At 41.5% G+C, this 52,400-nt stretch overlaps 6 non-coding genes across 6 annotated transcripts; 3 read left to right on the top strand and 3 right to left on the bottom strand.

Moving 5' to 3' along the window:
* The first annotated feature begins 11,695 nt into the window (after positions 1-11,695).
* On the top strand, positions 11,696-11,809 carry LOC140310611 (U5 spliceosomal RNA). Its single transcript, XR_011916665.1, has one exon. It is a non-coding gene; the product is annotated as a U5 spliceosomal RNA (small nuclear RNA).
* A 3,267-nt stretch (positions 11,810-15,076) lies between these two features.
* Positions 15,077-15,260, bottom strand: LOC140310474 (U2 spliceosomal RNA). The gene has a single exon (XR_011916540.1). It is a non-coding gene; the product is annotated as a U2 spliceosomal RNA (small nuclear RNA).
* Positions 15,261-15,568: 308 nt separating this feature from the next.
* LOC140310839 (U5 spliceosomal RNA) lies at positions 15,569-15,682 on the bottom strand. Its single transcript, XR_011916872.1, has one exon. It is a non-coding gene; the product is annotated as a U5 spliceosomal RNA (small nuclear RNA).
* Positions 15,683-33,257: 17,575 nt separating this feature from the next.
* On the top strand, positions 33,258-33,371 carry LOC140310534 (U5 spliceosomal RNA). The gene has a single exon (XR_011916593.1). It is a non-coding gene; the product is annotated as a U5 spliceosomal RNA (small nuclear RNA).
* A 308-nt stretch (positions 33,372-33,679) lies between these two features.
* LOC140310466 (U2 spliceosomal RNA) lies at positions 33,680-33,863 on the top strand. Its single transcript, XR_011916534.1, has one exon. It is a non-coding gene; the product is annotated as a U2 spliceosomal RNA (small nuclear RNA).
* A 3,234-nt stretch (positions 33,864-37,097) lies between these two features.
* On the bottom strand, positions 37,098-37,211 carry LOC140310610 (U5 spliceosomal RNA). The gene has a single exon (XR_011916664.1). It is a non-coding gene; the product is annotated as a U5 spliceosomal RNA (small nuclear RNA).
* Between the last annotated feature and the right edge of the window lie 15,189 nt (positions 37,212-52,400).

Below are 52,400 nucleotides of genomic sequence, written 5' to 3'. Positions count from 1 at the left end.
AGAGAGAGCGGAGGTGTTCGGCTGCAAGGTCTGAATGTCCAACCATAACTTGTAAAAACCGGGTAAGAAAAGGCTCGAAAGCCCGACTATACATCATCAAAAGCGGGAGCGGAGGTGTTCAGCTGCAAGAAGGTGTGAATGTTCGACTAAAGTTTGTAAAAAGCTGGTAAGACAAGGAGCGATGTCCCGACATTGTATGATCAAAAGCGGGAGCGGAGGTGTCCAGCTGTGAGTAGGTGTGAATGTCCGACCATAATTGCTGAAAAATGTGTTAGAAAAGGTAAGAATACTGGACCATACATCATCAAAAGCGGGAGAGGTGGTGTTCGGCTGCAAGAAGGTGTGAAAGTCCGACAATGGTTTGTAAAAAGCGGGTAAAAAAAGGTTCGAATGCCCGAATATACATCATCAAAAGCGGAAGCGGAGGTGTTCGGATGCAAGAAGGTTTGACCGTCTGACCAAAGTTTGTAAAAAGCAGTGAAAAGCGAGAAAAAGCATTTCGTGAGTTCTGCATGATTTGGGATTTTGCTTATAAAATGCATTACTTCACTCAAACTATGTTAAAACTGATTTGTCCTTCATATTTACCATGTCTAGAAATATTTAAACAAAAAAACAACGTTGTACTTTGCAGTAAAAGAAAGAGCAAATCTAAAGTTTCAGGAATCCGAGTATAAGCCTGCTTTCATGAGTTCTGCACGATTTCGGATTTTGCTATAAAATGAATTGCTTTGCTCAAACCAAGTTAAAACTGCTTTGTCCTTCCATATTCATCAATGTCTAGATCGACTTAAACAAAGAAAAACATTGGACTTTGCAGTAGAAGAAGTTGAAATCCATCTACACATTGATAAATATGAAGGACAAAGCAGCTCCCACTTGCCCATAAGAAAATAAGCTTATTCTCGGATTCCTGATCCTTCAGTGTTGCTCTTTCTTCTACTGCAAAATACCATGTTGTTCTTTGTTGAAGTCGATCTAGACATTGATAAATATGAAGGAAAAAGCAGTTTTAACTTGGTTTGAGTGAATGAATTCATTTTATACATAAAATCCGAAATCGTGCAGAACTCATGAAAATAAGCTTATTCTCGGATTCCTAAAACTTTTGATTGGCTCTTTCTTTTACTGCAAAGTACAACGTTGTTTTTTTGTTTAAATCTATCGAGACATTGATAAATATGAAGGTAAAAGCCGTTTTAACATAGTTTGAGTGAAGGAATTGATTTTATAGATAAAATCCAAAATCATGCAGAACTCCTCAAAAGGGGCGTATGGCTTAATCACAAGTGTGGTTCTTTCTCATTCAGGGTAGTATGAGGAAGTTTATGCTTGAAATATATGTAGAAATGGGTACATATGAAGGACAAAGCAGTGTTAACTTAGTTTGAGTGAAGGAATTCATTTTATACATAAAATCCCAAATCATGCAGAACGTATGAAAAGAAGCTTATTCTCGGATTCCTGATCCTTCAGTGTTGCTCTTTCTTCTACTGCAAAATACAATGTTGTTCTTTGTTGAAGTCGATCTATACATTGATAAATATGAAGGAAAAAGCAGTTTTAACTTGGTTTGAGTGAATGAATTCATTTTATACATAAAATCCGAAATCGTGTTGAACTCATGAAAATAAGCTTATTCTCGGATTCCTAAAACTTTTGATTTGCTCTTTCTTTTATTGCAAAGTACAACGTTGTTTTTTTGTTTAAATATATCGAGACATTGATAAATATGACGGTAAAAGCCGTTTTAACATAGTTTGAGTGAAGGAATTAATTTTATAGATAAAATCCCAAATCATGCAGAACTCCTCAAAAGGGAGGTATGGCTTAATCACAAGTGTGGCTCTTTCTCATTCAGGGTAATATGAGGAAGTTTATGCTTGAAATATATGTAGAAATGGGTACATATGAAGGACAAAGCAGTGTTAACTTAGTTTGCGTGAAGAAATTCATTTTATACATAAAATCCGAAATCGTGCAGAACTCATGAAAATAAGCTTATTCTCGGATTCCTAAAACTTTTGATTTGCACTTTCTTTTACTGCAAAGTACAACGTTGTCTTTTGTTGAAATCTATCTAGACATTGATAAATACCAGCCGAAACTCTGCTGCCGCATTTGATAATTTATGGTTGGGCATTCTTACCTTTTCTTACCCACTTTTTACAAATTATGATCTTACATTCACACCTACTTGCAGTCGAACACCTTCTCATCCACTTATGATCATGTGCGGTTGGGCTTTCGCACCTTTTCTTACCCATTTTTCAGTAATTATGGGTGGACATTCAGACCTTCTTGCAGCCGAAAACCTCCGCTCCTCTTTTGATCATACATTGTCGGGCATTCACACCTTGTCTTACCCGCTTTTTACAAACTTTAGTCGGACATTCAAACCTTCTTGCAGCTGAACCACCTCCGCTCCCTGTTTTGATCATATATGGTCTGGCAATAGTACCTTTTCTTACCCGTTTGTGAGTAATTATGGCTGGACATTCACACCTTCTTGCAGCTGAACACCTCCTCTCCCGCTTTTGATCATGTAAGGTTTCATTTTCGAAAATTTTCTTTCATGTTTTAAAGCAATTATTAATGGACATTCACACCTACTTGCAGCCGAACACCACCTCTCCCGCTTTTGATGATGTATGGACCGGCATTCTTACCTTTTCTAACACATTTTTCAGCAATTATTGTTGGAGAATCACACCTACTCACAGCCGCACAACTCCGCTACCGCATTTGATGGTGTATTGTCGGGATTTCTCACCCTTTCTCATCAGCTTTTTGCAAATTATTCTCTGACATTCACACCTACTTGCAGTCGAACAGCTCTGCTCCCGCTTTTCATTATGTTTGGTTAGATTTTCGAACCTTTTCTTAACTGCTTTTTTACAAACTTTGGTCGGACGTTCACACCTTCTTACAGCCGAATACCTACGCTTCCGGTTTTGATAGTGTATATTCGTGCATACAAACCTTTTCTTACCCGCTTTTTACAAACCATGGTCGGACTTTCACACCTTCTCTTAGCTGAACAACTCCGCTCCCTCTTTTGATTGTGTACAGTCAGGTATTTTAACCTTTTCTTACCCGCTTTTTACCAACTATGATCGGACATTCACACCGTCTTACAGCGGAACACCTCCGCTCCCTCTTTTGATGGTGTATGTTCGGGCATTCGAACCTTTTCTTACCTGCTTTTTACAAACCAGGGTCGGACTTTCACACCTTTTAGTAGCCGAACAACTCCGCTCCCGCTATTGATTGTGTACAGTCGGGTATTTTAACCTCTTCTTACCCGCTTTTTACCAACTATGGTCGGACATTCACACCGTCTTACAGTAGAACACCTCCTCTCCCGCTTATGATCATGTGCGGTTTGATATTCGAAAATTTACTTTCTTGTTTTAAAGCTATTATTGATGGGCATTCAAACCTTCTTTTTGATGGTGTATAGTCGGTTTTTCGAGCCTTTTCTTCCCGGTTTTTACAAACCATGGTCGGACTTTCACACCTTCTTGTAGCCGAACAACTCCGCTCCTGCTATTGATTGTGTACAGTCGGGTATTTTAACCTTTTCTTACCCGCTTTTAACCAACTATGGTCGGACATTCACACCGTCTCACAGCGGAACACCTCTGCTCCCGCTTTTGATGGTGTATAGTCGGGCATTCGAACCTTTTCTTACCCGCTTTTTACAAACTATGGTGGGACATTTAAACCTTCTTGTATCCGAAAACCTCCGCTCTCTCTTTTGATCATACATTGTCGGATATTCGAACCTTTTCTTAACTGCTTTTTACATATTTTGTTTGGACGTTCACACCTTCTTGTAGCCAAACACTTCCACTCCTGCTTTTGATGATGTATGGTTGGGCATTCACACCTTTTTTTTGCCCATTTTTCAGGAATTATGGGTGGACATTCACACCTTGCAGCTGAACACCTCCTATCCCACTTATTATCATGTGTGGTTTGATTTTCGAAAAGTTTCTTTCATGTTTTCTAGCAATTATTGATGGACATGTAGACCTTCTTGCAGCTGAACACCTCTGCTCCCGCTTTTGATCATACATTGTCAAGCATTCGCACCTTGTCTTAACCACTTTTTACAAACTTTAGTCGAACAGTCACACCTACTTGCAGCCGAACACAACCTCTCTCGCTTTTGATGATGTATGGACCGGCATTCTTACCTTTTCTAACACATTTTTCAGCAATTATGGTCGGAGATTCACACCTACTCACAGCCGAACAACTCCGCTCCCGCATTTGATGGTGTATAGTCGGGCATTCTCACCCTTTCTCATCAGCTTTTTGCAAATTATGATCTGACATTCACACCTACTTCCAGTCGAACAGCTCTGCTCCCGCTTTTGATTATGTATGGTTGGATATTCGAACCTTTTCTTAACTGCTTTTTACAAACTTTGGTTGGACGTTCACACCTTCTTGTAGCCGAACACATGCACTCCTGCTTTTGATGATGTATGGTTGGGCATTCGCACCTTTTTTTTACCCATTTTTCAGGTATTATGGGTGGACATTCACACCTTCTTGCAGCTGAACACCTCTTCTCCCACTTATGATCATGTGTGGTTTGATTTTCGAAAATTTTCTTTCATGTTTTCTAGCAATTATTGATGGACATTTAGACCTTCTTGCAGCTGAACACCACCTCTCCCGATTTTGATTATGTATGGACCGGCATTTCTACCTTTTCTAACACATTTTTCAGCAATTATGGTTGGAGATTCACACCTACTCACAGCCAAACAACTCCGCTACCGCATTTGATGGTGTATAGTCGGGCATTCTCACCCTTTCTCATGAGCTTTTTGCAAATTATGATCTGACATTCACACCTACTTGCAGTCGAACAGCTCTGCTCCCGCTTTTGATTATGTATGTTTGGATATTCGAACCTTTTCTTAACTGCTTTTTACAAACTTTGGTTGGACGTTCACACCTTCTTGTAGCCGAACACATGCACTCCTGCTTTTGATGATGTATGGTTTGGCATTCGCACCTTTTTTTTACCCATTTTTCAGGTATTATGGGTGGACATTCACACCTTCTTGCAGCTGAACACCTCCTCTCCCACTTATGATCATGTGTGGTTTGATTTTCGAAAATTTTCTTTCATGTTTTCTAGCAATTATTGATGGACATTTAGACCTTGCAGCTGAACACCACCTCTCCCGATTTTGATGATGTATGGACCGGAATTTTTACCTTTTCTAACACATTTTTCAGCAATTATGGTTGGAGATTCACACCTACTCACAGCCGAACAACTCATCTACCGCATTTGATGGTGTATAGTCGGGCATTCTCACCCTTTCTCATCAGCTTTTTGCAAATTATGATCTGACATTCACACCTACTTCCAGTCGAACAGCTCTGCTCCCGCTTTTGATTATGTTTGGTTAGATATTCGAACCTTTTCTTAACTGCTTTTTACAAACCAAGGTCGGACGTTCACAATATCTTGCAGCCGAACACCTCCGCTTCCGCTTTTGATGGTGTATATTCGGGCATACGAACCTTTTCTTACCCGCTTTTTACAAACCAAGGTCGGACTTTCACACCTTCTCTTAGCTGAACAACTCCGCTCCCTCTTTTGATTGTGTACAGTCGGGTAATTTAACCTTTTCTTATCCGCTTTTTACCATCTATGGTTGGACATTCACACCGTCTTACAGCGGAACACCTCCGCTCCCTCTTTTGATGATGTATGGTTAGGCATTCGCACCTTTTCTTACCCATTTTTCAGTAATTATGGGTAGACATTCAAACCTTCTTGCAGCTGAACACCTCCTCTCCCGCTTATGATCATGTGCAGTTTGATATTCGAAAATTTTCTTTCATGTTTTCTAGCAATTATTGATGGACATTCAGACCGTCTTGCAGCTGAACACCTCGGCTCCCACTTTTGATGGTGTATAGTCGGGCTTTCGAGCCTTTTCTTCCCCGGTTTTTACAAATTATGGTTGGACATTCAGACCTTCTTGCAGCCGAAAACCTCCACTCCCTCTTTTGATCATACATTGTCGGGCATTCGCACCTTTTCTTACCCGCTTTTTACAAACCATGGTCGGATTTTCACACCTTTTAGTAGCCGAACAACTCCGCTCCCGCTATTGATTGTGTACAGTCGGGTATTTTAACCTTTTCTTACCCGCTTTTTACCAACTATGGTTGGACATTCACACCTTCTTACAGCAGAACACCTCCGCTCCCTGTTTTGATTATGTATGGTTTGATATTCGCACCTTCTCTCACCCGCCTTTTACTATGGTCGGCCATTCACAGCTTCCTCTCCACCATACTTGTATGGTGGGATATTCACACCCACTTGCATCCGAAGACCTCCGCCCCCACTTTTGTTGATATTTAGTCGGTCATTCGCACCTTACCCGCTTTTGGCAAACTATGGCCTTCTTGCAGCCAAACACCTCTGATCTCGCTTTTGATGATGTAAGGTTGGGCATTCAGACCTTGCTTCACCTGCTTTTCACCAAATATAGTCGGACATTCACACCCACTTGCATCCGAAGACCTCCGCCCCAAATTTTGTTGATATTTAGTCGGACATTCGCACCTTACCCGCTTTTGGAAAACTATGGCCTTCTTGCAGCCAAACACCTCCGATCTCGCTTTTGATGATGTAAGGTTGGGCATTCAGACCTTGCTTCACCTGCTTTTCACCAAATATAGTCGGACATTCACACCTTCTTGCAGCCGAACACTTCCGCTCCACCTTTTAGTGTTCTATCACACCTTTTTTTCACCACATTTTATACATTATGGTTGGAAATTTTCAACCACTCTCATCCGAAGACCTCTCCTCCCGCTTTTGTTAATATATTTGAACTTTAGTCGGACATTCAAACCTTCTTGCAGCTGAACCACCTCCGCTCCCTGTTTTGATCATATATGGTCTGGCAATAGTACCTTTTCTTACCCGTTTGTGAGTAATTATGGCTGGACATTCACACCTACTTGCAGCCGAACACAACCTCTCTCGCTTTTGATGATGTATGGACCGGCATTCTTACCTTTTCTAACACATTTTTCAGCAATTATGGTTGGAGATTCACACCTACTCACAGCCGAACAACTCCGCTCCCGCATTTGATGGTGTATAGTCGGGCATTCTCACCCTTTCTCATAAGCTTTTTGCAAATTATGATCTGACATTCACACCTACTTCCAGTCGAACAGCTCTGCTCCCGCTTTTGATTATGTATGGTTGGATATTCGAACCTTTTCTTAACTGCTTTTTACAAACTTTGGTTGGACGTTCACACCTTCTTGTAGCCGAACACATGCACTCCTGCTTTTGATGATGTATGGTTGGGCATTCGCACCTTTTTTTTACCCATTTTTCAGGTATTATGGGTGGACATTCACACCTTCTTGCAGCTGAACACCTCCTCTCCCACTTATGATCATGTGTGGTTTGATTTTCGAAAATTTTCTTTCATGTTTTCTAGCAATTATTGATGGACATTTAGACCTTCTTGCAGCTGAACACCACCTCTCCCGATTTTGATTATGTATGGACCGGCATTTTTACCTTTTCTAACACATTTTTCAGCAATTATGGTTGGAGATTCACACCTACTCACAGCCAAACAACTCCGCTACCGCATTTGATGGTGTATAGTTGGGCATTCTCACCCTTTCTCATGAGCTTTTTGCAAATTATGATCTGACATTCACACCTACTTGCAGTCGAACAGCTCTGCTCCCGCTTTTGATTATGTATGGTTGGATATTCGAACCTTTTCTTAACTGCTTTTTACAAACTTTGGTTGGACGTTCACACCTTCTTGTAGCCGAACACATGCACTCCTGCTTTTGATGATGTATGGTTGGGCATTCGCACCTTTTTTTTACCCATTTTTAAGGTATTATGGGTTGACATTCACACCTTCTTGCAGCTGAACACCTCCTCTCCCACTTATGATCATGTGTGGTTTGATTTTCGAAAATTTTCTTTCATGTTTTCTAGCAATTATTGATGGACATTTAGACCTTCTTGCTGCTGAACACCACCTCTCCCGATTTTGATGATGTATGGACCGACATTTTTACCTTTTCTAACACATTTTTCAGCAATTATGGTTGGAGATTCACACCTACTCACAGCCGAACAACTCCGCTACCGCATTTGATGGTGTATAGTCGGGCATTCTCACCCTTTCTCATCAGCTTTTTGCAAATTATGATCTGACATTCACACCTACTTCCAGTCGAACAGCTCTGCTCCCGCTTTTGATTATGTTTGGTTAGATATTCGAACCTTTTCTTAACTGCTTTTTACAAACTTTGGTCGGACGTTCACAATATCTTGCAGCCGAACACCTCCGCTTCCGCTTTTGATGGTGTATATTCGGGCATACGAACCTTTTCTTACCCGCTTTTTACAAACCAAGGTCGGACTTTCACACCTTCTCTTAGCTGAACAACTCCGCTCCCTCTTTTGATTGTGTACAGTCGGGTAATTTAACCTTTTCTTACCCGCTTTTTACCATCTATGGTCGGACATTCACACCGTCTTACAGCGGAAGACCTCCGCTCCCTCTTTTGATGATGTATGGTTAGGCATTCGCACCTTTTCTTACCCATTTTTCAGTAATTATGGGTAGACATTCACACCTTCTTGCAGCTGAACACCTCTCCCGCTTATGATCATGTGCAGTTTGATATTCGAAAATTTTCTTTCATGTTTTCTAGCAATTATTGATGGACATTCAGACCGTCTTGCAGCTGAACACCTCCGCTCCCACTTTTGATGGTGTATAGTCGGGCTTTCGAGCCTTTTCTTCCCCGGTTTTTACAAATTATGGTTGGACATTCAGACCTTCTTGCAGCCGAAAACCTCCACTCCCTCTTTTGATCATACATTGTCGGGCATTCGCACCTTTTCTTACCCGCTTTTTACAAACCATGGTCGGACTTTCACACCTTTTAGTAGCCGAACAACTCCGCTCCCGCTATTGATTGTGTACAGTCGGGTATTTTAACCTTTTCTTACCCGCTTTTTACCAACTATGGTTGGACATTCACACTTTCTTACAGCAGAACACCTCCGCTCCCTGTTTTGATTATGTATGGTTTGACATTCGCACCTTCTCTCACCCGCCTTTTACTATGGTCGGCCATTCACAGCTTCCTCTCCACCATACTTGTATGGTGGGATATTCACACCCACTTGCATCCGAAGACCTCCGCCCCCACTTTTGTTGATATTTAGTCGGTCATTCGCACCTTACCCGCTTTTGGCAAACTATGGCCTTCTTGCAGCCAAACACCTCTGATCTCGCTTTTGATGATGTAAGGTTGGGCATTCAGACCTTGCTTCACCTGCTTTTCACCAAATATAGTCGGACATTCACACCTTCTTGCAGCCGAACACTTCCGCTTTTAGTGTTCTATGAGGCATTCACATATTTTTTTTCACCGTATTTTATAGATTATGGTTGGAAATTCTCACCCACTCTCATCCGAAGACCTCTCCTCCCGCTTTTGTTAATATATAGTCGGGCATTCGAACCTTTTCTTACCCGCTTTTTACAAATTATGGTCGAACATTCACTCCTACTTGCAGCTGAATACTTCCGCTCCACCTTTTAGGTATGTATGGTTGGCATTTGCACCTCTTTTTATACTGATTGCTGAAGATTAAGTTGTTCTTTCTCAAACTACAAATTTTTTTTAATTGTTGAAACTTGATTTGAAGTGCATAAATAAGGAGGACAAACAGTTTTAAGTCAGGCTGATAGAAGGAATTAATTTTATAGCAAAATCTGTATTTCGTCATATGTCGAGAGATGCTTATTGCTGAAGAAGTTCTTTCTCATTCTACAAAGTACAACGTTGTTTATCGTTGAAACTTGATTAGACATGAATAAATATGAAGGACAAAGCAGTCTTAACTTGATTTGAGTTAATGAATTCGTTTTATAGGAGAATCCGAATTCGTGCATAACTCATAAAATAGAGCTTATTTTCGGATTCCTGAAGAATGAGTCTGGTTCTTTCTCATAATACAAAGTTTGTTGTTTATTGTTGAAACTTCATCAGAAGTGAAGAAATAAATGAATGCCTATCAACAAATGTGGGATCTAAACTCTAGTGCTTCCTCTAAAATAATTTCCTTTCTCAATTTAGAAATGTGTGTGTGTAAGTCACAACACCCGTGACACCAAAACGGCTTTCTTTTCTCTACACTCTGCACTATGAGCACACACACCAAATCAGAAAGGCTTTTTTCTCTCTTTTCTACATTATGGACTGTGGGGACACAAAACCGCTCTCTCTCTTTTTTTTTTTTTTATCGTGTGCCAGGGCGTTGTCTCACGTATTAGATTATGCTTAAGATACGAATGGGTTTATCAGTCACATCAGATTCCATACATACTGATCCTCCCGTAATAAAATGGTCGGATCTTATCAAACACTCTTTGTTTCTTGTGACAATCAAGTCAGCGAAACAGCGTATACACGTCAAGACACTGAATCAAGTTTGCCACAAGAACTCATAAGTTTGGCAGTATTGCTCTGCCGTCAGCAATCATACACCCATTTTATTTTCGTGAGACATGTGCAAGCACCTGTTCATCTACTGTTCTATCACTATGAATTAGTGATCTATTATCAATAAGGATACTTCTACAACTACTATCAAAGTATGTCCGGACTTCTTATGTTGTCAGTTGCTATATATGAATAAGTGGGTAGCTACTGACAAGCATTAAGCATGTCACACAGCCCAAACATATAACATTTCAGGACACACCACACAGTTAACAACCACAGTGAAGTGTCAAAGCCCAAACATGTAACATTCAACAGGACACTTACACAACACATTCAAATCAAACAGTCAGACAACATACAAGAACATATACCCCAGCCGGCATTGCTCCCTGCCTATTTTCGTACAGCACACTATGTGTGCGCACACCTTTATTCACAAACTCTTTAACTTATACTCTTTTACCGAAGCTGCTACAGCTTGATTGGCCGAATACCCTTTGATCCTATTTCGGTGAATTTGACATCTGCCTTACATATAACAGATTAGCGGTTTAGCAGTTTTAATTTAGTTTGAGTGAAGGAATTCATTTCATAGCAAAATCCGAAATCGTGAAGAACTCATGAAAGTAAGCTTATTCTCGGATTCCTGAAACTTTAGATTTGCTCTTTCTTTTACTGCAAAGTACAACGTTGTTTTTTTTTGCTTAAATCTTTCTAGACATGGTAAATATTAAGGACAAAGCAGTTTTCACATAGTTTGAGTGAAGGAATTCATTTTATAGATAAAATCCCAAGAGTCTGCTGAGAAAAGAGAGTGAATGCGAAGTAGACTTTAACACGGCTATGGGAGCGAGCCGAGTGTGGGCTAACCGGGAGAATTGCTTGAAAGAAACGCGACACCGAATGAGCGATCAGAACAAAGCCTCAATACGGGATTCTCGTGGTGTTTTTCTTGCTGCCTTGTCTTTTGCACAGAGTAAAAGACAAGGCAGCCATCGAATAGGGCCCGATTGTTCCTAGTTGGTCAGCCGAGGAGCAAGGGGGGGGGGAGCAAGCGTCTCAACCAAGCAAAGCTCACCATGGGGAAGGTGGCTATGCCAACTAGCCTGATGCCCTGCTCCCGCAGTGACGGATAATCGTACTCTGGTTTCTCTTCATAACGTACAAGTCTTTCGCCTTTTACTAAAGATTTCTGTGGAGAGCAGCACTAATGAGTTGTTTCTATTTTTGGCAGGCTTTACCTTTGCGGGTGAAGCCCTTTCTGTCTGTGCAAAAGAAATCTTCTTACTGTGCAGAGTGACTTCTCTGAGTAGAGTTGCCTTACTTGTTGCGACTGTGCCGATGTTCGAAGCTGGAGTGCAAAGTTGTTGCTTGAATGGTGCTTGCTGGAGCGTGCGGGAGTGCAAAGTTATACCATTTAAAAGGGCTGAAGAGTGCTCAGTGCAGCGGGTGGGCGACACTCTGGCCACCTTGAAAACCGAGGTTACATCCACTACCAGGGGCAGCCCAAGTTCTGCCGCAAGTGTGGTGAGCATGGGCACCTGGTTGAGGCTTGTACCAAGGTGTTATGTGGGAAGAGCAGAGAAATTGGGCAAACTTTTGGAGAGTGTCCAAATGGCAGGAAATGTAATCTCTGTGGAGAATTAAATCACCTCTTCAGAGATTGCCCTAAATCTTTTGCCAACAAATTAAAGACGGTAAAGCCACAGTCAAGCCAACAAAGAGAAGGACCAAAGGTGGCAGTTGGTGAACAAAGTGAAGAGGTTGACCCAATAAATTCAAACTTCCCGCCAAAAGCTTGGATTGGAAGTGAGGAGCAAAAAGGGGAGGGGCCTGTAGAGGCCTCACCACTCAGTGTTGAAGTCTGTGAGAATTCACAGGCAGAGGGTGGAGCTACGCTAAATGAGGAGGAAGAGCAGACAGGTGAGTCTAGTGAAGATACTCACCTCCCCGAAGGTCAACAGCCGAAGAGGACGGCATCTGAGCCTCTGATTCCCCAGTGGTATCAGAGAAGAGGGGAAGGGTTAGGTCCCTTTCAGACAGTTCTTCAGTGGAAGAACATAGAGTTTTCCCCTCCGACTCACCAAATGAGGTCTCCTTTTTAACTTCAGCTCTGCAATCAACCCCCAGGGACTCAAAGTTAAATGCAACATTGCGTCAGAGGCCAACACCGAGAGTCCGAAAAGGAAATATAGATCACCCTACTCACTTTTCACCTAAAGAAATGAAGGAAGAGCTAGTTTCCCAAGAAATAACCTGTGTGTAATTTGTTTTGATAACTTAGAAAAACGAAAATGACATACCTACTTTCCTTTATGCTTTTAATGGTTCTCACCTTCTCAACACTAAATGTGAGAAGTGTGAAATCAAAGACAAGAGCCCAGAGTATTTTATCCTTCTTAGACTCCATAAAATCAGATGTGTTTTTAATACAAGAATGTGGACTACCTTTTTTAAAAAACCATAGACAATGGGAGGAAATGTGGCCCCATTTATCGATATGGAGTGGCTCAAATCAAAATAAAAATGATGGTGTGGCCATTCTAATTAAAAATCCGCATGTTCTGGTGAAAGGTAGCACAGTGGTGAGAGACGGACGGGCACTTTTAGCACACTTGAATTTTATGGGGCAAGACTTTAACCTCTTAAATATTTATGGTTTCAATGGAAAAAATGAAAGGTATGACCTTTTAGAAGATATACAGCTTTACATGCTAGGGCAAGTACCTTTAGTTGTAGGAGGGGATTTTAACTGTATCTTGAGCAGGAAAGATAGAAAAAGAGCAGGGGTAGATTTTAAAGTGGATAAGACTTCGATTTTACTTCAGGGCATATGCAGGGATTTTAAGCTTACTGACTGTTTTAAAACCATTCATCCCAGAGAGGAGGGCTTCACCTGGTTTAGTCATGATGGCACCAGAGCCTCTCACATTGATTATTTCTTTACTAGAGATTGCCCACCCACTGATGTTAGATTAACCCCTGTTTTCTTTTCAGACCACCTTATGCTCTCCTGCACCCTTTCACCCCCTTCTGGTGTGACGGTAGGAAGTGGTCTGTGGAAACTCAACTGTTCCCTGTTGGAGGATGAAATCATAGTCAGTCAGTACAGGGAATGTTATAAAGAGTGGCAGACCCTTCAAGACCTCTACGAAACACATGCACAATGGTGGGAAATGGTGAAGGAAACGACCCAGACTTTTTTTAAACAGCAAGGTAAACGTAAAAAAAGGAAAGAGAATAGATGTATGATGGGACTACATAAACGCTTACAGCGCTACTTTAAACTAAATCAGTGTGGCATAGACTTTAAAGAAGAAATCAAAGATGTCAAAAAGGAAATGTCAGTTTCAGCAGAAATAAAGAGTAAAGGAATTTTTGTAAGAAGCAGGGAGCAGGAAATTGAGGAAGGTGAAAAAGAAAGAAAGTTATAAATAAAAAGGAGTGTATACAAAATCTAAAAAGAGAAGATGGGTTTTTAACAAAATCCACACAAGAGATGATTGAAACTGTACATACCTTTTATAGTAACATGTACAAAGAGAAACCAGTGCACTTGGAAACATCGGCAGAAATCTTAAAATTCGTTGACAAAACCGTAAAAGAGAATGCACACTTGACACAGAATTTTACTGCTTTAGAGTTAAAAAAATGCCTAACAGGTTTTAAGAGAAGTCGAGCTCCGGGTTTAGACGGGCTTCTTGCAGAATTCTATCTGACCTATTGGGACCTTTTATCATCAGACATTTTAGATGTTTTTAAAGATTTTGAAAAACTCGACCGACTGCCTGACAGTTTTAGAGTGGGAATAGTGACTCTACTTTATAAAAAAAATGATAAGACTGACCTAAAGAATTGGAGGCCCATCACACTTTTAAACTTTGACTGTAAACTTTTTAGCAAGGTTTTAGCGACACGGATGTCCTCTGTTTTAGAGGAGGTAATTCACCCAGACCAAGCTTGTGCCATCTCAGGGAGAAAACTCACCGACAGCCTCGTACTGATTCGAGACATCATTGATTACGCTAGAGACAGAAACACCCAGCTTGTCATCTTAAATTTAGACTTTGAAAAAGCATTTGATCGGGTCTCGCATCAATATCTCTTTCAGGTGTTGCAGCCATCGAAAAGGGCCCGATTGTTCCTACTTGGTGAGCTTTGCTTGGTTGAGACGCTTGCCCCCCCCCCCCCCCCCCCCCCCCCCCCCCCCCCTGCTCCTCGGCTGACCAAGTAGGAACAATCTATTCGATGGCTGCCTTGTCTTTTACTCTGTGCAAAAGACAAGGCAGCCACAAACACCACGGGAACACCGTATTGAGGCTTTGTTCTGACCACTCATTCGGTGTTGCGTTTCTTTCAAGCAATTCTCCCGGTTAGCCCGCACTCGGCTCACTCCCAGAGCCGTGTTAAAGTCCACTTCGCATTCACTCTCTTTTCTCAGCAGATTAAAAGAAAGTTTCATCTTGGGCTCCCTGAAACTTCCATCCTGCACCGCTGTTTGCTTTTTCACAAGAGCAGAGGAGAGCGCACCGTTCCCAGCGGCACTGCAGTACCGGGTCGAGGCTTGGAGTGAACGGAGCAAGCTTCTTTTTCAATTCCTATTCTTAAAAATCCATTTAATATGTTGTCCTCGTATAGAGGACATATTAAACTGATAAGAACAGATACTACACTTGATCTTAGCCAAAAGGCCGAGAAGCGATAACTGTCCACTGTTTCAGGTCCGAGGGCCCTTGCTGGCACAATGCGCACTTGTAGCAGTGTTCTTTTTATGGCCATAGGTGGCCAGAGTGTCACGTTGCACCTCCGCCCACCCGCTGCACTGAGCACTCTTCAGCCCTTTTAAATGGTATAACTTTGCACTCCCGCATGCTCCAGCAAGCACCATTCAAGCAACAACTTTGCACTCCAGCTTCGAACATCGGCACAGTCGCAACAAGTAAGGCGACTCTACTCAGAGAAGTCACTCTGCACAGTAGCAAGATTTCTTTTGCACAGACAGAAAGGGCTTCACCCGCAAAGGTAAAGCCTGCCAATAATAGAAACAACTCATTAGTGCTGCTCTCCACAGAAATCTTTAGTAAAAGGCGAAAGACTTGTATGTTATGAAGAGAAACCAGAGTACGATTATCCGTCACTGCGGGAGCAGGGCATCAGGCTAGTTGGTATAGCCACCTTCCCCATGGTGAGCTTTGCTTGGTTGAGACGCTTGCCCCCCCCCCCTTGCTCCTCGGCTGACCAAGTAGGAACAATCGGGCCCTATTCGATGGCTGCCTTGTCTTTTACTCTATGCAAAAGACAAGGCAGCAACAAAAACACCACGAGAATCCCGTATTGAGGCTTTGTTCTGACCGCTCATTCGGTGTCGCGTTTCTTTCAAGCAATTCTCCCGGTTAGCCGACACTCGGCTCGCTCCCATAGCCGTGTTAAAGTCTACTTCGCATTCACTCTCTTTTCTCTGCAGACTCTTGGGATTTTATCTATAAAATGAATTCCTTCACTCAAACTATGTTAAAACTGCTTTGTCGTTCATATTTACCATGTCTAGAAAGATTTAAACAAAAAAAACAACGTTGTACTTTGCAGTAAAAGAAAGAGCAAATCTAAAGTTTCAGGAATCCGAGAATAAGCTTACTTTCATGAGTGCTTCACGATTTCGGATTTTGCTATAAAATGAATTCCTTCACTCAAACTAAATTAAAACTGCTAAACCGCTAATCTCTTACATGTAAGGCAGATGTCAAATTCACCGAAATAGGATCTAAGGGTATTCGGCCAATCGAGCTGTAGCAGCTTCGGTAAAAGAGTATAAGTTGAAGAGTTTGTGAATAAAGGTGTGCGCACACATAGTGAGCTGTAGGAAAATAGGCAGGGAGCAATGCCGGCTGGGGTATATGTTCTTGTATGTTGTCTGACTGTTTGATTTGAATGTGTTGTGTAAGTGTCCTGTTGAATGTTTGGGCTTTGACACTTCACTGTGGTTGTTAACTGTGTGGTGTGTCCTGAAATGTTATATGTTTGGGCTGTGTGACATGCTTAATGCTTGTCAGTAGCTACCCACTTATTCATATATAGCAACTGACAAAATAAGAAGTCCGGACATACTTTGATAGTAGTTGTAGAAGTAACCTTATTGATAATAGAACACTAATTCATAGTGATAGAACAGTAGATGAACAGGTGCCTGCACATGTCTCACGAAAATAAAATGGGTGTATGATTGCTGACGGCAGAGCAATACTGCCAAACTTATGAGTTCTTGTGGCAAACTTGATTCAGTGTCTTGACGTGTATACGCTGTTTCGCTGACTTGATTGTCACAAGAAACAAAGTGTGTTTGATAAGATCCGACCATTTTATTACGGGAGGATCAGTATGTATGGATTCTGATGTGACTGATAAACCCATTCGTATCTTAAGCATAATCTAATACGTGAGAACACGCCCTGGCACACGATAAAAAAAAAAAAAGAGAGAGAGCGGTTTTGTGTCCCCACAGTCCATAATGTAGAAAAGAGAGAAAAAAGCCTTTCTGATTTGGTGTGTGTGCTCACAGTGCAGAGTGTAGAGAAAAGAGAGAAAAGAAAGCCGTTTTGGTGTCACGGGTGTTGTGACTTACACACACACATTTCTAAATTGAGAAAGGAAATTATTTTAGAGGAAGCAGTAGAGTTTAGATCCCACATTTGTTGATAGGCATTCATTTATTTCTTCACTTCTGATGAAGTTTCAAAAATAAACAACAAACTTTGTATTATGAGAAAGAACCAGAATCATTCTTCAGGAATCCGAAAATATGCTCTATTTTATGAGTTATGCACGAATTCGGATTCTCCTATAAAACGAATTCCTTAACTCAAACCAAGTTAAGACTGCTTTGTCCTTCATATTTATTCATGTCTAATCAAGTTTCAACGATAAACAACGTTGTACTTTGTAGAATGAGAAAGAACTTCTTCAGCAATAAGCATCTCTCGACATATGACGAAGTACAGATTTTGCTATAAAATTAATTCCTTCTATCAGCCTGACTTAAAACTGTTTGTCCTCCTTATTTATCCACTTCAAATCAAGTTTCAACAAATAAAAAAATGTTGTAGTTTGAGAAAGTACAACTTAATCTTCAGCAATCAGTATAAAAAGCTTTGCAAATGCCAACCATACATACCTAAAAGGTGGAGCGGAAGTATTCAGCTGCAAGTAGGTGTGAATGTTCGACCATAATTTGTAAAAAGCGGGTAAGAAAAGGTTCGAATGCCCGACTATATATTAACAAAAGCGGGAGGAGAGGTCTTCGGATGAGAGTGGGTAAGAATTTCCAACCATAATCTATAAAATACGGTGAAAAAAAATATGTGAATGCCTCATAGAACACTAAAAGCGGAAGTGTTCGGCTGCAAGAAGGTGTGAATGTCCGACTATATTTGGTGAAAGCAGGTGAAGCAAGGTCTGAATGCCCAACCTTACATCATCAAAAGCGAGATCAGAGGTGTTTGGCTGCAAGAAGGCCATAGTTTTCCAAAAGCGGGGTAAGGTGCGAATGTCCGACTAAATATCAACAAAATTTGGGGCGGAGGTCTTCGGATGCAAGTGGGTGTGAATATTCCACCATACAAGTATGGTGGACAGGAAGCTGTGAATAGCCGACCATAGTTTGGAAAAAGCGGGTAAGAAAAGGTTTGAATGCCCGAACATACACCATCAAAAGACGGAGCGGAGGTGTTCCGCTGTACGAAGGTGTGAATGTCCGACCATAGTTGGTAAAAAGCGGGTAAGAAAAGGTTAAAATACCCGACTGTACACAATCAAAAGAGGGAGCGGAGTTGTTCAGCTAAGAGAAGGTGTGAAAGTCCGACCTTGGTTTGTAAAAAGCGGGTAAGAAAAGGTTCGTATGCCCGAATATACACCATCAAAAGCGGAAGCGGAGGTGTTCGGCTGCAAGATATTGTGAACGTCCGACCAAAGTTTGTAAAAAGCAGTTAAGAAAAGGTTCGAATATCTAACCAAACATAAGAATGAGTCTTTTCCGCTGTAGAATGCCCGACTATAGACTATCAAATGCGGGAGCGGAGGTGTTCGGCTCTGAGTAGGTGTGAATGTCCGACCATAATTGCTGAAGAATGTGTTAGAAAAGGTAAGAATGCTGGACCATACATCATCAAAAGCGGTAGAGGTGGTGTTCGGCTGCAAAAGGTGTGACTGTTCGACTAAAGTTTGTAAAAAGTGGGTAAGACAAGGTGCGAATGCCTGACAATGTATGATCAAAAGCGGGAGCGGAGGTGTTCAGCTGCAAGAAGGTCTACATGTCCATCAATAATTGCTAGAAAACATGAAAGAAACTTTTCGAAAATCAAACCGCACATGATCATAAGTGGGATAGGAGGTGTTCAGCTGCAAGGTGTGAATGTCCAACCATAATTCCTGAAAAATGGGCAAAAAAAAGGTGTGAATGCCCAACCATACATCATCAAAAGCAGGAGTGGAAGTGTTCGGCTACAAGAAGGTGTGAACGTCCAACCAAAATATGTAAAAAGAAGTTAAGAAAAGGTTCGAATATCCAACCAAACATAATCAAAAGCGGGAGCAGAGCTGTTCGACTGCAAGTAGGTGTGAATGTCAGATCATAATTTGCAAAAAGCTGATGAGAAAGGGTGAGAATGCCGACTATACATCATCAAATGCGGGAGCGGAGTTGTTCGGCTGTGAGTAGGTGTGAATCTCCGACCATAATTGCTGAAAAATGTGTTAGAAAAGGTAAAAATGCCGGTCCATACATCATCAAAAGCGAGAGAGGTTGTGTTCGGCTGCAAGTAGGTGTGAATGTCCAGCCATAATTACTCACAAACGGGTAAGAAAAGGTAGTATTGCCAGACCATATATGATCAAAACAGGGAGCGGAGGTGGTTCAGCTGCAAGAAGGTTTGAATGTCAAACTAAAGTTCAAATATATTAACAAAAGCGGGAGGAGAGGTCTTCGGATGAAAGTGGTTGAAAATTTCCAACCATAATGTATAAAATGCGGTGAAAAAAAAGGTGTGATAGAACACTAAAAGGTGGAGCGGAAGTGTTCGGCTGCAAGAAGGTGTGAATGTCGACTATATTTGGTGAAAAGCAGGTGAAGCAAGGTCTGAATGCCCAACCTTACATCATCAAAAGCAAGATCAGAGTTGTTTGGCTGCAAGAAGGCCATAGTTTGCCAAAAGCGGGTAAGGTGCGAATGTCCGACTAAATATCAACAAAATTTGGGGCGGAGGTTTTCGGATGCAAGTGGGTGTGAATATCCCACCATACAAGTATGGTGGAGAGGAAGCTGTGAATAGCCGACCATAGTTTGGAAAAAGCGGGTAAGAAAAGGTTTGAATGCCCGAACATACACCATCAAAAGAGGGAGCGGAGGTGTTCCGCTGTACGGAGGTGTGAATGTCCGACCATACTTGGTAAAAAGCGGGTAAGAAAAGGTTAAAATACCCGACTGTACACAATCAATAGCGGGAGCGGATGTGTTCGGCTACAGGAAGGTGTGACAGTCCGACCATGGTTTGTAAAAAGCGGGTAAGAAAAGGTGCGAATGTCCGACAATGTATGATCAAAAGAGAGAGCGGAGGTTTTCGGATACACGAAGGTTTGAATGTCATACCATAGTTTGTAAATAGCGGGTAAGAAAAGGTTCGAATGCCCGACTATACACCATAAAAAGCGGGAGCGGAGGTGTTCCGCTGTAAGACGGTGTGAATGTCCGACCATAGTTGGTAAAAAGCAGGTAAGAAAAGGTTAAAATACCCGACTGTACACAATCAATAGCGGGAGCGGAGTTGTTCGGCTACAAGAAGGTGTGAAAGTCCGACCATGGTTTGTAAAAAGCAGTTAAGAAAAGTTTCGAATATCCAAACCAAACATAATCAAAAGCGGGAGCAGAGCAGTTCGACTGCAAGTAGGTGTGAATGTCCAGCCATAATTACTCACAAACGGGGGAAGAAAAGGTAGTATTGCCAGACCATACATGATCAAAACAGGGAGCGGAGGTTCAGCTGCAAGGTGTGAATGTCTGACTATAGTTTGTAAAAAGCGGGTAAGACAAGGTGCGAATGCCCGACAATGTATGATCAAAAGAGAGAGCGGAGGTGTTCGGCTGCAAGGTCTGAATGTCCAACCATAACTTGTAAAAACCGGGTAAGAAAAGGCTCGAAAGCCCGACTATACATCATCAAAAGCGGGAGCGGAGGTGTTCAGCTGCAAGAAGGTGTGAATGTTCGACTAAAGTTTGTAAAAAGCTGGTAAGACAAGGAGCGATGTCCCGACATTGTATGATCAAAAGCGGGAGCGGAGGTGTCCAGCTGTGAGTAGGTGTGAATGTCCGACCATAATTGCTGAAAAATGTGTTAGAAAAGGTAAGAATACTGGACCATACATCATCAAAAGCGGAAGCGGAGGTGTTCGGATGCAAGAAGGTTTGACCGTCCGACCAAAGTTTGTAAAAAGCAGTGAAAAGCGAGAAAAAGCATTTCGTGAGTTCTGCATGATTTGGGATTTTGCTTATAAAATGCATTACTTCACTCAAACTATGTTAAAACTGATTTGTCCTTCATATTTACCATGTCTAGAAATATTTAAACAAAAAAACAACGTTGTACTTTGCAGTAAAAGAAAGAGCAAATCTAAAGTTTCAGGAATCCGAGTATAAGCCTGCTTTCATGAGTTCTGCACGATTTCGGATTTTGCTATAAAATGAATTGCTTTGCTCAAACCAAGTTAAAACTGCTTTGTCCTTCCATATTCATCAATGTCTAGATCGACTTCAACAAAGAAAAACATTGGACTTTGCAGTAGAAGAAGTTGAAATCCATCTACACATTGATAAATATGAAGGACAAAGCAGCTCCCACTTGCCCATAAGAAAATAAGCTTATTCTCGGATTCCTGATCCTTCAGTGTTGCTCTTTCTTCTACTGCAAAATACCATGTTGTTCTTTGTTGAAGTCGATCTAGACATTGATAAATATGAAGGAAAAAGCAGTTTTAACTTGGTTTGAGTGAATGAATTCATTTTATACATAAAATCCGAAATCGTGCAGAACTCATGAAAATAAGCTTATTCTCGCATTCCTAAAACTTTTGATTGGCTCTTTCTTTTACTGCAAAGTACAACATTGTTTTTTTGTTTAAATCTATCGAGACATTGATAAATATGAAGGTAAAAGCCGTTTTAACATAGTTTGAGTGAAGGAATTGATTTTATAGATAAAATCCAAAATCATGCAGAACTCCTCAAAAGGGGCGTATGGCTTAATCACAAGAGTGGCTCTTTCTCATTCAGGGTAATATGAGGAAGTTTATGCTTGAAATATATGTAGAAATGGGTACATATGAAGGACAAAGCAGTGTTAACTTAGTTTGCGTGAAGAAATTCATTTTATACATAAAATCCGAAATCGTGCAGAACTCATGAAAATAAGCTTATTCTCGGATTCCTAAAACTTTTGATTGGCTCTTTCTTTTACTGCAAAGTAAAACATTGTTTTTTTGTTTAAATCTATCGAGACATTGATAAATATGAAGGTAAAAGCCGTTTTAACATAGTTTGAGTGAAGGAATTGATTTTATAGATAAAATCCAAAATCATGCAGAACTCCTCAAAAGGGGCGTATGGCTTAATCACAAGTGTGGTTCTTTCTCATTCAGGGTAGTATGAGGAAGTTTATGCTTGAAATATATGTAGAAATGGGTACATATGAAGGACAAAGCAGTGTTAACTTAGTTTGAGTGAAGGAATTCATTTTATACATAAAATCCCAAATCATGCAGAACGTATGAAAAGAAGCTTATTCTCGGATTCCTGATCCTTCAGTGTTGCTCTTTCTTCTACTGCAAAATACAATGTTGTTCTTTGTTGAAGTCGATCTAGACATTGATAAATATGAAGGAAAAAGCAGTTTTAACTTGGTTTGAGTGAATGAATTAATTTTATACATAAAATCCGAAATCGTGTTGAACTCATGAAAATAAGCTTATTCTCGGATTCCTAAAACTTTTGATTTGCTCTTTCTTTTATTGCAAAGTACAACGTTGTTTTTTTGTTTAAATATATCGAGACATTGATAAATATGAAGGTAAAAGCCGTTTTAACATAGTTTGAGTGAAGGAATTAATTTTATAGATAAAATCCCAAATCATGCAGAACTCCTCAAAAGGGAGGTATGGCTTAATCACAAGTGTGGCTCTTTCTCATTCAGGGTAATATGAGGAAGTTTATGCTTGAAATATATGTAGAAATGGGTACATATGAAGGACAAAGCAGTGTTAACTTAGTTTGCGTGAAGAAATTCATTTTATACATAAAATCCGAAATCGTGCAGAACTCATGAAACTAAGCTTATTCTCGGATTCCTAAAACTTTTGATTTGCACTTTCTTTTACTGCAAAGTACAACGTTGATTTTTGTTGAAATCTATCTAGACATTGATAAATACCAGCCTAAACTCTGCTGCCGCATTTGATCATTTATGGTTGGGCATTCTTACCTTTTCTTACCCGCTTTTTACAAATTATGATCTTACATTCACACCTACTTGCAGTCGAACACCTTCTCATCCACTTATGATCATATGCGGTTGGGCTTTCGCACCTTTTCTTACCCATTTTTCAGTAATTATGGGTGGACATTCAGACCTTCTTGCAGCCGAAAACCTCCGCTCCTCTTTTGATCATACATTGTCGGGCATTCACACCTTGTCTTACCCGCTTTTTACAAACTTTAGTCGGACATTCAAACCTTCTTGCAGCTGAACCACCTCCACTCCCTGTTTTGATCATATATGGTCTGGCAATAGTACCTTTTCTCACCCGTTTGTGAGTAATTATGGCTGGACATTCACACCTTCTTGCAGCTGAACACCTCCTCTCCCGCTTTTGATCATGTAAGGTTTCATATTCGAAAATTTTCTTTCATGTTTTAAAGCAATTATTAATGGACATTCACACCTACTTGCAGCCGAACACCACCTCTCCCGCTTTTGATGATGTATGGACCGGCATTCTTACCTTTTCTAACACATTTTTCAGCAATTATGGTTGGAGAATCACACCTACTCACAGCCGCACAACTCCGCTACCGCATTTGATGGTGTATTGTCGGGATTTCTCACCCTTTCTCATCAGCTTTTTGCAAATTATTCTCTGACATTCACACCTACTTGCAGTCGAACAGCTCTGCTCCCGCTTTTCATTATGTTTGGTTAGATTTTCGAACCTTTTCTTAACTGCTTTTTTACAAACTTTGGTCGGACGTTCACACCTTCTTACAGCCGAATACCTACGCTTCCGGTTTTGATAGTGTATATTCGGGCATACAAACCTTTTCTTACCCGCTTTTTACAAACCATGGTCGGACTTTCACACCTTCTCTTAGCTGAACAACTCCGCTCCCTCTTTTGATTGTGTACAGTCGGGTATTTTAACCTTTTCTTACCCGCTTTTTACCAACTATGATCGGACATTCACACCGTCTTACAGTAGAACACCTCCTCTCCCGCTTATGATCATGTACGGTTTGATATTCGAAAATTTACTTTCTTGTTTTAAAGCAATTATTGATGGGCATTCAAACCTTCTTTTTGATGGTGTATAGTCGGGCTTTCGAGCCTTTTTTTCCCGGTTTTTACAAACCATGGTCGGACTTTCACACCTTCTTGTAGCCGAACAACTCCGCTCCTGCTATTGATTGTGTACAGTCGGGTATTTTAACCTTTTCTTACCCGCTTTTAACCAACTATGGTCGGACATTCACACCGTCTTACAGCGGAACACCTCTGCTCCCGCTTTTGATGGTGTATAGTCGGGCATTCGAACCTTTTCTTACCCGCTTTTTACAAACTATGGTGGGACATTTAAACCTTCTTGTATCCGAAAACCTCCGCTCTCTCTTTTGATCATACATTGTCGGATATTCGAACCTTTTCTTAACTGCTTTTTACATATTTTGTTTGGACGTTCACACCTTCTTGTAGCCAAACACTTCCACTCCTGCTTTTGATGATGTATGGTTGGGCATTCACACCTTTTTTTTGCCCATTTTTCAGGAATTATGGGTGGACATTAACATCTTGCAGCTGAACACCTCCTATCCCACTTATGATCATGTGTGGTTTGATTTTCGAAAAGTTTCTTTCATGTTTTCTAGCAATTATTGATGGACATGTAGACCTTCTTGCAGCTGAACACCTCCGCTCCCGCTTTTGATCATACATTGTCAAGCATTCGCACCTTGTCTTACCCACTTTTTACAAACTTTAGTCGAACAGTCACACCTACTTGCAGCCGAACACAACCTCTCTCGCTTTTGATGATGTATGGACCGGCATTCTTACCTTTTCTAACACATTTTTCAGCAATTATGGTCGGAGATTCACACCTACTCACAGCCGAACAACTCCGCTCCCGCATTTGATGGTGTATAGTCGGGCATTCTCACCCTTTCTCATGAGCTTTTTGCAAATTATGATCTGACATTCACACCTACTTCCAGTCGAACAGCTCTGCTCCCGCTTTTGATTATGTATGGTTGGATATTCGAACCTTTTCTTAACTGCTTTTTACAAACTTTGGTTGGACGTTCACACCTTCTTGTAGCCGAACACATGCACTCCTGCTTTTGATGATGTATGGTTGGGCATTCGCACCTTTTTTTTACCCATTTTTCAGGTATTATGGGTGGACATTCACACCTTCTTGCAGCTGAACACCTCCTCTCCCACTTATGATCATGTGTGGTTTGATTTTCGAAAATTTTCTTTCATGTTTTCTAGCAATTATTGATGGACATTTAGACTTTCTTGCAGCTGAACACCACCTCTCCCGATTTTGATTATGTATGGACCGGCATTTTTACCTTTTCTAACACATTTTTCAGCAATTATGGTTGGAGATTCACACCTACTCACAGCCAAACAACTCCGCTACCGCATTTGATGGTGTATAGTCGGGCATTCTCACCCTTTCTCATGAGCTTTTTGCAAATTATGATCTGACATTCACACCTACTTGCAGTCGAACAGCTCTGCTCCCGCTTTTGATTATGTATGGTTGGATATTCGAACCTTTTCTTAACTGCTTTTTACAAACTTTGGTTGGACGTTCACACCTTCTTGTAGCCGAACACATGCACTCCTGCTTTTGATGATGTATGGTTGGGCATTCGCACCTTTTTTTTACCCATTTTTCAGGTATTATGGGTGGACATTCACACCTTCTTGCAGCTGAACACCTCCTCTCCCACTTATGATCATGTGTGGTTTGATTTTCGAAAATTTTCTTTCATGTTTTCTAGCAATTATTGATGGACATTTAGACCTTCTTGCAGCTGAACACCACCTCTCCCGATTTTGATGATGTATGGACCGGCATTTTTACCTTTTCTAACACATTTTTCAGCAATTATGGTTGGAGATTCACACCTACTCACAGCCGAACAACTCATCTACCGCATTTGATGGTGTATAGTCGGGCATTCTCACCCTTTCTCATCAGCTTTTTGCAAATTATGATCTGACATTCACACCTACTTCCAGTCGAACAGCTCTGCTCCCGCTTTTGATTATGTTTGGTTAGATTTTCGAACCTTTTCTTAACTGCTTTTTACAAACTTTGGTCGGACGTTCACAATATCTTGCAGCCGAACACCTCCGCTTCCGCTTTTGATGGTGTATATTCGGGCATACGAACCTTTTCTTACCCGCTTTTTACAAACGAAGGTCGGACTTTCACACCTTCTCTTAGCTGAACAACTCTGCTCCCTCTTTTGATTGTGTACAGTCGGGTAATTTAACCTTTTCTTACCCGCTTTTTACCATCTATGGTTGGACATTCACACCGTCTTACAGCGGAACACCTCCGCTCCCTCTTTTGATGATGTATGGTTAGGCATTCGCACCTTTTCTTACCCATTTTTCAGTAATTATGGGTAGACATTCACACCTTCTTGCAGCTGAACACCTCCTCTCCCGCTTATGATCATGTGCAGTTTGATATTCGAAAATTTTCTTTCATGTACTCTAGCAATTATTGATGGACATTCAGACCGTCTTGCAGCTGAACACCTCCGCTCCCACTTTTGATGGTGTATAGTCGGGCTTTCGAGCCTTTTCTTCCCCGGTTTTTACAAATTATGGTTGGACATTCAGACCTTCTTGCAGCCGAAAACCTCCACTCCCTCTTTTGATCATACATTGTCGGGCATTCGCACCTTTTCTTACCCGCTTTTTACAAACCATGGTCGGACTTTCACACCTTTTAGTAGCCGAACAACTCCGCTCCCGCTATTGATTGTGTACAGTCGGGTATTTTAACCTTTTCTTACCCGCTTTTTACCAACTATGGTTGGACATTAACACCTTCTTACAGCAGAACACCTCCGCTCCCTGTTTTGATTATGTATGGTTTGACATTCGCACCTTCTCTCACCCGCCTTTTACTATGGTCGGCCATTCACAGCTTCCTCTCCACCATACTTGTATGGTGGGATATTCACACCCACTTGCATCCGAAGACCTCCGCCCCCACTTTTGTTGATATTTAGTCGGTCATTCGCACCTTACCCGCTTTTGGCAAACTATGGCCTTCTTGCAGCCAAACACCTCTGATCTCGCTTTTGATGATGTAAGGTTGGGCATTCAGACCTTGCTTCACCTGCTTTTCACCAAATATAGTCGGACATTCACACCCACTTGCATCCGAAGACCTCCGCCCCAAATTTTGTTGATATTTAGTCGGACATTCGCACCTTACCCGCTTTTGGAAAACTATGGCCTTCTTGCAGCCAAACACCTCTGATCTCGCTTTTGATGATGTAAGGTTGGGCATTCAGACCTTGCTTCACCTGCTTTTCACCAAATATAGTCGGACATTCACACCTTCTTGCAGCCGAACACTTCCGCTCCACCTTTTAGTGTTCTATCACACCTTTTTTTCACCGCATTTTATACATTATGGTTGGAAATTTTCAACCACTCTCATCCGAAGACCTCTCCTCCCGCTTTTGTTAATATATTTGAACTTTAGTCGGACATTCAAACCTTATTGCAGCTGAACCACCTCCGCTCCCTGTTTTGATCATATATGGTCTGGCAATAGTACCTTTTCTTACCCGTTTGTGAGTAATTATGGCTGGACATTCACACCTACTTGCAGCCGAACACAACCTCTCTCGCTTTTGATGATGTATGGACCGGCATTCTTACCTTTTCTAACACATTTTTCAGCAATTATGGTCGGAGATTCACACCTACTCACAGCCGAACAACTCCGCTCCCGCATTTGATGGTGTATAGTCGGGCATTCTCACCCTTTCTCAACAGCTTTTTGCAAATTATGATCTGATATTCACACCTACTTGCAGTCGAACAGCTCTGCTCCCGCTTTTGATTATGTTTGGTTGGATATTCGAACATTTTCTTAACTGCTTTTTACAAACTTTCGTTGGACGTTCACACCTTCTTGCAGCCAAACACCTCCGCTTCCGCTTTTTATGGTATATAGTCGGGCATTCGAGCCTTTTCTTACCCGCCTATTACTTACTATGGTTGGACATTCAAACCTTCTTGTAGCCGAACACATCCGCTCCTGCTTTTGATGATGTATGATTTGGCATTCGCACCTTTTCTTACCCATTTTTCAGTAATTTTTGGTCGGACATTCAGACCTTCTTGCACCTGAACACCTCTGCTCCCGCTTTTGATGGTGTATAGTCGGGCTTTCGAGCCTTTTCTTCCCCGATTTTTATAAATTGTGGTTGGACATTCAGACCTTGCAGCCGAAAACCTCCGCTCCCTCTTTTGATCATATATTGTCGGGCATTCGCCCCTTGTCTTACACGGTTTTTACAAACTTTAGTCAGACATTCACACCTTGCAGCTGAACCACCTCCATTCCCTGTTTTGATCATGTGTGGTCTGGAAATACTACCTTTTCTTCTCCCGTTTGTGAGTAATTATGGCTGGACATTCACACCTACTTGCAGCCGAAAAACCACCTCTCCCGCTTTTGATGATGTATTGTCCGGCATTCTAGTCTTTTCTATCACATTTTTCAGCAATTATGATCTGACATTCACACCTACTTGCAGTCGAACAGCTCTGCTCCCGCTTTTGATTATGTTCGGTTGGATAGTCAAACCTTTTCTTAACTGCTTTTTACAAACTTTGGTCGGACGTTCACACCTTCTTGCAGCCGAACACCTCCGCTTCCGCTTTTGATGGTATATATTCGGGTATTCGAACCTTCTCTTACCCGCTTTTTACAAACCATGGTTGGACTTTCATTCCTTCTTTTAGCTGAACAACTCCACTCCTGCTTTTGATGATTTATGGTTGGACATTCGCATCTTTTCCTACCCATTTTTCAGTAATTATGGGTGGATATTCACACCTTCTTGCAGCTGAACACCTCCTCTCCCGCTAATGATCATGTAAGGTTTGATATTCGAAAATTTTTTTTCATGTTTTAAAGCAATTATTAATGGACATTCACACCTACTTGCAGCCGAACACCACCTCTCCCGCTTTTGATGATGTATGGACCGGCATTCTTACCTTTTCTAACACATTTTTCAGCAATTATGGTTGGAGAATCACACCTACTCACAGCCGAACAACTCCGCTACCGCATTTGATGGTGTATAGTCGGGATTTCTCACCCTTTCTCATCAGCTTTTTGCAAATTATTCTCTGACATTCACACCTACTTGCAGTCGAACAGCTCTGCTCCCGCTTTTGATTATGTTTGGTTAGATATTCGAACCTTTTCTTAACTGCTTTTTCACAAACTTTGGTCGGACGTTCACACCTTCTTGCAGCCGAACACCTACGCTTCCGGTTTTGATTGTGTATATTCGGGCATACGAACCTTTTCTTACCCGCTTTTTACAAACCATGGTCGGACTTTCACACCTTCTCTTAGCTGAACAACTCCGCTCCCTCTTTTGATTGTGTACAGTCGGGTATTTTAACCTTTTCTTACCCGCTTTTTACCAACTATGATCGGACATTCACACCGTCTTACAGCGGAACACCTCCGCTACCTCTTTTGATGGTGTATGTTCGGGCATTCGAACCTTTTCTTACCCGCTTTTTAAAACCAGGGTCGGACTTTCACACCTTTTAGTAGCCGAACAACTCCGCTCCCGCTATTGATTGTGTACAGTCGGGTATTTTAACCTTTTCTTACCCGCTTTTTACCAACTATGGTCGGACATTCACACCTTCTTACAGCGGAACACCTCCGCTCCCTCTTTTGATGGTGTATTTTTGGGCATTCGAACCTTTTCTTACCCGCTTTTTACAAACTATGGTCGGACATTCAAACCTTCTTGTAGCCGAACACATCCACTCGTGCATTTGATGATGTATGGTTGGGAATTCGCACCTTTTCTTACCCATTTTTCAGTAATTATGGGTGGACATTCACACCTTCTTGCAGCTGAACACCTCCTCTCCCGCTTATTATCATGTGCGGTTTGATATTAGAAAATTCTCTTTCATGTTTTCTAGCAATTATTGATGGACATTCAGACCTACTTGCAGCTGAACACCTCCGCTCCAGCTTTTGATGGTGTATAGTCGGGCTTTCGAGCCTTTTCTTACCCGCTTTTTACAAACTTTAGTCGGACATTAACACCTTCTTGCAGCCTAACCACCTCCGCTCCCTGTTTTGATCATGTATGGTCTGGCAATACTACCTTTTCTTACCCATTTGTGAGTAATTATGGCTGGACATTCACACCTACTTGCAGCCGAACACCACCTCTCCCGCTTTTGATGATGTATGGACCGGCATTCTTACCTTTTCTAACACATTTTTCAGCAATTATGGTTGGAGATTCACACCTACTCACAGCCGAACACCTCCGCTCCCGCATTTGATGGTGTATATTCGGGCATACGAACCTTTTCTTACCCGCTTTTTACAAACCATGGTCGGACTTTCACAACTTCTTGTAGCTGAACAACTCCGCTCCCTCTTTTGATTGTGTACTGTCGGGCATACAAACCTGTTCTTACCCGCTTTTTACAAACTATGGTCGGACATTCAAACCTTCTTGTAGCCGAACACATCCACTCCTGCTTTTGATGATGTATGGTTGGGCATTCGCACCTTTTCTTACCCATTTTTCAGTAATTATGGGTGGATATTCACACCTTCTTGCAGCGGAACACCTCCTCTCCCGCTTATGATTATGTGCGGTTTGATATTCGAAAATTTTCTTTCATGTTTTATAGCAATTATTGATGGACATTCATACCTTCTTGAAGCCGAACACATCCACTTCTGCTTTTGATGATGTATGGTTGGGCATTCGAACCTACTTGTTGCCCGTTTTTCATTAATTATGGGTGGACATTCACACCTTGTCGCAGCCAAACACCTCCGCTCTCTGTTTTGATCATGTATGTTTTGACATTCGCACCTTTTCTCACCTGCTTTTTACTATTGTCGGCCAATCACAGCTTCCTCTCCACCATACTTGTATGGTAGGAAATTCTCACCCACTCTCATCCGAAGACCTCTCCTCCCGCTTTTGTTAATATTTAGTCGGGCATTCGAACCTTTTCTTACCCACTTTTTACAAATTATGGTCGAACATTCACACCTACTTGCAGCTGAATACTTCCGCTCCACCTTTTAGTGATGTATGGTTGGCATTTGCACCTTTTGTTACCCTCTTTTTATACTGATTGCTGAAGATTAAGTTGTTTTTTCTCAAACTACAATTTTTTTTTAATTGTTGAAACTTGATTTGAAGTGGATAAATAAGGAGGACAAACAGTTTTAAGTCACGCTGATAGAAGGAATTAATTTTATAGCAAAATCTGTATTTCGTCATATGTCGAGAGATGCTTATTGCTGAAGAAGTTCTTTCTCATTCTACAAAGTACAACGTTGTTTATCGTTGAAACTTGATTAGACATGAATAAATATGAAGGACAAAGCAGTCTTAACTTGGTTTGAGTTAATTAATTCGTTTTATAGGAGAATCCGAATTCGTGCTTATTTTCGGATTCCTGAAGAATGAGTCTGGTTCTTTCTCATAATACAAAGTTTGTTGTTTATTGTTGAAACTTCATCAGAAGTGAAGAAATAAATGAATGCCTATCAACAAATGTGGGATCTAAACTCTACTGCCTCCTCTAAAATAATTTCTTTTCTCAATTCACAAATGTGTGTGTGTAAGTCACAACACCAAAACGGCTTTCTTTTCTCTCTTTTCTCTACACTCTGCACTATGAGCACACACACCAAATCAGAAAGGCTTTTTTCTCTCTTTTCTATAATTATGGACTGTGGGGACACAAAACCGCTCTCTCTTTTTTTTTTTGATTGTGTGCCAGGGCGTTGTCTCACGTATTAGATTATGCTTAAGATACGAATGGGTTTATCAGTCACATCAGAATCCATACATACTGATCCTCCCGTAATAAAATGGTCGGATCTTATCAAACACACTTTGTTTCTTGTGACAATCAAGTCAGCGAAACAGCGTATACACGTCAAGACACTGAATCAAGTTTGCCACAAGAACTCATAAGTTTGGCAGTATTGCTCTGCCGTCAGCAATCATACACCCATTTTATTTTCGTGAGACGTGCAGGCACCTGTTCATCTACTGTTCTATCACTATGAATTAGTTTATCTATTATCAATAAGGATACTTCTACAACTACTATCAAAGTATGTCCAGACTTCTTATGTTGTCAGTTGCTATATATGAATAAGTGGGTAGCTACTGACAAGCATTAAGCATGTCACACAGCCCAAACATATAACATTTCAGGACACACCACACAGTTAACAACCACAGTGAAGTGTCAAAGCCCAAACATTCAACAGGACACTTACACAACACATTCAAATCAAACAGTCAGACAACATACAAGAACATATACCCCAGCCGGCATTGCTCCCTGCCTATTTTCCTACAGCTCACTATGTGTGCGCACACCTTTATTCACAAACTCTTCAACTTATACTCTTTTACCGAAGCTGCTACAGCTCGATTGGCCGAATACCCTTAGATCCTATTTCAGTGAATTTGACATCTGCCTTACATGTAACAGATTAGCGGTTTAGCAGTTTTAATTTAGTTTGAGTGAAGGAATTCATTTTATAGCAAAATCCGAAATCGTGAAGCACTCATGAAAGTAAGCTTATTCTCGGATTCCTGAAACTTTAGATTTGCTCTTTCTTTTACTGCAAAGTACAACGTTGTTTTTTTTGTTTAAATCTTTCTAGACATGGTAAATATGAACGACAAAGCAGTTTTAACATAGTTTGAGTGAAGGAATTCATTTTATAGATAAAATCCCAAGAGTCTGCAGAGAAAAGAGAGTGAATACGAAGTAGACTTTAACACGGCTATGGGAGCGAGCCGAGTGTCGGCTAACCGGGAGAATTGCTTGAAAGAAACGCGACACCGAATGAGCGGTCAGAACAAAGCCTCAATACGGGATTCTCGTGGTGTTTTTGTTGCTGCCTTGTCTTTTGCATAGAGTAAAAGACAAGGCAGCCATCGAATAGGGCCCGATTGTTCCTACTTGGTCAGCCGAGGAGCAAGGGGGGGGGGGGGGCAAGCGTCTCAACCAAGCAAAGCTCACCATGGGGAAGGTGGCTATACCAACTAGCCTGATGGCCTGCTCCCGCAGTGACGGATAATCGTACTCTGGTTTCTCTTCATAACATACAAGTCTTTCGCCTTTTACTAAAGACTTCCGTGGAGAGCAGCACTAATGAGTTGTTTCTATTATTGGCAGGCTTTACCTTTGCGGGTGAAGCCCTTTCTGTCTGTGCAAAAGAAATCTTGCTACTTTGCAGAGTGACTTCTCTGAGTAGAGTCGCCTTACTTGTTGCGACTGTGCCGATGTTCGAAGCTGGAGTGCAAAGTTGTTGCTTGAATGGTGCTTGCTGGAGCATGCGGGAGTGCAAAGTTATACCATTTAAAAGGGCTGAAGAGTGCTCAGTGCAGCGGGTGGGCGGAGGTGCAACGTGACACTCTGGCCACCTATGGCCATAAAAAGAACACTGCTACAAGTGCGCATTGTGCCAGCAAGGGCCCTCGGACCTGAAACAGTGGACAGTTATCGCTTCTCGGCCTTTTGGCTAAGATCAAGTGTAGTATCTGTTCTTATCAGTTTAATATGTCCTCTATACGAGGACTACATATTAAATGGATTTTTAAGAATAGGAGTTGAAAAAGAAGCTTGCTCCGTTCACTCCAAGCCTCGACCCGGTACTGCAGTGCCGCTGGGAACGGTGCGCTCTCCTCTGCTCTTGTGAAAAAGCAAACAGCGGTGCAGGATGGAAGTTTCAGGGAGCCCAAGATGAAACTTTCTTTTAATCTGCTGAGAAAAGAGAGTGAATGCGAAGTGGACTTTAACATGGCTCTGGGAGCGAGCCGAGTGCGGGCTAACCGGGAGAATTGCTTGAAAGAAACGCGACACCGAATGAGTGGTCAGAACAAAGCCTCAATACGGTGTTCCCGTGGTGTTTGTGGCTGCCTTGTCTTTTGCACAGAGTAAAAGACAAGGCAGCCATCGAATAGATTGTTTCTACTTGGTCAGCCGAGGAGCAGGGGGGGGGGCAAGCGTCTCAACCAAGCAAAGCTCACCAAGTAGGAACAATCGGGCCCTTTTCGATGGCTGCAACACCTGAAAGAGATATTGATGCGAGACCCGATCAAATGCTTTTTCAAAGTCTAAATTTAAGATGACAAGCCGGGTGTTTCTGTCTCTAGCGTAATCAATGATGTCTCGAATCAGTACGAGGCTGTCGGTGAGTTGTCTCCCTGAGATGGCACAAGCTTGGTCTGGGTGAATTACCTCCTCTAAAACAGAGGACATCCGTGTCGCTAAAACCTTGCTAAAAAGTTTACAGTCAAAGTTTAAAAGTGTGATGGGCCTCCAATTCTTTAGGTCAGTCTTATCATTTTTTTTATAAAGTAGAGTCACTATTCCCACTCTAAAACTGTCAGGCAGTCGGTCGAGTTTTTCAAAATCTTTAAAAACATCTGATGATAAAAGGTCCCAATAGGTCAGATAGAATTCTGCAGGAAGCCCATCTAAACCCGGAGCTCGACTTCTCTTAAAACCTGTTAGGCATTTTTTTAACTCTAAAGCAGTAAAATTCTGTGTCAAGTGTGCATTCTCTTTTACGGTTTTGTCAACGAAATTTAAGATTTCTGCCGATGTTTCCAAGTGCACTGGTTTCTCTTTGTACATGTTACTATAAAAGGTATGTACAGTTTCAATCATCTCTTGTGTAGATTTTGTTAAAAACCCATCTTCTCTTTTTAGATTTTGAATACACTCCTTTTTATTTATAACTTTCTTTCTTTTTCACCTTCCTCAATTTCCTGCTCCCTGCTTCTTACAAAAATTCCTTTACTCTTTATTTCTGCTAAAACTGACATTTCCTTTTTGACATCTTTGATTTCTTCTTTAAAGTCTATGCCACACTGATTTAGTTTAAAGTAGCGCTGTAAGCGTTTATGTAGTCCCATCATACATCTATTCTCTTTCCTTTTTTTACGTTTACCTTGCTGTTTAAAAAAAGTCTGGGTCGTTTCCTTCACCATTTCCCACCATTGTGCATGTGTTTCGTAGAGGTCTTGAAGGGTCTGCCACTCTTTATAACATTCCCTGTACTGACTGACTATGATTTCATCCTCCAACAGGGAACAGTTGAGTTTCCACAGACCACTTCCTACCGTCACACCAGAAGGGGGTGAAAGGGTGCAGGAGAGCATAAGGTGGTCTGAAAAGAAAACAGGGGTTAATCTAACATCAGTGGGTGGGCAATCTCTAGTAAAGAAATAATCAATGCGAGAGGCTCTGGTGCCATCATGACTAAACCAGGTGAAGCCCTCCTCTCTGGGATGCATGGTTTTAAAACAGTCAGTAAGCTTAAAATCCCTGCATATGCCCTGAAGTAAAATCGAAGTCTTATCCACTTTAAAATCTACCCCTGCTCTTTTTCTATCTTTCCTGCTCAAGATACAGTTAAAATCCCCTCCTACAACTAAAGGTACTTGCCCTAGCATGTAAAGCTGTATATCTTCTAAAAGGTCATACCTTTCATTTTTTCCATTGAAACCATAAATATTTAAGAGGTTAAAGTCTTGCCCCATAAAATTCAAGTGTGCTAAAAGTGCCCGTCCGTCTCTCACCACTGTGCTACCTTTCACCAGAACATGCGGATTTTTAATTAGAATGGCCACACCATCATTTTTATTTTGATTTGAGCCACTCCATATCGATAAATGGGGCCACATTTCCTCCCATTGTCTATGGTTTTTTAAAAAAGGTAGTCCACATTCTTGTATTAAAAACACATCTGATTTTATGGAGTCTAAGAAGGATAAAATACTCTGGGCTCTTGTCTTTGATTTCACACTTCTCACATTTAGTGTTGAGAAGGTGAGAACCATTAAAAGCATAAAGGAAAGTAGGTATGTCATTTTCGTTTTTCTAAGTTATCAAAACAAATTACACACAGGTTATTTCTTGGGAAACTAGCTCTTCCTTCATTTCTTTAGGTGAAAAGTGAGTAGGGTGATCTATATTTCCTTTTCGGACTCTCGGTGTTGGCCTCTGACGCAATGTTGCATTTAACTATGAGTCCCTGGGGGTTGATTGCAGAGCTGAAGTTGAAAAGGAGACCTCATTTGGTGAGTCGGAGGGGAAGACTCTAGGTTCTTCCACTGAAGAACTGTCTGAAAGGGACCTAACCCTTCCCCTCTTTTCTGATACCACTGGGGAATCAGAGGCTCAGATGCCGTCCTCTTCGGCTGTTGACCTTCGGGGAGGTGAGTATCTTCACTAGACTCACCTGTCTGCTCTTCCTCCTCATTTAGCGTAGCTCCACCCTCTGCCTGTGAATTCTCACAGACTTCAACACTGAGTGGTGAGGCCTCTACAGGCCCCTCCCCTTTTTGCTCCTCACTTCCAATCCAAGCTTTTGGCGGGAAGTTTGAATTTATTGGGTCAACCTCTTCACTTTGTTCACCAACTGCCACCTTTGGTCCTTCTCTTTGTTGGCTTGACTGTGGCTTTACCGTCTTTAATTTGTTGGCAAAAGATTTAGGGCAATCTCTGAAGAGGTGATTTAATTCTCCACAGAGATTACATTTCCTGCCATTTGGACACTCTCCAAAAGTTTGCCCAATTTCTCTGCTCTTCCCACATAACACCTTGGTACAAGCCTCAACCAGGTGCCCATGCTCACCACACTTGCGGCAGAACTTGGGCTGCCCCTGGTAGTGGATGTAACCTCGGTTTTCAAGGTGGCCAGAGTGTCGCCCACCCGCTGCACTGAGCACTCTTCAGCCCTTTTAAATGGTATAACTTTGCACTCCCGCACGCTCCAGCAAGCACCATTCAAGCAACAACTTTGCACTCCAGCTTCGAACATCGGCACAGTCGCAACAAGTAAGGCGACTCTACTCAGAGAAGTCACTCTGCACAGTAAGAAGATTTCTTTTGCACAGACAGAAAGGGCTTCACCCGCAAAGGTAAAGCCTGCCAAAAATAGAAACAACTCATTAGTGCTGCTCTCCACAGAAATCTTTAGTAAAAGGCGAAAGACTTGTACGTTATGAAGAGAAACCAGAGTACGATTATCCGTCACTGCGGGAGCAGGGCATCAGGCTAGTTGGCATAGCCACCTTCCCCATGGTGAGCTTTGCTTGGTTGAGACGCTTGCTCCCCCCCCCCCCCTTGCTCCTCGGCTGACCAAGTAGGAACAATCGGGCCCTATTCGATGGCTGCCTTGTCTTTTACTCTGTGCAAAAGACAAGGCAGCAACAAAAACACCACGACAATCCCGTATTGAGGCTTTGTTCTGATCGCTCATTCGGTGTCGCGTTTCTTTCAAGCAATTCTCCCGGTTAGCCCACACTCGGCTCGCTCCCATAGCCGTGTTAAAGTCTACTTCGCATTCACTCTCTTTTCTCAGCAGACTCTTGGGATTTTATCTATAAAATGAATTCCTTCACTCAAACTATGTGAAAACTGCTTTGTCCTTAATATTTACCATGTCTAGAAAGATTTAAACAAAAAAAACAACGTTGTACTTTGCAGTAAAAGAAAGAGCAAATCTAAAGTTTCAGGAATCCGAGAATAAGCTTACTTTCATGAGTTCTTCACGATTTCGGATTTTGCTATAAAATGAATTCCTTCACTCAAACTAAATTAAAACTGCTAAACCGCTAATCTGTTATATGTAAGGCAGATGTCAAATTCACCGAAATAGGATCAAAGGGTATTCGGCCAATCGAGCTGTAGCAGCTTCGGTAAAAGAGTATAAGTTGAAGAGTTTGTGAATAAAGGTGTGCGCACACATAGTGTGCTGTACGAAAATAGGCAGGGAGCAATGCCGGCTGGGGTATATGTTCTTGTATGTTGTCTGACTGTTTGATTTGAATGTGTTGTGTAAGTGTCCTGTTGAATGTTACATGTTTGGGCTTTGACACGCTTCACTGTGGTTGTTAACTGTGTGGTGTGTCCTGAAATGTTATATGTTTGGGCTGTGTGACATGCTTAATGCTTGTCAGTAGCTACCCACTTATTCATATATAGCAACTGACAACATAAGAAGTCCGGACATACTTTGATAGTAGTTGTAGAAGTATCCTTATTGATAATAGATCACTAATTCATAGTGATAGAACAGTAGATGAACAGGTGCTTGCACATGTCTCACGAAAATAAAATGGATGTATGATTGCTGACGGCAGAGCAATACTGCCAAACTTATGAGTTCTTGTGGCAAACTTGATTCAGTGTCTTGACGTGTATACGCTGTTTCGCTGACTTGATTGTCACAAGAAATAAAGTGTGTTTGATAAGATCCGACCATTTTATTACGGGAGGATCAGTATGTATGGATTCCGATGTGACTGATAAACCCATTCGTATCTTAAGCATAATCTAATACGTGAGACAACGCCCTGGCACACGATAAAAAAAAAAAAAAGAGAGAGAGCGGTTTTGTGTCCCCACAGTCCATAATGTAGAAAAGAGTGAAAAAAGCCTTTCTGATTTGGTGTGTGTGCTCATAGTGCAGAGTGTAGAGAAAAGAAAGCCGTTTTGGTGTCACGGGTGTTGTGACTTACACACACACATTTCTAAATTGAGAAAGGAAATTATTTTAGAGGAAGCACTAGAGTTTAGATCCCACATTTGTTGATAGGCATTCATTTATTTCTTCACTTCTGATGAAGTTTCAACAATAAACAACAAACTTTGTATTATGAGAAAGAACCAGACTCATTCTTCAGGAATCCGAAAATAAGCTCTATTTTATGAGTTATGCACGAATTCGGATTCTCCTATAAAACGAATTCATTAACTCAAACCAAGTTAAGACTGCTTTGTCCTTCATATTTATTCATGTCTAATCAAGTTTCAACGATAAACAACGTTGTACTTTGTAGAATGAGAAAGAACTTCTTCACCAATAAGCATCTCTCGACATATGACAAAATACAGATTTTGCTACAAAATTAATTCCTTCTATCAGCCTGACTTAAAACTGTTTGTCCTCCTTATTTATCCACTTCAAATCAAGTTTCAACAATTAAAAAAAATTTGTAGTTTGAGAAAGAACAACTTAATCTTCAGCAATCAGTATAAAGAGGTGCAAATGCCAACCATACATACCTAAAAGGTGGAGCGGAAGTATTCAGCTGCAAGTAGGTGTGAATGTTCGACCATAATTTGTAAAAAGCGGGTAAGAAAAGGTTCGAATGCCCGACTATATATTAACAAAAGCGGGAGGAGAGGTCTTCGGATGAGAGTGGGTGAGAATCTCCAACCATAATCTATAAAATACGGTGAAAAAAAATATGTGAATGCCTCATAGAACACTAAAAGCGGAAGTGTTCGGCTGCAAGAAGGTGTGAATGTCCACCCATAATTCCTGAAAAATGGGCAAAAAAAAGGTGTGAATGCCCAACCATACATCATCAAAAGCAGGAGTGGAAGTGTTCGGCTACAAGAAGGTGTGAACGTCCCACCAAAATATGTAAAAAGCAGTTAAGAAAAGGTTCGAATATCCAACCAAACATAATCAAAAGCGGGAGCAGAGCTTTTCGACTGCAAGTAGAGGTGAATGTCAGATCATAATTTGCAAAAAGCTGATGAGAAAGGGTGAGAATGCCCGACTATACATCATCAAATGCGGGAGCGGAGTTGTTCGGCTGTGAGTAGGTGTGAATCTCCGACCATAATTGCTGAAAAATGTGTTAGAAAAGGTAAAAATGCCGGTCCATACATCATCAAAAGCGAGAGAGGTTGTGTTCGGCTGAAAGTAGGTGTGAATGTCCAGCCATAATTACTCACAAACGGGTAAGAAAAGGTAGTATTGCCAGACCATATATGATCAAAACAGGGAGCGGAGGTGGTTCAGCTGCAAGAAGATTTGAATGTCCGACTAAAGTTCAAATATATTAAAGAAAGCGGGAGGAGAGGTCTTCGGATGAGAGTGGTTGAAAATTTCCGACCATAATGTATAAAATGTGGTGAAAAAAAGGTGTGATAGAACACTAAAAGGTGGAGCGGAAGTGTTCGGCTGCAAGAAGGTGTGAATGTCCGACTATATTTGGTGAAAAGCAGGTGAAGCAAGGTCTGAATGCCCAACCTTACATCATCAAAAGCGATATCAGAGGTGTTTGGCTGCAAGAAGGCCATAGTTTGCCAAAAGCGGGTAAGGTGCGAATGTCCGACTAAATATCAACAAAATTTGGGGTGGAGGTCTTCGGATGCAAGTGGGTGTGAATATCCCACCATACAAGTATGGTGGAGAGGAAGCTGTGAATAGCCGACCATAGTTTGGAAAAAGCGGGTAAGAAAAGGTTTGAATGCCCGAACATACACCATCAAAAGAGGGAGCGGAGGTGTTCCGCTGTACGAAGGTGTGAATGTCCAACCATACTTGGTAAAAAGCGGGTAAGAAAAGGTTAATATACCCGACTGTACACAATCAATAGCGGGAGCGGATGTGTTCGGCTACAGGAAGGTGTGACAGTCCGACCATGGTTTGTAAAAAGCGGGTAAGAAAAGGTGCGAATGTCCGACAATGTATGATCAAAAGAGAGAGCGGAGGTTTTCGGATACACGAAAGTTTGAATGTCCTACCATAGTTTGTAAATAGCGGGTAGGAAAAATGTTCGAATGCCCGACTATACACCATAAAAACCGCTGTAAGACGGCGTGAATGTCCGACCATAGTTGGTAAAAAGCAGGTAAGAAAAGGTTAAAATACCCGACTGTACAAAATCAATAGCGGGAGCGGAGTTGTTCGGCTACAAGAAGGTGTGAAAGTCCCACCATGGTTTTTAAAAAGCAGTTAAGAAAAGGTTCGAATATCCAACCAAACATAATCAAAAGCGGGAGCAGAGCTGTTCGACTGCAAGTAGGTGTGAATGTCCAGCCATAATTACTCACAAACGGGGGAAGAAAAGGTAGTATTGCCAGACCATACATCATCAAAACAGGGAGCGGAGGTTCAGCTGCAAGGTGTGAATGACTGACTATAGTTTGTAAAAAGCGGGTAAGACAAGGTGCGAATGCCCGACAATGTATGATCAAAAGAGAGAGCGGAGGTGTTCGGCTGCAAGGTCTGAATGTCAAACCATAATTTCTAAAAACCGGGTAAGAAAAGGCTCGAAATCCCGACTATACATCATCAAAAGCGGGAGCGGAGGTGTTCAGCTGCAAGAAGGTGTGAATGTTCGACTAAAGTTTGTAAAAAGCTGGTAAGACAAGGAGCGATGTCCCGACATTGTATGATCAAAAGCGCGAGCGGAGGTGTCCAGCTGTGAGTAGGTGTGAATGTCCGACCATAATTGCTGAAAAATGTGTTAGAAAAGGTAAGAATACTGGACCATACATCATCAAAAGCGGGAGAGGTGGTGTTCGGCTGCAAGAAGGTGTGAAAGTCCGACAATGGTTTGTAAAAAGCGGGTAATAAAAGGTTCGATTGCCCGAACATACATCATCAAAAGCGGAAGCGGAGGTGTTCGGATGCAAGAAGGTGTGAACGTCCGACCAAAGTTTGTAAAAAGCAGTTAAAAGCGAGAAAAAGCTTTTCGTGAGTTCTGCATGATTTGGGATTTTGCTTATAAAATGCATTACTTCACTCAAACTATGTTAAAACTGATTTGTCCTTCATATTTACCATGTCTAGAAAGATTTCAACAAAAAAACAACGTTGTACTTTGCTTAAAAGAAAACATTGGACTTTGCAGTAGAAGAAGTTGAAATCCATCTACACATTGATAAATATGAAGGACAAAGCAGTTCCCACTTGCCCATAAGAAAATAAGCTTATTCTCGGATTCCTGAACAAGTGTGGTTCTTTCTCATTCAGGGTAGTATGAGGAAGTTTATGCTTGAAATATATGTAGAAATGGGTACATATGAAGGACAAAGCAGTGTTAACTTAGTTTGAGTGAAGGAATTAATTTTATACATAAAATCCCAAATCATGCAGAACGTATGAAAAGAAGCTTATTCTCGGATTCCTGATCCTTCAGTTTTGCTCTTTCTTCTATTGCAAAATACAATGTTGTTCTTTGTTGAAGTCGATCTAGATATTGATAAATATGAAGGAAAAAGCAGTTTTAACTTGGTTTGAGTGAATGAATTAATTTTATACATAAAATCCGAAATCGTGCAGAACTCATGAAAATAAGCTTATTCTCGGATTCCTAAAACTTTTGATTTGCTCTTTCTTTTATTGCAAAGTACAACGTTGTTTTTTTGTTTAAATCTATCGAGACATTGATAAATATGAAGGTAAAAGCCGTTTTAATATAGTTTGAGTGAAGGAATTAATTTTATAGATAAAATCCCAAACCATGCAGAACTCCTCAAAAGGGGCGCATGGCTTAATCACAAGTGTGGCTCTTTCTCATTCAGGGTAGTATGAGGAAGTTTATGCTTGAAATATATGTAGAAATGGGTACATATGAAGGACAAAGCAGTGTTAACTTAGTTTGCGTGAAGGAATTCATTTTATACATAAAATCCGAAATCGTGCAGAACTCATGAAAATAAGCTTATTCTCGGATTCCTAAAACTTTTGATTTGCACTTTCTTTTACTGCAAAGTACAGCGTTGTTTTTTGTTGAAATCTATCTAGACATTGATAAATACCAGCCGAAACTCTGCTGCCGCTTTTGATAATTTATGGTTGGGCATTCTTACCCTTTCTTACCCGCTTTTTACAAATTATGATCTTACATTCACACCTACTTGCAGTCGAACACCTTCTCATCCACTTATGATCATGTGCGGTTGGGCTTTCGCACCTTTTCTTACCCATTTTTCAGTAATTATGGGTGGACATTCAGACCTTCTTGCAGCCGAAAACCTCCGCTCCTCTTTTGATCATACATTGTCGGGCATTCACACCTTGTCTTACCCGCTTTTTACAAACTTTAGTCGGACATTCAAACCTTCTTGCAGCTGAACCACCTCCGCTCCCTGTTTTGATCATATATGGTCTGGCAATAGTACCTTTTCTTACCCGTTTGTGAGTAATTATGGCTGGACATTCACACCTTCTTGCAGCCGAACACAACCTCTCCCGCTTTTGATGATATATGGTCCGGCATTCTTACCTTTTCTAACACATTTTTCAGCAATTATGGTCGGACATTCACACCTACTCACAGACGAACACCTCCGCTCCCACATTTGATAGTGTATAGTCGGGCATTCTCACCCTTTCTCATCAGCTTTTTGCAAATTATGATCTGATATTCACACCTACTTGCAGTCGAACAGCTCTGCTCCCGCTTTTGATTATGTTTGGTTGGATATTCGAACATTTTCTTAATGCTTTTTACAAACTTTGGTCGGACGTTCACACCGTCTTGCAGCCGAACACCTCCGCTTCCGCTTTTGATGGTGTATAGTCGGGAATTCGAGCCTTTTCTTACCCACCTATTACTTACTATGGTTGGACATTCAAACCTTCTTGTAGCCGAACACATCCGCTCCTGCTTTTGATGATGTATGATTTGGCATTCGCACCTTTTCTTACCCATTTTTCAGTAATTATTGGTCGGACATTCAGACCTTCTTGCACCTGAACACCTCTGCTCCCGCTTTTGATGGTGTATAGTCGGGCTTTCGAGCCTTTTCTTCCCCGATTTTTACAAATTATTGTTGGACATTCAGACCTTGCAGCCGAAAACCTCCGCTCCCTCTTTTGATCATACATTGTCGGGCATTCGCCCCTTGTCTTACACGGTTTTTAAAAACTTTAGTCAGACATTCACACCTTGCAGCTGAACCACCTCCATTCCCTGTTTTGATCATGTGTGGTCTGGAAATACTACCTTTTCTTCCCCCGTTTGTGAGTAATTGTGGCTGGACATTCACACCTACTTGCAGCCGAAAAACCACCTCTCCCGCTTTTGATGATGTATTGTCCGGCATTCTAGTCTTTTCTATCACATTTTTCAGCAATTATTATCTGACATTCACACCTACTTGCAGTCGAACAGCTCTGCTCCCGCTTTTGATTATGTTCGGTTGGATATTCAAACCTTTTCTTAACTGCTTTTTACAAACTTTGGTCGGACGTTCACACCTTCTTGCAGCCGAACACCCCCGCTTCCGCTTTTGATGGTATATATTCGGGTATTCGAACCTTCTCTTACCCGCTTTTTACAAACCATGGTTGGACTTTCATACCTTCTTGTAGCTGAACAACTCCACTCCTGCTTTTGATGATTTATGGTTGGACATTCGCATCTTTTCCGACCCATTTTTCAGTAATTATGGGTGGATATTCACATCTTCTTGCAGCTGAACACCTCCTCTCCCGCTAATGATCATGTAAGGTTTGATATTCGAAAATTTTCTTTCATGTTTTAAAGCAATTATTAATGGACATTCACACCTACTTGAAGCCGAACACCACCTCTCCCGCTTTTGATGATGTATGGACCGGCATTCTTACCTTTTCTAACACATTTTTCAGCAATTATGGTTGGAGAATCACACCTACTCACAGCCGAACAACTCCGCTACCGCATTTGATGGTGTATAGTCGGGATTTCTCACCCTTTCTCATCAGCTTTTTGCAAATTATTCTCTGACATTCACACCTACTTGCAGTCGAACAGCTCTGCTCCCGCTTTTGATTATGTTTGGTTAGATATTCAAACCTTTTCTTAACTGCTTTTTTACAAACTTTGGTCGGACGTTCACACCTTCTTGCAGCCGAACACCTCTGCTCCCTCTTTTGATGGTGTATGTTCGGGCATTCGAACCTTTTCTTACCCGCTTTTTACAAACCAGGGTCGGACTTTCACACCTTTTAGTAGCCGAACAACTCCGCTCCCGCTATTGATTGTGTACAGTCAGTTATTTTAACCTTTTCTTACCCGCTTTTTATCAACTATGGTCAGACATTCACACCTTCGTACAGCGGAACACCTCCGCTCCCTCTTTTGATGGTGTATGTTCGGGTATTCAAACCTTTTCTTACCCGCTTTTTCCAAACTATGGTCGGCTATTCACAGCTTCCTCTCCACCATACTTGTATGGTTGGATATTGACACCCACTTGCATCCGAAGACCTCTGCCCCAAATTTTGTTGATATTTAGTCGGACATTCGCACCTTACCCGCTTTTGGAAAACTATGGCCTTCTTGCAGCCAAACAACTCTGATCTCGCTTTTGATGATGTAAGGTTGGGCATTCAGACCTTGCTTCACCTGCTTTTCACCAAATATAGTCGGACATTCACACCTTCTTGCAGCCGAACACTTCCGCTCCACCTTTTAGTGTTCTATCACACCTTTTTTTCACCGCATTTTATACATTATGGTCGGAAATTTTCAACCACTCTCATCCGAAGACCTCTCCTCCCGCTTTCTTTAATATATTTGAACTTTAGTCGGACATTCAAACCTTCTTGCAGCTGAACCACCTCCGCTCCCTGTTTTGATCATATATGGTCTGGCAATACTACCTTTTCTTACCCGTTTGTGAGTAATTATGGCTGGACATTCACACCTACTTGCAGCCGAACACAACCTCTCTCGCTTTTGATGATGTATGGACCGGCATTTTTACCTTTTCTAACACATTTTTCAGCAATTATGGTCGGAGATTCACACCTACTCACAGCCGAACAACTCCGCTCCCGCATTTGATGGTGTATAGTCGGGCATTCTCACCCTTTCTCATCAGCTTTTTGCAAATTATGATCTGACATTCACACCTACTTGCAGTCGAAAAGCTCTGCTCCCGCTTTTGATTATGTTTGGTTGGATATTCGAACCTTTTCTTAACTGCTTTTTACATATTTTGGTTGGACGTTCACACCTTCTTGTAGCCGAACACTTCCACTCCTGCTTTTGATGATGTATGGTTGGGCATTCACACCTTTTTTTTGCCCATTTTTCAGGAATTATGGGTGGACATTCACACCTTGCAGCTGAACACCTCCTATCCCACTTATGATCATGTGCGGTTTGATTTTCGAAAAGTTTCTTTCATGTTTTCTAGCAATTATTGATGGACATCTAGACCTTCTTTCAGCTGAACACCTCCGCTCCCGCTTTTGATCATACATTGTCAGGCATTCGCACCTTGTCTTACCCACTTTTTACAAACTTTAGTCGAATAGTCACACCTATTTGCAGCCGAACACAACCTCTCTCGCTTTTGATGATGTATGGACCGGCATTCTTACCTTTTCTAACACATTTTTCAGCAATTATGGTCGGAGATTCACACCTACTCACAGCCGAACAACTCCGCTCCCGCATTTGATGGTGTATAGTCGGGCATTCTCACCCTTTCTCATCAGCTTTTTGCAAATTATGATCTGACATTCACACCTACTTGCAGTCGAACAGCTCTGCTCCCGCTTTTGATTATGTTTGGTTGGATATTCGAACCTTTTCTTAACTGCTTTTTACAAACTTTGGTTGGACGTTCACACCTTCTTGTAGCCGAACACATGCACTCCTGCTTTTGATGATGTATGGTTGGGCATTCGCACCTTTTTTTTACCCGCCTTTTACTATGGTCGGCCATTCACAGCTTCCTCTCCACCATACTTGTATGGTGGGATATTCACACCCACTTGCATCCGAAGACCTCCGCCCCAACTTTTGTTGATATTTAGTCGGTCATTCGCACCTTACCCGCTTTTGGCAAACTATGGCCTTCTTGCAGCCAAACACCTCTGATCTCGCTTTTGATGATGTAAGGTTGGGCATTCAGACCTTGCTTCACCTGCTTTTCACCAAATATAGTCGGACATTCACACCCACTTGCATCCGAAGACCTCCGCCCCAAATTTTGTTGATATTTAGTCGGACATTCGCACCTTACCCGCTTTTGGCAAACTATGGCCTTCTTGCAGCCAAACACCTCTGATCTCGCTTTTGATGATGTAAGGTTGGGCATTCAGACCTTGCTTCACCTGCTTTTCACCAAATATAGTCGGACATTCACACCTTCTTGCAGCCGAACACTTCCGCTCCACCTTTTAGTGTTCTATCACACCTTTTTTTCACCGCATTTTATACATTATGGTTGGAAATTTTCAACCACTCTCATCCGAAGACCTCTCCTCCCGCTTTTGTTAATATATTTGAACTTTAGTCGGACATTCAAACCTTCTTGCAGCTGAACCACCTCCGCTCCCTTTTTTGATCATATATGGTCTGGCAATACTACCTTTTCTTACCCGTTTGTGAGTAATTATGGCTGGACATTCACACCTACTTGCAGCCGAACACAACCTCTCTCGCTTTTGATGATGTATGGACCGGCATTCTTACCTTTTCTAACACATTTTTCAGCAATTATGGTCGGAGATTCACACCTACTCACAGCCGAACAACTCCGCTCCCGCATTTGATGGTGTATAGTCGGGCATTCTCACCCTTTCTCATCAGCTTTTTGCAAATTATGATCTGACATTCACACCTACTTGCAGTCGAACAGCTCTGCTCCCGCTTTTGATTATGTTTGGTTGGATATTCGAATCTTTTCTTAACTGCTTTTTACAAACTTTGGTTGGACGTTCACACCTTCTTGTAGTCGAACACATGCACTCCTGCTTTTGATGATGTATGGTTGGGCATTCGCACCTTTTTTTTACCCGCCTTTTACTATGGTCGGCCATTCACAGCTTCCTCTCCACCATACTTGTATGGTGGGATATTCAAACCCACTTGCATCCGAAGACCTCCGCCCCCACTTTTGTTGATATTTAGTCGGTCATTCGCACCTTACCCGCTTTTGGCAAACTATGGCCTTCTTGCAGCCAAACACCTCTGATCTCGCTTTTGATGATGTAAGGTTGGGCATTCAGACCTTGCTTCACCTGCTTTTCACCAAATATAGTCGGACATTCACACCCACTTGCATCCGAAGACCTCCGCCCCAAATTTTGTTGATATTTAGTCGGACATTCGCACCTTACCCGCTTTTGGCAAACTATGGCCTTCTTGCAGCCAAACACCTCTGATCTCGCTTTTGATGATGTAAGGTTGGGCATTCAGACCTTGCTTCACCTGCTTTTCACCAAATATAGTCGGACATTCACACCTTCTTGCAGCCGAACACTTCCGCTCCACCTTTTAGTGTTCTATCACACCTTATTTTCACCGCATTTTATACATTATGGTTGGACATTTTCAACCACTCTTATCCGAAGACCTCTCCTCCCGCTTTTGTTAATATATTTGAACTTTAGTCGGACATTCAAACCTTCTTGCAGCTGAACCACCTCCGCTCCCTGTTTTGATCATATATGGTCTGGCAATACTACCTTTTCTTACCCGTTTGTGAGTAATTATGGCTGGACATTCACACCTACTTGCAGCCGAACACAACCTCTCTCGCTTTTGATGATGTATGGACCGGCATTCTTACCTTTTCTAACACATTTTTCAGCAATTATGGTCGGAGATTCACACCTACTCACAGCCGAACAACTCCGCTCCCGCATTTGATGGTGTATAGTCGGGCATTCTCACCCTTTCTCATCAGCTTTTTGCAAATTATGATCTGACATTCACACCTACTTGCAGTCGAACAGCTCTGATCCCGCTTTTGATTATGTATGGTTGGATATTCGAACCTTTTCTTAACTGCTTTTTACAAACTTTGGTTGGACGTTCACACCTTCTTGTAGCCAAACACATGCACTCCTGCTTTTGATGATGTATGGTTGGGCATTCGCACCTTTTTATTACCCATTTCTCAGGTATTATGGGTGGACATTCACACCTTCTTGCAGCTGAACACCTCCTCTCCCACTTATGATCATGTGTGGTTTGATTTTCGAAAATTTTCTTTCATGTTTTCTAGCAATTATTGATGGACATTTAGACCTTATTGCATCTGAACACCACCTCTCCCGATTTTGATTATGTATGGACCGGCATTTTTACCTTTTCTAACACATTTTTCAGCAATTATGGTTGGAGATTCACACCTACTCACAGCCGAACAACTCCGCTACCGCATTTGATGGTGTATAGTCGGGCATTCTCACCCTTTCTCATCAGCTTTTTGCAAATTATGATCTGACATTCACACCTACTTCCAGTCGAACAGCTCTGCTCCCGCTTTTGATTATGTTTGGTTAGATATTCGAACCTTTTCTTAACTGCTTTTTACAAACTTTGGTCGGACGTTCACAATATCTTGCAGCCGAACACCTCCGCTTCCGCTTTTGATGGTGTATATTCGGGCATACGAACCTTTTCTTACCCGCTTTTTACAAACCAAGGTCGGACTTTCACACCTTCTCTTAGCTGAACAACTCCGCTCCCTCTTTTGATTGTGTACAGTCGGGTAATTTAACCTTTTCTTACCCGCTTTTTACCATCTATGGTCGGACATTCACACCGTCTTACAGTGGAACACCTCCGCTCCCTCTTTTGATGATGTATGGTTAGGCATTCGCACCTTTTCTTACCCATTTTTCAGTAATTATGGGTAGACATTCACACGTTCTTGCAGCTGAACACCTCCTCTCCCGCTTATGATCATGTGCAGTTTGATATTCGAAAATTTTCTTTCATGTTTTCTAGCAATTATTGATGGACATTCAGACCGTCTTGCAGCTGAACACCTCCGCTCCCACTTTTGATGGTGTATAGTCGGGCTTTGGAGCCTTTTCTTCCCCGGTTTTTACAAATTATGGTTGGACATTCAGACCTTCTTGCAGCCGAAAACCTCCACTCCCTCTTTTGATCATACATTGTCGGGCATTCGCACCTTTTCTTACCCGCTTTTTACAAACCATGGTCGGACTTTCACACCTTTTAGTAGCCGAACAACTCCGCTCCCGCTATTGATTGTGTACAGTCGGGTATTTTAACCTTTTCTTACCCGCTTTTTACCAACTATGGTTGGACATTCACACCTTCTTACAGCAGAACACCTCCGCTCCCTGTTTTGATTATGTATGGTTTGACATTCGCACCTTCTCTCACCCGCCTTTTACTATGGTCGGCCATTCACAGCTTCCTCTCCACCATACTTGTATGGTGGGATATTCACAACCACTTGCATCCGAAGACCTCCGCCCCCACTTTTGTTGATATTTAGTCGGTCATTCGCACTTTACCCGCTTTTGGCAAACTATGGCCTTCTTGCAGCCAAACACCTCTGATCTCGCTTTTGATGATGTAAGGTTGGGCATTCAGACCTTGCTTCACCTGCTTTTCACCAAATATAGTCGGACATTCACACCTTCTTGCAGCCGAACACTTCCGCTTTTAGTGTTCTATGAGGCATTCACATATTTTTTTTCACCGTATTTTATAGATTATGGTTGGAAATTCTCACCCACTCTCATCCGAAGACCTCTCCTCCCGCTTTTGTTAATATATAGTCGGGCATTCGAACCTTTTCTTACCCGCTTTTTACAAATTATGGTCGAACATTCACACCTACTTGCAGCTGAATACTTCCGCTCCACCTTTTAGGTATGTATGGTTGGCATTTGCACCTCTTTTTATACTGATTGCTGAAGATTAAGTTGTTCTTTCTCAAACTACAAATTTTTTTTAATTGTTGAAACTTGATTTGAAGTGGATAAATAAGGAGGACAAACAGTTTTAAGTCAGGCTGATAGAAGGAATTAATTTTATAGCAAAATCTGTATTTCGTCATATTTCGAGAGATGCTTATTGCTGAAGAAGTTCTTTCTCATTCTACAAAGTACAACGTTGTTTATCGTTGAAACTTGATTAGACATGAATAAATATGAAGGACAAAGCAGTCTTAACTTGGTTTGAGTTAATGAATTCGTTTTATAGGAGAATCCGAATTCGTGCATAACTCATAAAATAGAGCTTATTTTTGGATTCCTGAAGAATGAGTCTGGTTCTTTCTCATAATACAAAGTTCGTTGTTTATTGTTGAAACTTCATCAGAAGTGAAGAAATAAATGAATGCCTATCAACAAATGTGGGATCTAAACTCTAGTGCTTCCTCTAAAATAATTTCCTTTCTCAATTTAGAAATGTGTGTGTGTAAGTCACAACACCCGTGACACCAAAACGGCTTTCTTTTCTCTACACTCTGCACTATGAGCACACACACCAAATCAGAAAGGCTTTTTTCTCTCTTTTCTACATTATGGACTGTGGGGACACAAAACCGCTCTCTCTTTTTTTTTTTTTATCGTGTGCCAGGGCGTTGTCTCACGTATTAGATTATGCTTAAGATACGAATGGGTTTATCAGTCACATCAGAATCCATACATACTGATCCTCCCGTAATAAAATGGTCGGATCTTATCAAACACACTTTGTTTCTTGTGACAATCAAGTCAGCGAAACAGCGTATACACGTCAAGACACTGAATCAAGTTTGCCACAAGAACTCATAAGTTTGGCAGTATTGCTCTGCTGTCAGCAATCATACACCCATTTTATTTTCGTGAGACATGTGCAAGCACCTGTTCATCTACTGTTCTATCACTATGAATTAGTGATCTATTATCAATAAGGATACTTCTACAACTACTATCAAAGTATGTCCGGACTTCTTATGTTGTCAGTTGCTATATATGAATAAGTGGGTAGCTACTGACAAGCATTAAGCATGTCACACAGCCCAAACATATAACATTTCAGGACACACCACACAGTTAACAACCACAGAGAAGCGTGTCAAAGCCCAAACATGTAACATTCAACAGGACACTTACACAACACATTCAAATCAAACAGTCAGACAACATACAAGAACATATACCCCAGCCGGCATTGCTCCCTGCCTATTTTCGTACAGCACACTATGTGTGCGCACACCTTTATTCACAAACTCTTCAACTTATACTCTTTTACCGAAGCTGCTACAGCTCGATTGGCTGAATACCCTTTGATCCTATTTCGGTGAATTTGACATCTGCCTTACATATAACAGATTAGCGGTTTAGCAGTTTTAATTTAGTTTGAGTGAAGGAATTAATTTTATAGCAAAATCCGAAATCGTGAAGAACTCATGAAAGTAAGCTTATTCTCGGATTCCTGAAACTTTAGATTTGCTCTTTCTTTTACTGCAAAGTACAACGTTGTTTTTTTTGTTTAAATCTTTCTAGACATGGTAAATATTAAGGACAAAGCAGTTTTCACATAGTTTGAGTGAAGGAATTCATTTTATAGATAAAATCCCAAGAGTCTGCTGAGAAAAGAGAGTGAAGGCGAAGTAGACTTTAACACGGCTATGGGAGCGAGCCGAGTGTGGGCTAACCGGGAGAATTGATTGAAAGAAACGCGACACCGAATGAGCGATCAGAAC

This window comes from Leuresthes tenuis, unplaced genomic scaffold, assembly GCF_036924035.1.
Source record: "Leuresthes tenuis unplaced genomic scaffold, fLeuTen1.0.hap1 SCAF_6, whole genome shotgun sequence".
Classification (NCBI taxonomy): Eukaryota; Metazoa; Chordata; class Actinopteri; order Atheriniformes; family Atherinopsidae; genus Leuresthes; species Leuresthes tenuis.
This window is presented reverse-complemented; position numbering and strand designations above follow the sequence as displayed.